This window comes from Papilio machaon, chromosome 1, assembly GCF_912999745.1.
Source record: "Papilio machaon chromosome 1, ilPapMach1.1, whole genome shotgun sequence".
Taxonomy (NCBI): Eukaryota; Metazoa; Arthropoda; class Insecta; order Lepidoptera; family Papilionidae; genus Papilio; species Papilio machaon.
In genome coordinates, this window is record NC_059986.1 from 1894601 (window position 1) to 1966689 (window position 72089).

General features: G+C 33.0%; 2 protein-coding genes across 4 annotated transcripts in view; both read right to left on the reverse strand.

Annotated features, from left to right (window-relative positions):
- Positions 1-2713: 2713 nt before the first annotated feature.
- LOC106714286 lies at positions 2714-56640 on the reverse strand. Of its 2 annotated transcripts, none has more exons than XM_045677832.1 (11): positions 56357-56640; positions 50367-50835; positions 40186-40289; positions 25503-25947; positions 14894-14997; positions 10677-10859; positions 10255-10449; positions 9671-9847; positions 4592-4684; positions 3868-3952; positions 2714-3637 (listed from the first exon to the last, which is right to left on the reverse strand). In XM_045677832.1, exons 1-11 carry the CDS (start codon positions 56436-56438, stop codon positions 3556-3558), a joined length of 2019 nt encoding a protein of 672 aa, XP_045533788.1. In that variant the 5' UTR covers positions 56439-56640; the 3' UTR covers positions 2714-3555. The 2 variants fall into 2 exon arrangements, with proteins under 2 accessions (XP_045533788.1, XP_014362775.2); XM_014507289.2 differs by having other exon boundaries at positions 4592-4687.
- A 10755-nt stretch (positions 56641-67395) lies between these two features.
- The window catches only part of LOC106714216 (transcription initiation factor IIB), a 6886-nt gene continuing 2192 nt past the window's right edge, over positions 67396-72089 (reverse strand). Inside the window, exons 2-6 of one of the 2 annotated variants that reach the window (XM_014507191.2) lie at positions 69526-69598; positions 69215-69325; positions 68632-68932; positions 68123-68479; positions 67396-67812 (exon numbers count right to left, since the gene is read on the reverse strand). In XM_014507191.2, the coding sequence (XP_014362677.2) occupies positions 67651-67812; positions 68123-68479; positions 68632-68932; positions 69215-69325; positions 69526-69542 (948 nt within the window). In that variant the 5' untranslated portion in view covers positions 69543-69598 and the 3' untranslated portion in view covers positions 67396-67650. The remainder of the gene's footprint in view (positions 67813-68122; positions 68480-68631; positions 68933-69214; positions 69326-69525; positions 69599-72089) is intronic. The other variant, XM_014507193.2, reaches the window with a different exon arrangement.

Here is a 72089-nt window from a genome sequence, read left to right on the forward strand (position 1 = left end):
GTTACAACCGTGAACATGCGCTTTTAGGGCAGAACTAAGCAAAAGCTATCATTTCCAAGCAAATAGCCTATCCATTTGTACAGATCGGTGGTGTGATATCACGGTAACACACGTGTTTGGTCGGCCGGAGAGCCGTGGAGAGAGATTCGGCGGGAGAGCCGTGGTGAAAGATTCGGCTAGAGAAGCCGTTGAGTGAAATTCGGTCGAGAGGCCGTGGCGTTAGAGATCTTACTCGGTGGGTTTCTGGGAGATTGGGAGTAACTAATGTTGTAGAGTATTTAAGTTGATTTTAACGGCGGTGTCCCGTTAGATAACAGAAGTTGGGCCAGGAGTGGCCGAGCGTAACAAAATATTTCCTTGAGTTAATGTTCACATGCTAAGAGCACACTGAGACCGGTGTTTGCAATCTAACATCACCCGAGGACGGGTGTTCGCAGGACGGCCGTGTCGCAATCAGAAGAAGAAATCAACTTTAATAAATCGAAATTAGAACACGAGCTGTGTTCGAAGAGACTTCTTGTACGATGCGCGTCTGACATTAGTCATTCTGGAAATATGGATCGTAACTATAGCATTGTTCGTTGTACATGAGCCTGTGAATCAATTATAACGAGTTGAGAAGTGATAAGCAGTGTATTCCTTGAATCCGATATTACCCATAGCCGCCCACAAGTGATCTCAATCAATAATAATTCTGATAGCGAGCCACCCCGGCCGTTATATATATATAAAAGAAAGTCGTGTTAGTTACACTATTTATAACTCAAGAACGGCTGAATCGATTTGACTGAAAATTGGTGGGCAGGTAGCTTAGAACCAGGAAACGGACATAGGATAATTTTTACCCCGTTTTCTATTTTTTTATTCCGCGTGGACGGAGTCACGGGTAAAAGCTAGTTTTGAATATAGAAGCTTTACAATTTGTTTTAACGTCACTATTTTGTTGGTATTACCATTTGCAAGTATTCAAGGTCAAGTACCAAAGTCATGCGGGTAGTTGTCTATGTATAAGTAGCTGTCACCCGCAACTCCGTCCGTGCAGAATTTAAAAAAAACTCTATAATTAGCCTATGGGTTCTTCCCGATTATGTTCTACATGTGTACCACATTTCATCAAGATCCGTTGATCCGTTCCTGAGATACCTTCAAACAAACATCCAATCATCCATTCGTCCATTGTTGTTTATGACATATTTTGATACGTCATTTACATGTACGAGTACATAATATTGATCAGTTCACGACCTTCACGTTCAGTTGACTCGCGCTGTCATCGACCAAGACCAGGCCCACAAATCAGTGTTAATGGATCGACTTCCTGCAATCAACCATTTAAGGAACGCCCCTAGTTTTATCATCACCATTGAATAGCTACTTGTATTTTTTTACCTTAGTACGATACTCGAACAATTATACCTACTAAGAAGTGTACTACTTGCAAAGTACGTGATCTTTTTGAACATTTTTAAATCTTCTTTTATAAGATGTACCATCAGTTACAATAATTGACGTCCATTTGAGATATCAACATGTTTTTTTGTAAATGTTTCGACAGTGCGAATTCACGGTAACATTTTATACATAGGAACTTAAAGTTGTTTATTCTTTCAAATACAAAAACACAAGTTATCTGCGATCGTATTTTAATTAATTTTTAACATCATGTTACGTTTTAGTTATTTATTTTATACATTAATTAAATTGTACAATTCCTTTGTAAATTACACATTATTTTCACGGCATTGTACTTTATTTAAAGAAAAAAAAGGTTTAATTAACGTAACAGTAAAGAAAGGTTACGTAAATAATATAAATAGTACAACTTGTTAGCTTCATCTATTTACGTACAAACGGCTTATAATAATATATTGCTAGGAATTAAAAATGTTCAGAACTGTACTTATGAAAAAAATTAAAACACGTTCGTTAGGCGGCTACAGTCCCTTGCGATTCACGTGCAGTAATTAAAATTAAGGACCCTTTTTAATATTAAAAAATTGCCGCAAATATTATAAAATATGTTGTACTTATTTTTAATTAATACTTTTTATGTAAACATGCGAACGTTGTCGGATTTTAGATTTAATATGAATATTTATTACAGGCTTACGTTTATTTTATCCTATATTTGTATCTACATTGAGAGAGACTTGACTGCAGTTGTGAAGATAAAATCCTGGTATGTATCCAGATTTCACTACCATTGTCTATTTCTTATTTAAATTTTATGGTGGCAAACTAGCAAGCAACAACAAGAATACCGAAATAGCTTAGCGACGGCTGCATATAGACATCTGCAATTGCAGAGTTGTTGCCTACCTTTAATCGATGGACGAAATGCACAGAAAGAGAATATGTTTCTTTCGTCCATTACCCCTTCCCATCCGTTTCTTATTAGAACCTTATGTGAAGGGAAAGAAGACGAGGCAACGCGGAATCACTTCACGTCTGTCTTCTGTTTGGTCTATTCTATGGATATAAGCAAGGAAAATAAAATCAAATCAGGTTAAAGATAGTGCTTTATTCATTACAGAATCTATACAGTATTTACCAAATACAAAATGTCAACAAGAAGCAACGCATTACGACTGACAAATAAAGGTTGTGCCACACCTGCGAACTAATCAGCGACGTTATCGAGTATTTCATATCCATTATCAGTCCATACTTAACGCCTAATAATCGTTTTAAATTATTTAGTCACTGTTGCGGTAACTATTAACAAATAAATAAGGTAACTTAGAACTAAGACTACATTCACAATAAATTCGTGAGCGCGGTGCGTTTATTTAAAGATTGCTCTTCTACTTTGGCATAATTATCTTTGGTATACAGTTAACACTTTATGGATAATATGAGAATTATTGTTATTTGTTAAAAGATCAAATCATCGAAACATAAATGCTCTTAATACTCTGTTAAGATTTCAATTTGCGTTAAAATTCACATACGAACGCAACATCTTACACTTCGTCTGAACTTGCCTAGCAGGAATATTTGCGAAAAGCGCCTACGTATCGTTATCGTCAATTACGTCAAAAGTAGTATGAGATTTTTGTTGTTTGTTGACCGATAGGGGGCGATGATCAAATTTTAATATAAATTTTTTCGATGGCGATACGATGGCGATTATAGTATCGGATGAAAACGCATCACAGAACGCGATTTTAATGTGAATGAGCCTTAACAGTAGACACAGACAATCTAAGAGAGGACGATTTAAGCTTGGTATGTCTATTGGTTATTTGCGGAAGTTGCTTACAAGGTATGAATAAAAAACCACTATAGTCTATTTACATCTTTCAACTACCGTCAAATTTGTCTTAGTGTATCTTTTAAATCTATTTTTACGAAACATATTTTCTTTTAAGATTTGCAAAATAGCGTCATGAAAAAAATCTCAATTTTGTTTTGCTTAATACGGTGTTGTCTAAAGATATAGTATTACATAAATATATCTACGTCCTATTGTATTTGCCTGGGTTATACTACTTCTAAATGTAGGTATGAATTAATGAAATTGTAAACAAAATCCGCAAAATTTAGGTATCCTCGCTACACCGCGTTCCCCGCGCTATGCATTCCGTTCACGTTCAATGGAATAGTGTTGAATTCATCTTCCAAGTCTTCGGTTTTTCTGAATAAAATAAAAACTATATTAATATTAAACGTGATAAAAATCTATGCTTAGTTTAGTTTCATTTGTTTACTCTGTAATAAGACATTATGCTACTTAAAATAGTTTGTCCAAATAATCAAAAGTTTTTTTTAGTTCCACAACAATGTTTACGAAAGGGAGATACCACATGAAGAGTGGAACTTAATCGCCTTCGTGGGAAAATAATATAAAATATATATCAGTCTTACCGTTTTCTGTATTTATATATAATGAGCACGATGAATGCATTGCCAATGAACAACGCCGCTATCAACAGCGACGGGATCACGATGTCTGCACACACAGCACATAAATACATTAATATATACTCACAACAGGCACCTAGATGTAGCCATCAGCTCTGAACCGGTTCACAAGTTCACATAAACACGAACCGTTGAGTTGCGGTTCAACAACTTAATTGGCAGCACACAACTCATCGCGGTATACTATAAAGATGTGTGTCAAACCACGAGCTGCAAATAGTTCGCAGCTTGAAAAGCAAATCATAACTCGTGTAGGTACAAATTGAGCTAAACTGTGAGCCGGTTCACTGATCTGCTTCAGACATGTGAGTCGTGAGTTGATCTGCAGGTCATCAATTTTAGTAGAGTTATATCTGCCTAGATGTGTAAACTAACTCCTTGGTAAGATCTTGACACCCTTAAACATAGGAGTAATCTCGTAGGGGAGGTGACAAGACGAAATTCTTACATCTCCTTCAACTTCTACATTATTACTTCGCCTATATGCCTTTCGCATACGTGTAATCTTTACATTTCAAACGATAGTATTAAAAAATATATTACTAGGATTCTTTGTGGAATTACGCCAACATTTCCAACACGCGAATTACTCATTAATTCATTGATATGCAGAAATATCTTTCTATTTTTAATACTAAGGTTTGCTAAGTATTTAAGTTGAACTCACCGACTATCATGTTTGCCTCGTTGTGCGGCAGTTTTGTATCTTTATCTGGACCTTCCGAAACAGAATCGTTCCCGACGACCTTTATAGTCGTCTCTTCTGAAACAAAATGACATATCTTAAAAAAATATTTATATGAGTTAGATCTCTTCCGATCTCCTATCACTCTTTTCGTCGGCTAGGTCGATTATTTGCTTCAAACGGTTGAATTTTTCTAATACACATTGATTTTTAGGTAATTGAATAGTTACTGAATATAAGTAATAAACGTACATAACATAACGTTTGTTAAGTAACTAAGATATAACTGATAATAATTTATGCCAATGCTTTTCCTCGAGAGTACTCTTATCATACACGTTTGTTATTTGAGGCAATATATTACATAATATATAAACAATATTATTATATAGAAATATTATTTACATATTTATTCTACGTAAGAATTATATAAGCACATTATTTTCCCTCTCACTCCTTTGTTATATACATTACTTATATATATAATCACATATCTTTAGAAGAATTAAAACATTGACATCTTACGACCGTATAACATAAAAATTATTATGTATTCCCATAATTAGACTTATTTTACTAATACAATAATTACACTGATCTATTCCTTATTTAAAAAAATAGCATTTTTAAAAATTTCAGTTGTCTATCTTATGGTTTTTCATATATTGATTGATTATAATTATATTAAAATTTTTATTCATTTGTGTTACAATTATGCAATTATTTACGTAGAAGCCAGAGGAAATATGAATAGAAAGGAGACAGGGGAAAATTCTAAAGGAGCACCTCTCCGTGTTGAAGTAGCGCTTGCTTTACGACATAAAATTAACAGCGTCCTAAGAAGCCTTCAGAGTGTGGAACCAACTAGGTCGTAACACGATGTAGGATTTTATTCTCCAGGGAATAAAATTAATAACATAATTGAGTTACGTATTAATCAATAGAACAACTATTTGTAATTACACGACTAGTGTTGTTCATTATATGATCTATCGATAGTGAAATATATAGACACCGATGTTTACGTGGAGATTCAATATTAAATTGAATTGAAGAAAAAAAAGTATGTGAATCAAAACAAAAGTCTCTATTTATCTTTAATTTGTTTGTTTTACCGTAAAAGACGCCGTGATAAATCCTCAGGTAATCGCGAAAAACTAATCATAAAGTTTTTTTTTTATGTGAAACATCTATAGGCTCACTTGTAAACTGAATTGTTGACGTGGCGACGCTTGCCGTGGCGACGGGTCGCCACGCTGTACTAAGGTATACATATATATATATATTTATTGATGTGATTTATTTTGATAATATTATCTTTTATGCATATTACTTGTACACACACGATGTTTCACATCTGCCAGGCGTCCCATGACGGCTTACATTTTTTTTTAATAAAATAAAGTTAATATTTTTATTTTTCCCTGGGGTTTTTAATTATAATATGAACAGTAATCATTTAACTATCCTGCATTAATTAGTTAAGACGCTTTAATGGGGTTTTACCCCAGTCATAAAATAATAACGACAATGACCGAAGGTTCATTAACAGAACAATTCAGAAAGGCAACAATAAAACATGCGATGGCTTTGTTCCATATTGTATACAAGTGATTAAATAAAATATCACAACTACGTTGTAATTAAAAACGAACCGTGGTATCGCGACTGTAATCAGGGATCTTTTATAAAACGAAGCCAAGCGGGGCGACGCCAACTCCGTGCTGTACCGACACACCTATATATTACTATACTGTCGGCACGATAGAGTACAGGTCAGTAAAGAACGTCGTCAGAAACTGCGAAGTTGTTGCGACCACATTTAACAAGTTTAAGTCTCCCAACATCACAACTAGTGATAGACTCATTTGATTTTTTTTTATCATAATTCTCACAGGTGGCAAGTAATTCCATTTCTCTGGAAACTTTCATTTCTTTCTATCCAGTATCTCATACTTTCGGAATATAAATGTACGCGCACGAGCATAACATAAATCTACGTGTCTTTTAATTCATCTGAGTTCAACATGGTAGCAAACATAATTCCAAAAAACCGGTCAACCAGGAAACAACCCTACATGATTTCACCCTTTAAAAAACCGACAACACAACTAACATCGCCTGTATTTCGAATTGCTAAATATCTTGTATCAATTGACATCAATTGAACTTACCGATGACAAAATTGATATTACAGTTGTCGAATTTTCTTAGTTACAAATATAAAACTACATCACACTAAACTCAGGTATCCAAAAATTCGCAAAGTATCGATAATACAATTTTCTTAAGTGTAGGTACATCACTGGCTTATGTCGGCTTTTATTCGAAGTCTTGAATTATTACTTTCACGTTAAGTTGACGACGCGACGGTGGCGATGTCGGGATCTTTTGTGTAATTGCTTGTAAGCCGGAAATGGGCTTGAATGCGGCAGGGGTTCGAGTACACCCCGCATTAGTGCCCCCTAGATGTAATCAGATTGGCACAACTCTTATAGCCGAAATGCGTGACAGGTCCGACAAGTGAAATCTACTAGTAACATTTACATTACATAATACAATGTATTAAGGTACTAAATAGTTATCACATATAAACGAAAATAAAGTTTGTCTCCCATTTGGCCCTACATACTTTTTCTACGAAAAGCTTCTGGTATTAGAGATAGACAATTTCTAACAATTGACATAACATTTTTTCAGACCTAATAATAAATTTGTTCTAGTTTTATAATTACAATGAGTATAAGAAAGTATGTTTTGCGGCTGAACCGTTTGCCGAATTAAAAATACACACAATATAGTTATTTAAAATGGTGACTTTTTATATGCCGATATAAAAACTAAATATGATACACCTTTTCATAACTTCAAACTACAAATCATTGCCGGACATATTTACAATGAATTTATTGTTTCGTTGAATATAAAGACAATTTAATTTGACAGCGTTATACAAGAACAAAAGGCGTGCGATTTTGTGAGAGGTCTGATAAAGCAACACAATAGGACCTAAATCCTAACTGAGGTAGGCAGTGTGTTGACATTGATTGTGGAAACGTGCTTATCATGTTATAATTACGACTTTGTTACTGTTTACTACGAACATAATTACAATGTTTATAGTTATTTACAAATATAAACAAAATTAGTTGACACATTTGCTATTGTGGTAACCAAAACTTTAGATCTCAGAATTATACAATAAAATATCAGATATAACGACTAAATATTGCCATTCTCTTTGTTGTTGATGTAACAGATTCTAACTGTATTTTTACCAACTACATACATTGTCTAAAAGTGTTTTGTTACGTAGTAATTATGTTTTTACGTATGACTATGTCTTAAAATAACGCCCTCGCTATGTTTTGAAATTCGATTTGATTTTAGCCACAATATTCATACATATTTATGTAGGGTTCCGTTAACCAACATCTCTATACGTATCTATAAGGTAAAGTCGTAAAATTCCTCGGTCACCGGTAATAAAAAGAAACATAAACAAGCCAATACTTAGCTATTTTAAATATTTGCGGAAAAATAAATCTAAAACGACCCGATGTGGAATTATATAAAAGATAGAGAAATTGCGATATGTTTTTATAAAAAAAAAATTAAACAAATACGCTTACTATTTTTGCAATGGCAATAAATAAACTGATCAGTCGATCAGTGACTTTCATAGTCCGTCGGGTCTTTCCTAGAGGTGGACTCCCTCGGTCGCGAAATACTTTTTAGGATAGGATAGGATAACTTCGTGAACACTTCTAAATAGCATAAGTTCCTATTTTAATTATTTTTAATTGGAAATAAATAAAAATGTATCCTATCTGTAGTAGTACCAGTAGTAGAAATAAATTGGCGAAAAGTTAGATATCTTGTAAAGAAAATTTAAGAAAGTAATAAACTTCGTCTGGCGAAAGAACGCTTTTGGTGTAAAGCTAAATTTAAAAATAGAACGCCAACCAACTGACGCCAATTCTGTGTTTTTAATAAGACGTTTTAATGAAATGAGAATGTTACATAAATTTATTTATTTTATTACAATTAAATATTAAAATTATGTGAATAATTAATATTGTACGCTGCATTTAAAAATTATGCTTATAATATTCATTGTATATAACGTTTATGTTCCGATAACAAGCATTGTCGATTCTCATTATCTCCAAAGCGTAACAAGATAAAGAATTTTATTTGCATGTTTAGTGTTCATTATTATGTTATTCAGATTGTAACAACAAATATTAAAAAATAAATAGTTTATTTTCCATGTTACTAAATTATTATAAGGTCACTTCGGAATAAGTGTAACCAACAAAGTTAATAATTATGTTTATTAAAATACAATATTTATTTATTTTATGTGACCTTTTTCCTATTGTTATTATTAACTAAAACTAAAACGCTTACCCAAAACAACACAAATATACAAAAAAAAACACTATTAATCACTATAAAACGACTATGAAACCGAATTAGTAAATGAAATAACACTCAAATAATATATATTTTTGGTATAAACTCACTTCGTGTGTCGACACGTGGTTTCTTCGACCAAAAATGCCAGAGACGTCGTTCTAACGAAGCGAAGCTATGGCGACTGACAGCGCGAGTTATTATGCGACTAAATACAGAATACCCTTGTACTGTATTTACTGAAACGCAGTTGAACCAAAGGCCCTACACGAATTAATTCAAATAACGAATTACAACTCTATTTCAGAGGTATAAGGCTTATTTTTATTGCTTACATAGTTGTTCCCTTATAATTGTACGAAAATCGGGGAATTATGCCATCTCACTCTTTTGCTAGTAGAGATAGGGATTTAAAAAAGGATAGCTACAGTTTTGTAAGAAAGCTTGCATTTATTTAAATTGTGAATATGCTTGAAACACGAGACATTTCTAAAGTTTAAAGTTTTCCGGTATTTAATCTTTACTAAACAACCAAACTTAAAAATGTAAAATTGTGTACCAAAAAAAAGTAAAATGTATAAAATAATTTTCTAAAATTAAGTTAAATTCTAAAATTACTACGTATTATAAAAATACACATACCTATACATAATGGAATTGTCCCATTCCATCTGTTATCTTCAAAGCACCATATCATTCGCGCCCTTTGTCGCGTATCGGCGAAAACAAAGTTCACATTGCACATGTAGTGCGCAACATCTTCGTTACGGTACACGAGGTAACCATCAGATGGCGCTGGTAACGTAACACATCCCAAACCTAAAAGCATTTTTATTTTTTTGTAAAATCATAATGACATAATATCATGACACGTATTAATATAAAAATAAATACACTCCCCTAGCACATTAGGCCCCAAGGTCTTCATCTGTCACATCGCGATCCGCGAACTGACGAGAAGCGATGTTGTTTCAAAATGCCAATGTTATTTGAATGACATCTAGTAGCTAGTAGGAGAACTAGTGAAAGTTGAATACTTTCAATTTAATTCAACAGATGGCGCTGACGAATTCAACAAAAAGCAAACCACAAAAATTCACTACCACAAAATAGATGGCGCTAAAAGTTCATTTCGTAGCTACACATGTAAACACCTCGTAAAATTAAATAAGATTTTGATATTTCATCTGAGAAAGAAAAGTAATCTAAAAATTTTCATATCTTACTCTTATAATGTAATAAAACGCCTCTCTTTGGAAAGGCGCCTTGAGATTTAGCTTCTACTATGACCTCCAAGGCATCCGTCGTGGAGGTCAGCCTCAGAGGTAAATCCACCTGCTCACAAGTGGACAGCAGCGATTCGCCATTCGAGTCCACCACAGACACGAAATCTGTACATTGATCTTCGAATGGACCAATACCTGGAAAGTTGAACAATTTTAGGTGTACATTATTGTAGACGAAATTCTTGCCTTTCATGAAATTAGTGTTGTAAGATTTTTTGGTGATGAAATCTAAATTAAAATACCACTGGAATTATCTTACAAATATAAAATAAGCTTTTTATCTTTTAATGCTTCAGTATAAATAAGTCAAGCTAGCATTTGGTCACATAAATATTTTAGTACACGTAACCTATCGTACTAACTTCTTAAACTGACATCCAGTATAGAGATTTGGATGCGCTGTTCGGGATCTGCTTTGAGCCGCCACCGGCACTCATCTCCCACGTAGAAGTGCGGATACCCGGGTGTCCGGATATAACCCTCGCTGTCTGGACCCGACGCCGCCACAAACACCTCCCGGTTGCAGTAGTGTACTGCTAACGAATCTATCAACAACAGCCAACATCATTCTCAGAAGCGTAAATATACATAACTAGCGTCTACCCGCGACTCCGTCCGCGCGGAATAAAAAATAGAAAACGGGGTAAAATTATCCTATGTCCTTTTCCTGGTTCTAAACTACCTGCCCACCAATTTTCAGTCAAATCGATTCAGCCGTTCTTGAGTTATAAATAGTGTAACTAACACGACTTTCTTTTATTTAAATAGATAAGAAGATATGTAGTATATATATAATTCGAAAGGTTCTCTTCTTTCTGCTACGAGTATACTCAGAAACGCTAAATAGACGCTTAGGGAGTATTTTAGTGTATTAATTATAAGAAATGTAAGAGAACTATTTGGAAAAACACCGAACCTGAATATGGCAATTTATGTACTTTCAGACTTAAACTGTAAAACTAAAAAATCTTTTCGGGTTTTGGAATAAAAATAAGCGCCATCTACATATGTATTTTAGTTTACTTTATTTTACCTTTGCTTTATATTTTCGCATTTCATTAAAAATACCTGGTAAAAACTTTTTTATAACGAATTTAATTAATGACACGTTCTTGAAGGCTGTCAATAAATTATTTTTAAAGCCTTAAGGATTCACAGTGTGAGGTTCGTGATTCGCAGCCTCATTCAAGGATTGAAACTTAATCCGTATTGCGATTCGTAAATCATGTTCCTTCCAAAATAGTACCTATACGACCCGAACCGTACGACTTGAATAAGTAAACTAAAAATTATAAAATGAAACGATCGGAACTTTTTTCATATGTTAATGTATTGTGTAGGACAGTCAACATTAATAGAAACAAAGAATAGATACATTAAATGTGTCTTCAAACTTTAACTACGCTATAAACAAGACAAAAGCGTTTCATCCACTCACCGCATTGACGTGATTACTAAAATGTCCAAATTATTATGCACACAGAGTCAACGCACTCCTAAAACAGTCGTAAAAAAACAAAATAGTAACATAAAGGTATCATTGACATAGACATTATTGTTTCCTACAATAATGTGAAGAGTGATAGATATTTTTTTTAAACGAATGAGTCGGCTTAACCGATGTAACACCACGACCACATAGAAGCCAGGCGTTGAATGGAAGTGATGCCTCGTAGTCTCATGAGTGTACGTACCAGAGGCCTAATTCTAGTCCTATTTGACTGGGGATGTGGATTTGACGGAGGAGGGGACGTATAAGAAGGGGAAATATCTTCTTTCTGTGTCCCTTTGTCAACGCATCTGCAATTGCGGATATATATATGAAGCAACCTCTTCGATATTCCGGAAAATTCAGGTGGCTGCTTGCTCGTTTGCCACCTTATGATATAAACAAAATCCTATTTTACAGTGTCAGGTTATTGTCAGCATTCAGCAATGACGTTCAAATAACGCAGGCTCTGCGTCAAGACAAGGGTCTTCTTCTTTTAGTACTTAGTACGTCTTTAATTTAATCAACGTAACTTTTGACTTCAACTTAAATAGTACTTCAATTAAAGCTTCTAAGAATGTAACAAACATGGCTATATGCGAAAAGTAATCGATGAAGGTCAAATTAACTGTACATGAAGCCGAGCGCACTTTGTCATGGTAGATAAGGCACGGCACGGCTCAACGTGGATTATCCGATAGCGATTAAACATTAACATTTCAGATTTAGTACCAAAAAAATTTATATCGATGTATTACAATACAATCAACTGAGTTACATTTTTTCAGATTTTTCATTCAGACATTGCTATCTGAAAAAAAAAAAACTATAAACTCGATATGTTTTCATAATAATATTACTACAGAGCTAACATTTGTAATCTTTTTGTACAAATTACACATGAATACAATTTGATAGCGTTGGAGTGTGTAATGTGTACAGCGGTCAGTGGTTATGTACACACTTACACCGCAGAAACTGAAGGTAAGGCCGTCGTCTCTTATCTTACTTTTTTGCGTATCCCAATTGTTTTTATTTATTTTATTACATGACAGAGTAATTTTTCACCTATTCATTCAATTTGTTTATTAATCGATAAATATATAGTAATACTAGCTGTGGCCCGCGCGCAGTTAAAAAAAATGAAAAATAGATATTCTCAGACCTACTGAATATGCTCACAAAATTTCATGAGAATCGGTCAAGCCGTTTCGGAGGAGTACGGGAACGAAAACTGTGACACGAGAATTTTATATAGTAATATTACTTAAGTAAATAGATATAGACCCTCTAGTGTGAGCCATCGTTTTTAACTTCAATATCCGATATTAGAGATCTCATTTCAGATATCCCATTATTTCCAGCGATACAATTTGTCAGGGTCGTCCGTGTGAACTGATTGTATCAAGGATAGTAAAAAGCATTTTGTAAAAGTAAATTAAAATATAGTTTTCGAAATATCTAATATTAGACAGTTCTTCCAGTAGTAGAGCGGGACTTAGTGGGACTTAGGGGAGAAAGAAAAAAGAAAAGTGTTGATTACGTTACATCAACCTATCAATATATATATGTATCTTTTTCTTTTGTAATATTGTTGCAATCTTTTTGCACATGGTGTAAAACCAACCAACCCACATTTTTGTAGTAAATACAGTAATTTCGCATGTCAACAAAATCCAACACGTGCTTGCGTGCCTTTCAAAGTATAGTAGCACTCCATTATCAACACCCCAATTCTGAAACATTTTGGGGTAAAGCGTAACAATTTATCGGCAACGATGTAAACTAAGCTAGTTAAAACTATGTACGGCTACTTATTTATATGGTAGTTCTGTTATAAAGAGAGGTCTGGATAATTTGGTTTGACAGAATAATAGAATGCCACGTGGGAATCTGGGGTAGTTTATTTCTATCGACTGTCTTTCGATTTACAAAATTTGAAATTTAATTGAACACAGAATTTGTTTTACATTTGTGTTTGAATTTTTAGTAAAAATTTTGCATCTGTAAAAGTTCATGTTATTAAATGTTATGTATAGAAATAGCAAAAAAGAAGCTACGGCGTTATCTACTACAGTAAAATGGACTAAGTGGTTCGTTACAAAATATTTTGTTCGCTCTACAAATGGTCATTATTTATCGCTAACTACTAACTACTATGTCAAACTAAATTATATGCAAGTCAGCAATGCGCCTGGCGTTAACTAGCTAGCAATAAATCAAATGTTACATGGGTTGCACGTTGCACTGGCGTTTCACACGCGGTCTGATTATCCAAAATGTGGAATCAGCTGGCACGTGCCTTGTAAATTGCGTTTAGGATAATCCTAAAGGGATACAATAACTTTTTGCAAAAAAAAACTTTTTTTTTGATATGTTTATGGTAAAATTCGGAGACAAGTTAGTGTGAAACTATTTTAAATCAGTGTTAATATGTAAAATAATATACAATTACTTTTATTATCTTATTATGCGTACAAATAAGTAGTCGACTAAAATTATTCAATATTGAAAACTTATTCAAAGTAAAAGCACATGGCGAATAATGTAAGAAATTTCACAATTAATTGTTTAAAATTTTGTTGTATACCAGACAGCTGTTTTCCATGTACACGACAACATAAATTCCTCAAAAACACAGATTATTCCTTAACGCAGAAATAAACAGCTGATACGCTGCAAAACTACTTATTTTGCAGTAAACTGTACTGGCCCTTCACGTCATTACTGTTGAGCGTCAGATGTTTCCCCGATCCAATGCCGCTTTGACATACATCTGTCACATTTCAACGCACAAATCAATTTCACGCCCCCGTTAACATCTGCTATATAAAATAATATGGGTCCTGAATACAGCCCTGAATATAGGCCCTAAATAACAAATTTTGTTTCGGTGTACGGAAGTAGATACGCAACTTACTAAAGACGATTAATTTATTATACTATTTGCAAAACAGAAACGAATTGCGTAGTTTCCTAATACTCGTAGATTATAAGATATAGAGTGAATATATTTGTGTCTTAAAAGCTCATTATCCATAAAAAAAATCACAAACTACCTCCGTAAGAAAGGCGATAGACTGTACTTACCATCAAAGCATGCGTATTTAATAGACACCACACCAGGTGGCCATGCCACCGCTGGAGGGTAGTCTTCCTCCAGCAAGAAATTACAGTGGTTGACTCCTGTACATCTGGAACCAAAGGAAATCCATGTTAAAAAAAATTGACTAAACTTCCATGGCCCTGTCAGACAGTCCGCTAGTCCTGAGAAATTACAGACACGGATTAACAAATATAAGATTTAAAATTAAACTTTATTTATCTTTTCTTTAACATTTTATTGGTATCAATAAAACAAGGTTTATTTATTGCATACATTTACTTCGATAATAATTTATAGTTGCTAAATAATCGCTTTTTAATGGCGGAAGATTCGTGAACTTTCTGAAAATAATTCTTTAGAAATTCCGATTAAAAATACGAATTTAAAAAAATCCATGAATGACAAATATCATCAGTTTTCCAAAAGAAAAACTACATATTTTTTTATAATGCAGATAATCTAAATCAGGGATCCCTCCACAGACCCCCCCATGGTCAAATTATCTACTTTTAAGATCAATTATTGTATCTCATTCATTTATTCTCTTATTATTTATATAATACATTTTATAAAAAAAAAATTAACAAAATATATTATATAAAAAATAGTATACCACCGGCTGCGGAATCCCATTACTCAAACAACCAGTGGTGAGGGCTACAGAGACAGGAACCTCCTAACTATGCGTGCGGTTTCTAAAATAACTGCCTTTTGTATCAGGCCCTTAATCCAACTGTTTAGCGAGATCTTCTTAAGATGTTGGTCGAAGCTCTTCGCTATCAGTCCATTCACCGATACGACTATCGGAATAATGGTAGTCGATTTCATACGCCACATGGCGGTAATCTCGTGAGCCAAGTCTAAGTATTTTAGTAATTTTTCTTTTTCAGCTTTCACGAGATTCTCGTCATGTGGAATAGTGACATCGACTAACATTACACAACCCTCAGATCAATTATTGTTATTATTATTATTTTTCATTCTGACTTAAGTCAATAGAAGAAGACAGAGTGAGAATTAGCAATGATTTAAGCGACCCATTTGGGTATCCCTGATCTAAATCAAGCAGATAAATGTTTTATGCTATAAAAATACGACTGTAAAAAAACATATTTAATTCCGTACAGAGATCAAAAGATCGAAATTTATATGTACTTAAGATCAAAGCTTTAAGGCCCAGGTGTTTTACTACTTATAGATATGGGTTTATATTCAATTACATCCTGTATTACGGTGAAATGATAGCCCTTAAAAGCTAAGTATCAATCGACGACAAAGCAAACTAAGAACAGATAAAATTCGTTTAAAAATTCATAACCCATAGAACATTTTATCTATTTTTACAGTCTGATAAGAATTCAGTATAATATTACAAATTATAAATAGGTTTATTTAAAAAATTACCTAATTATTTCAAGTTTCGAAGTGCATGATGACATGAGAAAGCACTTTTGTGCAAAGCGACAAAATGTATCCAGTTGCCAAGACACTTTGGCACTGCTCTTATACAAGTTACTTAAATTTAGAAGTTAGGAATGAAGTATTTATGTTGCAAGTTAATGTTAATTGGGCATTTTTACTTAAACTGAGGTTTTATAAAAAAAATTTAGTCTGAAAGAATAAAAATAGTAATTGACATATTTATATTTACTCTGCTTAACCGCATTCTTGACAATGCAATCATCTCCTTGACCTGGTTTTCGAAGAAGCGTTGCTAAGCAACAAAGTTGGATAGGAAATTAAACTTCCACTTGCACTCTGCACTCTGACTCGAAGTCTTTATGTATATTTTCAGGGACGAAGATATAGAGCAAAGAATGTATTCAACATTTTATAAAATACCGTAATTGCAGAGTAAAACCAACTTCACGGTTTCATAGTTTCCTTGAAAGCTTGCTAATGACTAGCTTGCATGCTTCGATAAGTACAAAGATAAGCTTTAAGCTTACAGCTTTTGATTCTGCAGCTTTAAATAATTTTTTACATTCAAATATAATCCAACCTTTATTGTTAGCGGAGACCACTAGGTAGAATCTAGCTTAGCTTTTTAGTTGATTTTATTTAAGAAGCACTCTGAAAAAAAACTTTACACCACATAAATCTAACCGTATGTTTTATATTTGCAATGTAGTTAGTATCGTATAGTATAGTAACGTTTCTTCTCGCAAGTATTATTATAATTTTGTTTCTTTTTAGCAAATTCGTGCTGATTTCATGTTATTAATAATGTATGAGTTTGTATGTAACATAATGTACAATGTCTAAACAAATTACTTACGATCGGCAGTTCCGTGACCACTCGTGCGTTATTGGCATCTAGTCAATGTAACCTTTTCACTGCTACAAAGACATAAAATGATATATAAAGTTAATATAGTCAAGGTCAGATATGACGATAATTATGACGTCATAACACGTATATATTTATAAATTTCACATTTAATCTGTAGATTTAGGTTTTGAGTTTACAATAATAATGTAAATTTTATTACATTTTAATCTTACGAATCTAAATGATATCGTTTTGATTTAGGGATATAAGCCGAGGGGTTGTTATACCCTTATCCTTTACAGCTGGTTAATTCCTATCACGACTAAACCTTTTTGATACTTTATTATATTTACTATCATAATAGTCGTATCTTAAAAGACTATAAAAATAGGTAACAGCAAAAAAATTGTGTTTAACAGTTTACGAGCAAATTTATAAAGTTTTACATTGGAAATGTACCCAAAGTAATGATAAGATTTTCCTACTAAATTGTGTCTCTTTTCAAGTATCTTAAAGTGGACACTCGTGTTAATTTAAGTGACAAGGTTGAAGCTGAAGATTTCAAATTAATATTAAACCCAATGTACCTCACAATTTGCTATCCATCTAGCCCTTGAATATCCAACAATCTTTCAGCATGTTTAGTTATTTTTGATTTGAAGGAATAAGATTAAAAAGTGATTAATATACATGTATACAGTATCGTCTTCTCAAAGTAATTGAACAAAATCCTAAGCCCTATTAAGATATAGTCTGCTATGAATGCTAAAGTCTGTTGTCAATAAATTATACACTAATAGCCCACTCATGGGAACACTTCGTCAGTCATATGGTTACGTGTTACTGGCAGCGGAGGGGTTGGAAATTACAATATCACTAGATTTCATTTCTCACGCCTCATTATTAGTTCTTTAAGATAATTATCTGCTAATTAGCTTTTTTGTGACAAATTATGAGACAATTTTGCTTAAAATTATTTTTTTACAAAACAAGTGTCAAAAATAATTTATAATTACTTTTAATGGTAATTAAAAATTTGGTAAAGTTATTTAAGAGAAGTGAATAACGCCAGTGATGGAGAAATTGAAAAACAAAAGGTTAGTGATCACATAAATAAGGAAGTAAGAAGATTGTGTGACAGAGGATATACGTAAGAAGGGAGTGAATTCAGATATGACGGCTGATAGAGATGTATGGAAGAGTAGTACATATTGTGCCGACCCCCTGTCAGGCTGATGTAGACCATCTGATAGTGACATTATGGGTTTCTTTCATATATTTTCTTCTTCATACCAGATAATTGAAATATAATAGAGTTAAGAAATAAATAAAAAGTTCAGTCTTCAAAAACCTCTATTTTAATATCTCTCGATTTGACAATCACAACAAACTCTCCCATAGCAACCCACAATGACATTCAAAGACATAATAAAACTATAAACATACTAGCTCTCGCCCGCGACTTCGTCTGCGCGGAATTAAAAAAAAACTTAATATGTAGCCTGTATGTTCTTCCAGACTATGTTTTATATCTATACCAAATTTCATTAAGATCCATTAAGCCTTTCTGGAGATACCTTCAAAGAAACATTATCCATCCATTTATCCATCCATCCATCAAATTTTTTTAATTTTTTTCTGTCATAAGAACCTTCTCCTGACAATACAAAAAAAAACTGAAATCGGTCCAGACGTTCACGCGTGATGGCGTGACCAAGGGATATAGGCATTCATTTTTATATATATAGATATCAGCATATAAAACCTTTTCATAAAAGAACAATACACGTTACAATAGTTACAATGTTTTTTCGGGGAAATTCAGAGAACAAATGATTTATTTCAGTGTTGTCAACCGTCTATGTTAGTCAATTTCTGGAAATCTTCCAAACGCAACATGTCTCGTCTAGCTTCAAATGTTAGACATGTCGCGGATTCTCAAAACAATGTCTGCATAATCTTTTGTAATAGAAAACAATTTCAAAAGAAAAACATTTTTTTTTTTCAAACTAATATATGTAAAGAATCTATTTTTAAGTCCGCATCCTGACTTTAAGAAGTACATGCTAACATATTTTTAATTGCTTTAATTTTTTCAAAACCAATGGGTTGTAAAATGTTGTAAAATTTACATTTAATATGTAAAGTTCAATTTCGACATATCAAGCCTGAGCGCATAATCCCTCTACCTTAATAAATATATTTTACGACTACATAGCCTTAGGACTTTCCATAAAATGCAATATTTCCCTATTACGCCCAGTAGACTCATATTACATGAGAACAGAGGGTTTGTATACTCAAATATGAAGTTAAGTTAAAATATTATGTGTTAATTATATGTTATACTTGAATTTACTTAATTCAAACCGCAGAGACGACAAATAACATCACTTAATTGTTTTTTATTGATTCAGCTTAATTAAAAATCATTCTTTGTTTCTGTAAAACAGTATTTTAAACCTTTTTTAAACAAAGTTTTGCAATATTGTGTTATACGCATTTAAAAAAACTTGTAAATTTTACTTCCTATTTAACCACTAAGAAATCTCTTTTAAAATTTTGACCAATAAATAACATATATTGCGTCGCATTTATCAGCTTGTTGATATAAATTACGCACTGGGGACACGTGGGCTCTTGATTGCACGTGGAGGGTTACACACAAAGTGATCTCGATTCACTTCAAGCTTTAATAATATAAAACGGGTAAGCTCAAACTGAGTGTGACATTGTGCGGCCCAACTATAACGCTCTCTTCATTATGGTTAACTGGCCGTAACCAACAATCAATTCTTAAGACCAAGCCAATGATTAATAATAAGAAAACTAAATTCATGATAGTTGCAATAAATTCGTGCAAAGCAATCCACGAATACCCAGTGATATCTTAAGGGTTCTGTGCTACTGCTCTAAAGGTATGTACGATTAGACTACGACATAAATTGAGAAACTATTGTACAGTCGTTTTCATAAAAAGACACTTCGATATATACAGAGTCTAATTCTACCATAAGAAGCGAAAATTTTATTTCAAAATTTAAGTAAACTTTCTCTCAATAATATCATACAGATAGCATGCAATAAACATCTCACGCTGACTAATTTAAAGAGATGAAAGTTGACTATTTTACGGGTCATAGTAACATAGTTTCTAACACCATTTGCTACCGGAATCCTGGATTTGTTCCAACACAGTGACACCGTTTGACTGCCGTAAAGTGCCTGTCAAATGACAGAATTGAGACTTTACGACACAATGATAGATCACCTCGTCTGTAAGCGTCATGGGTTTCCACTGCCAAAACATTCGCACATAAACATATAGTTATCTCTGTCTTGATAAATAGAATGTAAAGGATGGCAATATGTTATTGCACAGATGTTTTAACAGAGTTAATGTGTGTATAGGTCGTTATAATTGAAGTACTTACTGCTAAATTACTGTTTACTACCTGTCGCCCGCAACTCCGTCCACGCGGAATTAAAAAAAAAACGTAATAAGTAGTCTTTATATTTTTCCAGACTATGTTCTACATCTATGCCAAATTCATCCAGATTCATTGAGCCGTTCCGGAGATACGTTCTAACAAAGATCCATCCATCTAAACTTTCGCATTTATGGTATTAGTAAAATATTGGTGTAAAGAAAAACCTCTCTCATCCGATATTCATTTCGTTTTGTGGTCTTATCGTCTCATCTATTCGCACCTGATTATAATTTTACCAGATACAAGTTCTTTATTAACTCAAGTTTTATCATTTTATCTACGGCAGGGTAGAAATATTCTGTAACTATAAATTCTGTTTATTTCTATACAGATCAGTTTACTAGACTGTAACCGATTCCTTCGACACGTTGACTGAACCATACATCTAGAAGTGAGACAAGGCACCTCATTATAAGTAATTGGATCTCAAGTTCCATTCACTCGTCTTAAAGAAGATAGTGTTTTAAACATAGAGTTATAGTTTAAAATAGCATATCTTTGTTACTAAATCATTTGCAAATTTTCTGTCTAAAGCTAGTTTCATACGAGGACAGAACAGTAGACTATTGAACAGTTGCAGTACTACTATTGAACAAAACAAACTATAGCAGTACTACAATATCATGTTTGCCTCACTGTGAAACTAATATAACGTAAGCATATCTATTATAAAACAATTGTTCTTGAACTTCGCTTTTATTGTTTATTTGTTTTTATAAGTCCCGCGCGTAAATCCGGCGGACTTGTAACTTTTATTTCAGTGGCAGTCTATGTTTACAGATAAAATGAACTTCCTTCTGCGAAGAACAAAGATTGCTAGTTTTAAACATCCACAAACATTTGCGTTGGCATAGCGCCAACTGTTTTTAATGTTGGAACATTTGTATGAATGAATGTAAACGGTTTTTAATATCTTTTTTTTAAATATATGTGTAACTTTTATACGATATTCTATTTATATATAAACTTGAACATCTTCTAATGCAAGTACTAGTAAAATTGCTTTAGACGTTTGACTTATATGCAAGCCTATAGCTCGCCAGTTTATGAGAAAAATTTTTGACTAAAATAATAACATGAAAAAAAAGTAAGCTAATACTTCTAATTTAAACTGTATAATAATATATTTATAGAAAGTTATGGCTTGATGTTTTCTTTAGGAAAAGATTTCAATGAGGTTCTACAGAAATGATCATTCGTTAACCACTTCCTAATTCAGTCAGCACTGCGTGTCATACCATAACAGTTAACGAACCATTGTAGTCAATTCATTGTAGCTTTGAATAATCTTAGAGGAGCTTAAAGAATCGATTTACTTCACGTTCTATTATCGATCGACCGTGGGAGATATTTTTACGCAATGAAGCGAAAAATAACGGTATCCCAGATAATTAAAATTATTCGAAAATGCTTTGAAATGAAGCGTCGTGGCTCAGGGGTTAAGCACTTGACTTGCAATCTGCAGGTCCTGGGTTTGAATCCCGCCATGTACCAATGTGTTTTTCGATTTACATATATAAATTTATCCGACGTTCTTACGTTGAAGGAAAACATCGTCATGCAACCTGCATATATCTAAGACGAAATTCAAAGATATGTTTGAAGTCAACCAACCCGCACTTGGCCAGCGTTGTTGACTGTGGCCTAGTCACCCCTAACTTGGGGAGGCTCCGAGCCCCTCAGTGGGGACGTTAAGTGAGATGATGATGATAAAAATGCTTTGCTTTATAGAGATTCGAAGTACCAAATGCCCAAGATGGGTTTCCTGACTTACCACAGTCTTAAGATTTTTAGAACTTCCGAATCTCTATTGCATAACATTGTGACCTTCAAGTTCGTTCTTTAAAAATGTGTTGCTACCTTCTTAACACAAAGGGCAGATCAATCAAATGATCGGAATAAATTAGTACTGTTTTGACAGTAGGAGTGTTTTCAAACAATACCAAAACTTACTTTCTTACTGCACCGCTTCACTGTACTCGTGTGAAAATAGGATAAGATTGAATGAATCCGTCTTTCATCTCAACTCGCTCACTAACCACGATCGCTATAAATCTTCAACAAATACTTCATTAGCCGACGTCTACTTACAGACCATTATAGGTCAACCGCCACTTGCTATCTTGTTTGATATTCAATGACTCCTTTATATTGAATGCTTCAAATGTTCCTTGAATAACCACGTAATGGATAAGATTGTCAGCCTGTCAATTGTATTGAAGTGGAAATTGTTTACTTTATATTCAGAAATATATAACATTTACATTACTTGTTTATCACAGAATGAAAATATAAAGTTGTGTTCAGGTAGACAGAGGCCAAGGCCCACTTCAGGACGCTGTTTCAATGTAATAATTTCTTTCAAAAAGTATTAGCCAACATTCAAAATTATAAAAGTAACACTCAACTATAATCAACAGTTTAAAAATACCGAAATAGTGACAACATTTCAAAGTCAATCTACCATTCGACATTGGAACTTTCAGACAGAAAGTTACGTCATTGTTGGCGCCAAAAATACACAAGTCAATACGAAGTGGAATTGATGAGAACGATCATAGTAGACGCGGGACGCGGACAAAGAAATGAGGTCTATCAGACCAAATATTAGATTCATCTATACTAATATTAAAAAGAGAAAAGATATGATTGTTTGTTCACATTAAATAAGCTCCAAAACTATAGAACCAATTTGCAAAATTCCATCAATATTGGGAAGCTCCACTGTCCCTGAATGACTTAAGCTATATCACTATATTCGTTACTAGATTTTTTTTAATTCAGCCAGGACGAATTTTCGGCAATATATTTTTATGACTAGGAAACTTACACTTCGGACGTAAAAAAAAGTAAGGATTATGATTTACAATACTCTACAACAGTGCGCAAGAGTAGCAATGCTGAAGACTTTATTGTTTTTTACGACATATAAAGTAATAACTTTTAAATTTTTTGATTCAAAATTAAATTTTTCCTACTTTTAAAATTGCTTTCTCAAAATGTTGATGTTTGGTGAAATCCCAGTGATTTTAAATGACTGTAATATAAGTATATTAACATAAAATACAACATCAATAAAAAATGCATGAATTGAGAGTTTGTTTACATTCTGATCACGTAAACATAAAATATGTATACGTAAATTATTTAAAATCAATGTAATACAAATGAATAAATGGATAGATTATACAAACATAGTACGTAAACCAAGTAAGATTGTATTTTATAATTCCAAGCTTCCGAATTAAGAAAGTTGTGTAAATTCAAGATTTGAAATTTTGCAACCACAAATTTACCGTCAGGTACATTTAATATTACATACTAGTTTTCGCCCGCGACTCCATCTGCGCGGGATTAAAAAAAAACGTAATAAGTAGCCTATGTGTTCTTTCAGACAATGTTCTACATCTGTGAAAAATTTCATCAAGACCCGTTGAGCCGTTCCTGATATTGTGAGCCATTTGTGATATTAATAATAATTGAGACGTAGTCTATCTCGATGATAGGAAGTAAAAAATAATATCAATTAACAATAAATAATGTATCACAATGTACCGCAAGTCAACAATGTTTGTAGACAATGGCACAAAAACAATTGCATCTCTAATCTTAGCGTCCCAAATATGCGATAACCCTAAACATGACGTACAAGTCAATGCATGTGTTTATTAATAAGATTTTAGGGTTGTCACCTCCACGGGACTCGAATTCTTGGAGCATATTTGACTTTAACAACGATGTCTTACTTCAGAGTGGGTAATGTGAAACAAACCACTGTATGATACTTTTTTGAAATCTACCATGTAGCGTAGAGTTGACATGTCCATGCCCATGGCTTTTTTTCCATCGTCATTCTAGTCTACGTGAATTGGAGATTGACAACCCTACAATGCTATGTTATCTCTAGAAAGCTTCGATACACAACCCTGAATGAAAGCGATCTAGTCAACTTGTTAATGATACATTGATGAGATTTCCCTTTTTAATGAACTAATAAACTACCGGTTAGCGAGAAATGAAAGTGTAACGTGTGAAATGCATCGATTGTGGTTATTTGTTTACTTTAGTGAGTCGACATATCAATGTTATAATAATAAAAAATGTAAACAAAGTTTACGTGATGATCATTTATTAATTACGGTATGGAATATAGACCTAACTATTAATTTGGAATAGAAATTCGTTTGGATAGTGAAACACATCAACGAGATAGTGATGATTGTTTGGATACTTATGAAGCGTTGGATACAGCATCCTATACGCTTATCGAAGCGAATTACATCTACAAACAAGATTGGCGCCGTTGGCTACAAAGAGGTCGAATGAACCGTTACAAGACCGGCCCTATAGGCCATAATTGGATAATTTTATGACGAACTTTGTACGCACATCGTATGTAAATTAAGCTGACCCTTTACAATTAAATAATTGGGTAATGATTGTGCATTTGTAAAATGCTAGAACACTTTCTTCATTTAAATATTTAATGATCACTGCAATGCCCAGCAGTGGGCGTTACAAGGCTGAATAGATAGATAGTTCGATATTTTGTCAATGTAAAAAATTTTAAAAATGTCTCATAAGTAACTGGGTGTTCATAAATTACTTTGAATACTCAGTAATTTTCTCGTAGCCTAATTAACAGCAAATGTACCGATAGCAATAGTCTTGCAAGCATTTTTCTCACATTCAAAGTATGTTATGAAACATTAATTGAGTACTTAATATAGATTAGAACCCGGGAAAATATTTCGATAGACCAGAACAGTTACAAACCTTACTAATACAAGCGATTGTACTTAACGTTATCTAAGATCGAAGTTAACTCACCGATAACTGAGCGGTGGACGCAGGTTGATTGACGTGGGCCTCGCTAGGGGCCGCCGTCGTCTGCCACCGTCGTGCCAGCTTGCGTAGCTCCTCGTATACGACAGCAAGTTGCACACATCACTACCGTTCACAAACTCAACCCTCATATCCACTGTATCCATTGTATCGTTCACCTCCGTCACTCTCGTATCGTTCACTTCACTCACATCGATTGAATGATTAGTGAGTTCATACACACCGTTGTGTTTAGGACTAGAGTACACATACACTCGATCTAACTCTAAATCGTTCTCTGTCTTTATAGTATAATTATCTGAAGCATTCAGATCTAGTTTATAGTCTTCTAAGGATGTGTACCAAGCTTCCAAGATCGCTATATGGCTGTCAAGTTCGCGGCAAGTCAGTCGGATCTCGCTGTCATAGCAACGTTGTTCTTCAACGATTTCTGAAAAAAAAAAACAGACAATTAAGGTACGTTAAAAAAAAAATTAAGGGAAAGACGTGTGTCAAAATTGAAAACAACGAGATAAAGATAAAGCGAGACTCCAAGGGACCGTAATATTTTTCTCGCTTTAGGTTTCTCTCTAACCCGGGGTTCTAGCTTATGAAGTTCGTTCGTCGGGATCGGACAATGACTCTCGTTTAAAGAGGTTTCTCACTTATCCAGGTTAATAATAATAATAATAATAATAATACTTTATTTAAACAAAAAAAACACTTATACATATTACATCAGTTGTTGGAGCATCCTTTTAAGTATAGAATACTTGTAGCAGGATGCTCCGTTCTTCCGTAACAATCATTTTTTTTTTTTTTACATTCGATATACCTTACAAATCAACAAAAAAGTTAAAAACAATTTGGGTAGTTAAAAAGAGTGTATACATTCAATGGAGCATTGCGGGTGATTATTATAAATGTTCGAGTATAGGGACCCGTTCACACTGGGTTCAATATGTGTTAATAAAAATAATTTTAAATTATCGTATATTTTTTTATGTGATGTGATTGCGTGTGTATGTCAGTGTGTGTGGTTGTGTAGTGTATTTCTGTAGATGTATGTCTGTGTATATGTATGCGAAGGTACGAAATATGTTTATCTTTATTTTTATTTATTTAGTATTGAAGTTCGGTTAGTAACTCTTCTACTTCTTCATATTCAAGATTGTTAAGCCAATTTGTAACTTTGTTTCTTAATTCATATGTATTTAATTTAACGATATTTAATATTTTATTAATTTTATTATATATACGTTCTGATTGCCTATTATATTGGCGAGAAGCAAAATAAGTTTTTACTGCAATTTCACATATTGCTTTTTGCCTTCGTTTACTTGTTATAATAGAATCATTAGTAACTGTTTTATGCCGTTCGGTTAACAAATAAAGAATGTACAATTTCCGTACACTCAGTAACATACTCTCTGAATAAAGCATTTTTGTGGGATATCTATACGGCTTATTGTACATAACTTTAAGTAGGGACCGTTGACTACGTTCAAGTTCTAGAAATTTAGCTTTATTACTGCCCCCCCAGATAGGGATGCAATATATCAAAACCGATTGAGCTAGAGCAAAGTATATCTGATTTAATAGTTTATATGGAGCTACATTTCTCAGAGTTTTAAAAATCCAAATAAGTTTACGCACTCTGCTAGTAGCCACTTCAATATGACTATGCCAAGATAATTTTTGATCTATCATAACCCCAAGATATTTGGTGCAACAAACTTTTTCTATAACCGGGCAACAACAATCATCTTGTTGGTTATTACAATTATGGATTTTTATATTTGAGTTTGAAGGTTGTGTACGATTGTTAATAGAGAAGCACATGTAATTTGTTTTTAACGTATTTAGTGTTAATAGATTTGTTTTTAGCCACGCTGAGACATCCCTCATACCAGCTTCTGCAGTTTTGTGTGTCTCCTCCCAAGTTTTTCCCTCAAATACTACAGCAGTGTCATCGGCATACGAAATTACATGTCCATTTTCTAATTTTAGATTGCATAAGTCGTTAATGTAAATTAAAAATAACGTCGGACCCAAGATACTTCCTTGTGGGACACCAAAGCTAATTTTATGGTCATCGCTGGTATATTTATCTACTTTTACCCTTTGCGTGCGGGCAGTTAGGTAATCTTCTAAAAGTTTTAATTGATTGCCCCTAACTCCAATTATTTCTAGCTTTCGTACTAGAGTGGAAACAGAGACGGTATCAAAAGCCTTTTTTTAAATCTAGAAAAACAGTTATACATTTTTTCTTACAATCCAGTAGATGAGTTATCCTTTTTGTTAGTTCTAAAATTGCATCCTGCGTACATTTTCCTCGCTGAAATCCATACTGGGAATTGGATAAAATTTTATATTTGTTAAGATAGTTTATAAGCCGTATATTTATTAATTTTTCTAAAATTTTGGAAACTGCAGGCAGGACAGAGATTGGTCTATAGTTACTTATTTCGTCTCTATTTCCACCCTTGTATACTGGTGTTATGATAGATATTTTAAGTAATTTGGGAAAAATTCCTTTAGCGAAGCAAAGATTCGCCAAATGGGAGATAATAGGGGAAACTACTTCTTTTGCCATCTTTAAGAATTTTGTTGGTATACTATCCCATCCCGGGGCACTGTCCGATTTTAAGGACATCAATATACTGCTGACTTCTTCAGGATCGGTATCCGTCATTACTAAAGAAGTAGGATGTCTCGAGACCGCGTTGGGCGCATTAATGTCAATAGATGATGCTCGATTACTGTTTAGAATATTATTGGCTAACTCCTGACCGATGCTAGCATAGTAATTATTGAAACGATTGACAGAAACAATAGGGTTTTGGTTCGGTTGAAGTAAGTCAGTATTTGAAGTCCTTTCGGATTTTATGTTGGCAATGTTTTTTATATTAGTCCACAACTTTTTGGGATCTTTAACCAACAAAAGTTTTCTTTGGTATTCTCGTTTTAGCTTTTTAATTAAATTATTGCAATAGTTACGGTATCTTTTATACGTTATTTTTAAAATTTCATCGTAAGGATTTGACTTTAATTTCTTTTGCATTTTGTTCCTATTTCTGATACATCGTAATATGCCAGGCGTTATCCAGGGCTGAATATTTCGTATGCTTTTAGGTTTTCGTATTGTCTTAGTGTTTTCCTGTAATGCTTCCGTCATTTTTTTCAAAAGGATTTCTGTTAATTTATTTGGGTCGTTGTAAAACATCAATTCTGACAATTTTTTCTTCGCAAGAGAGATTACAGCTTCATCTATATCAGTTAAAGTTTTTGTCGAAGAACAAGACCTTGTGTTTTTAAATTTAGATATACATAATAAAATCATTCGATGATCGGTTATAGTGGTATTTAATATAGCTATTGTAGCTGAAATCATCTTTTTATTTAGTTTTAGCATAAAGTGGTCTAAACAGCTGTTTTCTCTAGTTGCGGTAGTATGTCCCGGTAATATTCCGAGTTCGGATAGCATGTTAAGATAAATTTGTCTATTGTTGTATTCTGAATAGGATTCATTAATTTTGCTAATAAGATTTATATTTATGTCACCCGTTATAATAATGTTATGATGTTTATTTATTGTATTGAGGTGCAAGTGAAGCGATTCAATGAACCTGTCAGCATTTGATGTAGAAGGTGATCTATAAATACCTAATATGCTAAAATTATGTATATCTACTTGTAAACAGGACGCATGAGTCAATTTAATTTCTTTTATTTTAGGTCTTAGATTAGTTCTAACATACACAGTAACCCCGTCATTTTTATTTAAATGTTGTGACGTAGTAAACGAAATGTAATTCTCCAAGAGTGGAATATTTCTATTATTGCCTAATTGACATTCTGTCAAAATTAATACATCTACATCCCTTTCTATAGTCTTCAGTGTAATTTGAAGATCATCAAAATTTTTATAAATGCTCCTTATATTTTGAGTAATAACCGTAAGATCACCTTCGCGGATGTTTATCATTTTACTTAAGTCTTCTACATCGCAGTGTATTGTTGTTGTATGATTAGATTCGTCTATTTCTTGTATAGTAGTTAGTGAATTATTCATGCTCAGAAGTAAAGATCATAGCTTCGGTCTTAACTGTGCGTGAACAATACTTTGGATTTATATTGAGTTGTCTATTTGAATGCGTGTTATATATCCATTTAGCTATTATTTTGTAATTTATTTTTAGGTTTATTGTGTATAGACAGATATTTTCAGGCAAAAAACAATTTAAGATATGTGTGGTAAGTCTGTTATGAGTGAATGATGTTTCTGAACATATCACTAATAAATACTCCTTATTATTTAATATGATAAACAAATTGCAGATAGATATACTAAAAGCACTAAACAGAACCCGAATACGGCACAGTCAGTCTTTGTTAATTAAATGTTGAATTTGCGATTCACTTGTAATTAGGAAAATTGGGGAGTTTTCGTCCTTTCTAACGTAAACTTTGCCGTACGCCGTCCAGCAAAATTTGTAGGACTTGGACTTCACTAAGTCTCTTCCTAGAAAGTATAATCTGGCTGATTTAGGTGTTAAATTTTCTGTTATGTATACAGGCACATCTTCTCCATTACGTAGACCCAAATGCCGAGCGCAGATCTTAGTCTTGTGTCTTATGTTAAAGCTTTTAGACATTTTGAGTATTTCATTCTTTAGTATTGTTGAGGTAGTTTCAACTACAATTGGTGTATTTCGAACTCCATCCTTTTTACCTCGCACTCTGTAAATGTCTTTAATATGGTTTTTATTTACGTCGCATCCAATGGTTTTTGTAAGATTAGTTACCATTTCAATCAGATCCTCTTTCGATTCTGTGTCTTTCTTTGGCACATTCTTTATTTCGAAACAAGATTTCCTCATGCCCTTTTGGATGTCCTCGATCTTATCTTCTAAAAGTGTGATATATTTTTTATCTTCTTGTGCTTGACGTTCCAACTTCTCAATTTTTTTCCTATATTCTTCATTTTGAGCAGTGAGAAAAGCTATAGAGTTGTCGATATTGCGATTAGACTGTTTTATTTCTAGTAAGGTTGGAGTAATCTTTTTGAGTTCTTCTTCATGAAATGACGTTCTTGAGATAATAAGTTCCCTCATCTCCTCTTTAAAACAGTTTAATTCGACACTGAAGTCTTCATTAGCTCTTTTGCGTTTACCACGCGCTGTGACTAATGACGTCTGCGGAACGGATTCTATCATATTAATTGTGTTTATATCTGACTCTGATTGCGATTTATTGATAGTGTTTACGTCCATATTTTTTTATTTTTTTTATTTTTTTTTTTATTATCAAAGAATTGTTATATTTTCTCGATCGTGTGAAAGGGTCTTAAATTCAAGGGCATATGCGTATGCGCTAACTACTCGTATTTCGTGAACAAAAGCGCCGTAGTTGACACCTAATAGGATCGACCAATAACAGCGATGTGGGCGGGTCTTCTTAATGAATAGGTCCAGTTTAAAATGCAATTTGAATGCAAAAACAAATTGTTTGACTCACAGTACCAGGGTCGCAGAAGTCCGAGTACATAGCTGGTTGTGTCTCTGTATAGGGTAAGCTCCGCACTTTTATGCACTCCTATTATTTAAACAGCAAATTTACTGATTTGTATTTAATATAATTTTCGATAAAAAGCGACACACACTAACGAGACGTTAACACCTGACGGCGATCCGAGGGGAAGAGGAGAGGTTAAATTGCATACCAATATTCAAAAATTTTATTGGATTTACTAAAACAATATGCATAACCTGTTCAATCAAACTTATTAAATGTTTTTATTTTTTTTTATTACACATTAATAATATAAAAATCTAATTTATGTAGGAATAAATAACATGATTTAAATTAAAATTCAATAAACACCTAATTCTAATTCAAACCAACCTCACAACAACTAAATTAACCAAATACACTAATCTTACTATTCATCTTTATCCGAAGACATACGAGTATTATTAGAGTAAATCTCTAAAGTGAAACTAATTATGTTTGAACCATTAACATTAATCTAATTGTAACTTAGAATTTACAACGTGTTGCATTTAGATTTACATGCGAACAGAAAGCAATGAGTTAATCCCAATGGGGATCGATAAATTACGATATCTTAGGGCTAGAACATAAATCGTTTAGGTGCGCCCCACTTAATTTAGTTGAGAGCAAACAAAAAATAGCTAGCTATATTTGTTATGTCCGTTTGGGTAATTTCTTTTCTTTTATTGAAATTACTTTTTGATTGTACTTTCCTAGAACTTTGTAGTGCAAGTGTATTTACAAATAATAAGCTATTGATTTTATCGTATTGTAAGATTTAAAGTTTATGGCAACATTAAATATTTAAATGCAAATTAACATAAACTTAAAGAATATTAATGAAAATACTACGAACCATGTGCAACAATGTACTTTTATTGTTGGGATTAAGCTCGTAAATATTTTGTGACAACAAAAGAAAGCAACTTTACCGACACGTATTTAATTCAAGATGCTCACACTCACATGCCCGCACGGACTCTATTGTTCATGCATGGAATTTTGTCGCATGTTTTGTGTTACATTTAGCTCGTAAGAGTGGATATTAACCAAGATGTTTAATAAATAAACATACATTTTTAAATGTAATGTAATAAAAAGAATTACAATCATCAGTTCAAAAATAAGTTTCACTAAAATGAAAAAGGATATACCTTGTTTGTGGTTTTTTCTACTAGACTATAGTACAACATTGATACTTCAAACTTGTTGAGAGTTTTAAAAAAAAAGTAATCGTTCTTTTACGAGAACTACGTAATGCATCGTTCACTCGCAAATATCTCTATCCTTTTCTCGCACGGTATGCCTTCAAATACCTTCCGTCTGTATCCAGACCCGTTGTATTTGCAATCTATCCCAAATATTACCATGGCAACCGGACAAAACAAAATTCCTTTTGTCAACAATCACCAGCCGAAACTGACCTACCCTGTCAAAGTTCTACATTCAGAACATTGGGAAAATCATAGTTCCGATTAAATTGGTCTTCCTCGGCTAATCCTTGGTATTAGCAAAACTTCGAGAATAAACAATTTTAAGCCCTAACGTAATGGAATAGTGTGCGTTTTGCATAAATCATGTGTGGCCTCTGGGACTGTTTATATGGTGATGGAAGAGAGCTTTTAAAGCAGCCTAGGAGCCAGCGTTTATTGACAGCAATGCAAATAAAACAGGGACAAATAGTTGCACAAGTTTTGACGTGTGTCAACGTCAGATATCACGCGGAGGCACGGGCCATACTTTTCTTTTTATCCAAAAAAATTTTAAGCATAATTTTTCAAAGACAATCTCGTTTAAAATTTTATGTAGGTATATTTTTAATTTAATGTTAATATATTAGGTCCTTACATATGAAATTGGCGTTTTGTATGGGAGGAACAAAAAGTCGAATATTTTTTAATATAATATATTTAATTAATCAAAGTATGAACCATTATTTTCTATGCACTTTTGCCATGTCATAGGTAGTTCATTGATTCCTTTACTAAAAAAACCAGTCGGACGGGAATCAATAAAATCTTTGAAGGCGATTTGGACTGCCCCATCGGAGTTGAATTTTTTCCCTTGCAAGAAGTTATCCAAATTTCGAAAAAAAATGGTAATCTGTTGGAGCAAGGTCCGGGGAGTACGGAGGATGTCTTAGACTTTCCAATTGAAGCTCTTCTAATTTAGTAGCCGTCTGTTGCGCAGTGTGTGGTCTAGCGTTGTCGTGAAGCAGCAGTGGCGTGGAGCGATTGACCAGCCTAGGTTGTTTAGCCGCTAGCTTTTCCATCATGGTTTGCAATTGCTGACAATAGACATCAGCCGTAATAGTCTGGCCAGATTTGAGAAAACTGTAATGAACAATACCGGCACTAGTCCACCAAACGCTTACAAGTAACTTTTTTGGGGTTAATTTTCGCTTGGGGCAGGATTTGGCTGGCTGGCCAGGATCCAACCATTGCGCTGAGCGCTTCCGATTATCGTAAAGAACCCATTTTTCATCACAGGTAATGATTCGGTTTAAAATACCTTCATTATTGTGCCGGTTTAGTAATGTAACGCAACAGTCGACGCGCGTTTGCCGGTTTGCTTCAGTCAATTCGTGAGGTACCCACCTTTCAAGCTTTTTAATCTTCCCAATTTGCTTCAAGTGAATTAAAACAGTTTTATCACTAACATCGCAGCCTGCAGCTAGCTCGGACGTGGTTTGCGATGGATCCGCTTCCACAATAGCCTTCAACTCTTCATTATCAACTTGAGTCTCAGGCCGTCCACGGGGCTTGTTCTGCAGATCGAAATTTCCAGAACGAAAACGTTTGAACCAAAAACGAACTGTGTTTTCTTTTGCAACACGACCGCCATACACATCATTCACCCTTCGAGTCGTTTCCGCAGCACTAGTGCCACGGCGGAACTCGTACTCGTAAATAATGCGATATTTTAAGTTTTCCATTTTGTAAAATGAGTGACGCAAACAGAAAAAAACAGAAGAAAAAAAACAAATGAATGACGGTCATCGAACCACAAATACATGAGTCTATAGCTGTACAAATTTGAATTTGGAATTCCTTACCAAAGAGGAGAAATTCGTGATTAAAGTGGCCAGTACGAAAAACGCCAATTTCATATGTAAGGACCTAATATATGACTATATTTATAGCTATAAGTTTAATTAAATAAAAAGTACTCGCAGTAATTTCAATTTCAAAAATCAACATTTAGATGTAACCGCGAACTAAAGACAGCGTAATTTCTACCTATAGACTTACTCTACCTTTCATGAAATTTTGCAAATGTACTTTTTAAACTATGCAATCGTGAAACAATATTGTCATCAGAAGATAGCTTCAGCTTCCCTTTATGAGCGGGAATACGAGAAAATCAATTCGCCTTACAAATACATAAGTGTTCTTAGAGGGGTCCAGCCCTACCTAAATCAAGGGTGTACTCGAGTCGTGTTAGATAGCACGTATCCATTGTCTTACTACAAAACTTAGAGTTATTTAGTAGATATAGATTTTTACTACTTAACTGCTGTTTTCTGTTCCGCATTGAGTCTATGGATGCGATCAGCTCAATGGGAAAAAAATTCATACTTATCTACGCTACGCTGAGTGCAGCTGTTAGTCTTAATTTTTTTAATAAAATCAATTCTTTTATAATTTTTCTTTTCTGAAATATTTACTTAAATGTATTTTTTTTATTTACAGTTAGTTTTAATGTTTTATAACATTTTATATTACGAAAAATAATACTCTCTGTTTTTTTCTTAAAAGCTAAAGTTCTCGTGTCGTGTGCTCATGTGAATGGAAACGTCTATCTAAATACGACCCACTTTTTTAACATTTCAATAAATAAAACGATTTCACGGCATGAAAACAAACAAAATGTTACATAGGGAAGTATAGATTTCCTTCCGTATAAAATAAAAAAATAAAATAAACGAATTTAAAAACTTACAAACCGTTTAAAAAAATCACCAAAAAGCTCTACTATATGTACATAAGATTCTTAATCGTCAATTTTTAACACATTACATACCATTGGCGTTGAACGTGTTAAGGGTTTCTTCTATATGTGATTTCAAAGATATATATTTACTGTTACCTTTTTTGTAAAGTGCAGACAAGGGCAAGTCACAAATGACGCAGTAGACATCGTGTCGTCGTCGAGAGTCGGAACGCGCTCAAGTGAGACCAATACTAACCGAAGATCGCTGGGTGTGAGATCTTACTTTATAATTGCTAGCAACACTATGCTTTTGTTTTTAGAACAGAATATTCTTACGATTTGTATTTTATTTTATGCGTGATACATTCTGTCAACATCAACAGTGGTAGATCCCGCAACAACAATATTTGTTGGGTGCACGAATTGGCCGGGTCGACCGGTGCAATACCACGAGCACACAGAAGACAGGCGTGAAGTAGAAGCTATTCCTCGTTTCGTCTGATGAGTGTGGTACCGGAGGCCTAATTCTTGGAAGTGGATTTGGCGGAAGAGGGGACGCATAGGAAGGAGAAATATCGTCTTTTTGTTCGTCCCCTTCTCCGTTGATTAAAGGTAGGCAACGCATCTGCATTTGCGGATGTCTATGGGCGACGGTCGCCTCGCTAATGCGGCGAATCCAGGTGGCCGTTTGCTCGTTTGCCACCTTATAATATAAAAAAAAATCAACGATCAAATGATTATATAACTTCAAACTTAAAAAATGATTTATACAGCCGACTCTTGATAAGCGAAAAGTCTCTGTAAAAGAGAGCCATTTTCTGGATTCGACAGAAATTAGGCAAGAAATTCGGATTTGAGAAAAACCTCTATAAGAAAGAAAAATGCCACAGTCCCTTGGACTCTTGCTAATCCAAAGTCGGCTGCAGTTGATTTTTGTACAAAGTTTGAAGTCTTTTTCATCGTAATTTCAAGGAACTACCTACCTTGATTATTATTTAGTGAAAGTCACAAAAATAAGATCATGTCAATAAAGATGTTGATATCCAACAAAGATAACCTCAAATAAAAAATTATAATAAAAATAAATTAACCATTAACAGCAGATAAAATGTTAAGATACGTAAACACTAAACACGTGTTTATTCGAAAGCTCTAATGATAATTAATCAAAAACTGTGAGTGACCCTCACTGGGCGGTAACTCTAACATTCTGCAGCTATTATGATTAACGATGTGTGCTTTTTATGGGCAATTTAGTATAGGTGACGGTGGGCAATGGTTTAAAATCGTGTTAACATAATTTTTGAATGGCAGCTAACAAATTGGTAGGCGTAAACACTTTCGTAATAACCTTTTCGTAAGTCATTGAACTTTACTTAAGAAGGTTTTCTTAGGTTTTCTTTTGTTTTTATAAGTACAAGAATTTCGTAATTAATGAGATCTCGATCTTGAAATTACGAAACACAAATGATAGTTCCTTTAAACAGACATAGTAAAAAAAGCTTTACAAGTCTAGTCAAGATAAAACTATTTAGGTATGCTTTAACAAGATGGTCTACATATATAGTAAAGGTTGTAAGGAACGATAGACCGTCGGTTTCTGAGACCGTTTAAAACATATTGTTATCACTTTTGTCAAAGATATTGACAGGGATGAAGCTAGGTTATACATAGATATTTGGTCTCAGAAACCAACACTAAGTGAGATAGTGTAAGGATCAATCAAATAGATTTTTTATAATTCTCAGTTGCATATGTAATTAAACAAATGAAAGCTGGTTCGATAAATCTAAGATCTTGCTCTACATATAAAACAAAACGAAGTAAATCATGCGTACGAGTAAGCAGTATCAAATTCAACTAAAACCGCACATCTGTGTTGAGAAACTATTCAATACACACAATAGGAAACCTTCAATAACGCAACTATTCTAATAATGTATTATTTCTCCCTACTATCGCGTTTATAGAAAAAAATGGCCCTTTTATTGACGACGCTATAGTAAACCTATTCGAAATAATCATCTACGGAATTTTATTACAACTTATGACAGTACAAAGGGAGATTATTTGTTCGTTAATTGAGTTATTAAAATTGTTATTTAGTAGCGACATCTACTGGTAACTATTGTTTATTTAATCAAGTCACGATATACGAAAATTTGTTGGAAAATTATCAACATCAGTGATCCAATTTCGGTCTAATTAATGTTTGTGTTATATTACATATACAGTATCCAAATATTGGAGTTCAAAAAAAGTACCTTTAGACATGCATCTCAGTAGAAGTATGTTTAGATAGATAATTCGCAGAACGAGCTTACGTTCTCTGAATAATTACCTCTTTAAATTTTCTTAAAAAGCTATTGCTATTATTTTGTTTTCTATTAAAATTCTCTTTATACTTTAAATATTTAATTTCAACTAGATACAGTATAATAATTTAATTGAGAATTTAATAAGACTTTTATTTGATAGAAGATCTCCTTCTTTCTTCTTAAATAAATAAATAAATAGAGATTTTAAGTTCACCCGTACGTAATGTCCTTGATGGTGAAAAACTGGAGTGTTCCTGGATCGTGCCATATTGAGATCTCAAATCTGTATACAGCCCTCCGGGACACAACCGTGCGTGACTTAACTCTCACTTTTGTTTACTTCACAAGTTTGATTCTAATTACAATGTTATTATTATTTATTTATATTTCAACTACCTTTTACTGTGTTCAGTGTGTTTAGGATAGAGCACGAACGTAATATTTATTTTCTTTGTACAATTGCTTCGGTAGAGGAAATCCAAGGATAAGAGATATTTATGACATAAATTATTCATAATGTTGTTAATAATAATTACTAAACAATTGAAAATATTACAATTATCACAATTATAGTGCAATTTATTCGTTCGTTTCGTGTAAAGGTCCCTGTAATGTTGACAAGTATTTACTCGTATAATGCGGTAAACCAACGCTCTACATATCAAATGAAGTCTTTGTCAACATAATATATTGCAATATTAAAAAAATGACTTACCTTACCTATTTATCTAATAAGAAAATATTTAATTTTTATTAATGTGTGATTTCAAAGAGATTATTATTTTAATATGTTTTTGTAAAATATATTTTAGTAGCGGAAACCTACGGTAATATATGTTAGACCAAACGAGCAAAATGGAAGTTAATAAATTAAATCTTAAACCATTAGAACAGTATTACTATTACATTATTTAATTATTTTCTGATCCTAATTACCTATTAATCCACTGGCACCAAAAAAATGCAAGATAAAAAACTGCAATACAAAGCACGTCCACCTCGCACGGGAAGCTTTCAACATTTTTTCCAATTCACATCCTTTGCCAACATTTTACAACATAAATTCAACATATAAATAAATAAAATGTACACAATATAAAACTAAACATTGTTAAAACACACAATTAAATAGTTACAATAAATTCGCAGCATTATTTTTAAATTTTATTAATATTCTCGTAAGTAAACACGCGCGTTTAGAGAGAAATAAACGACACATCTCTCCCCTACCAAAGCTAACGCGATACTAAATGGTACTAAATAAAGTTTACTAGAAAAGCTGATTCGTAGTTAGTTGAAGCGCGTAGCTTTCGGAAAGTCCAAGTAGAATTGATCCAATTTCCAATGAAATAGTTCTAAGAATGTGTTTTAATTAATCTTAAATAAGACAAATGTTTGTATTGATTGTTTATAATAGACTAATAGAATAGTTGTGTTCTTTTGATTAAGCAATTGGACTCGACATGCTTGATTTGTTCGTACATCTAAACATTTTATTCTTTTTAGCCCACTTAAAAAAGAAAGAGGTTATCAATTCAACTGTTTTTTTTTATGTCTGTTACCGCTAAACTCCGCCCCTGGTGGTCCGATTTTGATAAAAATTATTTTAATCGAAAGGAAGTGCTTGCAGATGGGTACCATTTTTTTGATTTTTTTAAATAACTAGAAGACTAGTAGATTTTGAATTTAGCTTCAAAATTTGTTGCGAAAATAAGGGACATTTTCGCTTTCAGTGCTTACGTAGGCTAAACTATAGGACCTACATAAAAATGATTTATTGAAGAATTGTAGCTCTTTAAATGTGCTAAATAAAAATTCGCGATAGCATATCTTTTATAGCTTTCTCAGAATAACCATTTTTACCAGCCAGCGATTACTCTTAGTAATCTCATTTAAAAATATTCTTTGAATATAATTATTAAGAATCAAATTTTGTGCAGACACTTCAAGTAGTTAAAATTAAGTATTTTAATGTTTAATTTGTAAATGTAACGACTTAGGACTTTCGTACACAAGGTAACGTAAATCGTCGAAACCCGGCCATTTCAGTCGCCAAGCGACTTATGCAATACGATAACAAAAAGATTCGTACACAGCCGCGAGTGGTCGTCTTTTGTATCTGTTATCGCCAAAAACAGTCGCTCGCGACCTGTTTGTCAAGATCGTAAGAAAAGTTGCTGCAATCTTAAAGAAAGCGGAGCGGGTCTATGTCATACAATATTAGTTTCGACGAGTTACGTCGCCTTGTGTACGAAGGGCCTTATTGTAGAAATTACGAGTACTAACATGATGTGTTCCTATCTTTACGTCCTCTCAGAACTAGTAAAAATGTTTGGCCATCGTGCGAGGTTTCTATGGGAGTTGGCACTCTCGATACTTATCAAGAAATATCGTATCTAAGGATCTATGCCACGAACTACATTAGTATGTGCGAAGGGCCACGTTTGGTAGTGTGCTGGGGCCTGACTCGACGGGACATTGTTTGTCAGTGCCCGCACGTGCGCTGGCCGCCGCAATGTTATGCCGACTTCGATTGATTATACCGACTAGCGGCGCTTGTTTTGTGTCTGATAACGGCATTTTATCATAATTTATTATTTAATTATTTTAGTTAATGGGACTTAAATCACTGCTCTGGTAGAGTTACATCTATGGTGTAGGATTGGCTCAGTAAGTTATAGACTACTGTTCCAAGTCATTATTCGACATCAAACGATTTTTGCTCACCCGAGGTATTTTCGAGTCGAACATAATTAATTTATTTGGTTAAAATTTAACCTTTAAGGGTTGCACATATTGTACATTATAGCTTTACAAATATATAAAAGTTTTATATATCAACTTGTTTCTTGAGTTAAAAATATTTTAATAGTTGTACTTACCATCGAGGCAAGAATATTTGACATGCACGATGCCGTGGGACCAATCCGCCGCTGGGGGATGTGTTTTCTTCAGAATAAAGCTACAGTGACTGGCCCCGTTGCAGCTGAAAACATTATTTATAGATTAAAAAAAATTAAAACATGTTACTTTTTGCTTTATGCATATAAATCCAAACCAGGATAGAGAGAAACCTCTATAAGCGAATGTCAGAACTTGCTCCTTTTAATATTCACAATTATCTTATTAATTCTAAGGTTGCCTTAATATATTGATAATAATTACTCATAATTTAACTATTACTTTAATAGAAAAGATATTTTTTGGTGGACTCCTTTAGTAACATATAAAACCACTTAGTGAAACAGCATGACTCCAAAACTTTAATTTCATATTCCATTACTTCAAAACAATCAAGCACCTGGTAAATAATAACAATGTCATGGTTCATTGAGTTAAATGATACGGTTAATTATATTGACCAAACGGCTCTGCGGTGTTCCATTCAATTTATTACAATAAAATGGGGCCAACTCTTTAAAACAATAGTTTGGATCTCTCTACTGTCAACGGTTTTACAAAACTCACTGAAATAACATTGTATAATTCAGATAAATGTTTAGTGGTTTCGCAAAATTGACATTACCAAAGGAACAGTTACTTTGGTAGTGGTCCGACATCTTTAAGGCGGGCAACACATCTGCTGGTTTCTCTGGTATTGCGAATGTCTATCAACGTCGGATCAATTAATTTTAGGATCGTTTGCCCTTTCAATTATAAAAAAAACTTTGTTTCAGTAGTGCGGTCTAGGTGTTACCAGTTCCATCTAATATCTATATCTACGGAAAGTAGATACGACATTTCATCATCACCAGCTCACTATAGGTCCTCACTGAGAGGCTTGGAGCCTCCCCAAGTTAGTGGTGACTAGGCCATAGTCAACCACGCTGGCCAAGTGCGGGTTGGTTGACTTCACACATATCTTTGAATTTCTTCTCAGATATGTGTAGGTTGCATCACGATGTTTTGCTTCACCGTAAGAACGTCTCGAATCGAAAACCGAAAAACACACTGCTACATGCGGGATTCGAACCCAGGACCAGCAAGTCAAGTGCTTAACCCCTGAGTTATCGACGCTACGACATTTGCCAACGCAAAAATAAGCTATCGATGGCTTAGAAAAGTAACCAGTGAGTCATGCGTGAATCGATAATTAAGTATACACACAGTGGACGCACTTCACCAACAAAACGGAACGAACAGTTTAACAAATGGCGCCGCTTCCGCTACGCAAGTGTGTCACGTGGCGTCGTAACACTTCCGATACCACTTTGGCTAAAGGCCGATTCATATCGCCTTAATTCATGACACGGAACATATACCAATTTTGAATAAAATAAATGAATAAAAGCACTTATTATGATTACTTTTGTAAAAGATTATGGACTACAAGTTGAACTTCTTCGTTATTCCTGAAGATGACAAATAGAAATCCGATTAAACAACGAGAATCTTTTGAAAAGGCAAGAAGATGATGACATCTGATAAATGAATACTAAATTCTTTAAGAAAGGTCTCATTAAAGATGGATTGTTATCAATGTAATAGTTACGAAAATTATGCAAAAACTACATACACAACAAACCGTGACGCCCTCTCGCTAAATTCACTGGATATGGATCGCAAACTAAATAATTGGTGGTATTTAGTCGCATTTATTTGAACGCGTGTGCCCTTGGCCCGCTTAGCTACCGGCCGAATTGATCTTTTGTTGAACTTTAGTAAAGAATCGATGAAATAAAAAATACAACATGTTTTATATCAAATCAACATAGATATACATAGCAAAACTTATAATTTACAAATTTATAATTTACCATTGGTTAAACTAACGCAGTAAGTATACAACCTACACTCAAACGGTAACACAGAGAAGTAAGCAGACTAAGAATTAAAAACTTAGTATAAAAATAATGTAGAATAGCAAAGTTTTATCTTGAAATTTCATATTCATAGCACGAAAGAACGCGAGCTTTGTGACAATAATCGCAGTAATGGAGTGCTAAGAGAATTCAAATGCAGATTGTCTGCGGAATTCGTTAGCATACAGCGAACGCACTAGGCCGTGGTTGTTGTGCAACTGTGTCGAGTATCATTGTTGATACGAATGCATGTCTAATTCAAATAGAATCTAGATATCATTTTTAATTGTAATAGACAAGGTAATTTGAATGTTTGAATGAAGAAAAGGTGAAAGAAGTATGTCAACTAAGAAGTCCGTAGTCTTTCAAGCCAATTTTTTTTCATCCGTTTAATAGTTACTGAGGGTTGATATATTTTCAACATACATAAGTAAATATATGTTACTGAATATATTATGCGTAGACAGTTAAAGCCTTTACATTATGTAAGGCTTCAGGATATTGTGGGTAGAAACTTAATATGCCCTGTGTTCTCTATTGCTAACGTATTTTATGTAAATATATATTTTTACTTAATTAAAATTTTAATGCATTTTTATAAGTTTACAAGCTCTTTGTACAGATAGTTGAAGTAATTAAAAACTTTAAAAATTTTGCTAAAGGCATAACCATATTTTATGTTTTTAAATTAAAGGAGAGCGAAGTTGTCTTTATACCAAAGCCTTTATCATCATGAACTTACAAAGTAATCAGTAAATAATTACAAAGGCTTTGTTTTAAGTACAATTATCTGGCTGAGACCTGTTAGAAGTTGGAAATGTCTTGTTAGTATTACTCGTAATATATCGGCTTTGTGAGCGAAGTTTCAATTTATATTCGCTTATGTCTCACACTTTTGTTAAAAATTACGACATAAAAACTTAACATATGCATTTATTTATTTTTTCAGATAATGTGTCGCTATTCTTTGTATTGATTTTTTTTAATGAATTCCCAAAATACTAGAAAAATTACTCTAAACATATATCTATTGAAAGGATGACAACGTTTATTATTGCATGTGTTTCGCCGGTGGAAATTGGCAATAAACTTGCAGATAAACTTTGTCCGATTTTAAATTATTCAAAGCATTTGGAGTAAATACTTGGAATAATTTAAAATAGGACATAATCCTTTGTTATGACCAAAGTTTTTGCGTCTGAATCTTAAGTTATTCATACAGATAGCGTTTCGTTTCTACAACTTAAAGATTTATGTTAGACATTAAGATCTTATGTCACACAACAAAGTCGATTTTTTGTGTTAAAAAACTTATAACTCGTATGAGATAACATTCATAAAATATTTTTTTGAAATAGGAGAAAAATCATGGTCAAAATGTGATTTGAACAACGTTACCTTTACGATTCTATTTGTAATATTGTGTAAATTCGAATAGATTCGTATAAAATAAAATAAAACCAAGTGATAGCCGCCAAGATAAACTATTTCAATACACGTCATAAACCTTATATCACAAAAAGTATTCTTACGTTAACAGTGTGTATAAATCTATCCAGCTCTTCATGCTTCGCGAACAGGGAAAAAAGTCGTATTCAATCATAGAATTCTTGACTTATCACCATTTTTCCGTTCCTTGATGCTGGGATTTTGTCACCCCCTGACGGTTGGCGGCCAATGCAGACAGCCACCACAACGCCCAACCCCCTTAAGTCCCAACTGAAGTAGAATTGCGTAATTAACTTCAGTAACTAATTGCAGTTCTCAGAAAAGCTTACTCGTAACTTGCAGCATCTTGTACAAAGTTAATATTTTTTCACAAGTTTTCTTAGAATTAATTACATATTTTATCATTAATTATTTCCCACTTATTTATACCCAACCCAAAATATTGTAAATGAAAAAATAAATAGGAAGATGTCTACAAAGTATTGTTTTAGGAAATTCAAAGAAGGAACTCTAGAACATTCTTTTAAAGCACAGTTTGACTTTTTCTCATTAAACCAAAACAAATATAGTCTACAATATTTATTTTTACATTTTAACAAGAAAAACTATTCAAAAACCGTTAAAACACGTTTTTTAACTACTCTCAAAACAGAAGTTCAATTTTGTTATTCTAACCTTGAACGATTGAGAGAAAAAACATTTGGCATGCCGCCAAACTGTTCGCCCATTGTTCTCGGAAGCAATATAATGTTGCTACCTTTATGTTTTTCCATGGGAAAATATGTTCACTATAAGTAAAAAATAAACATTTTCAGATAGAGAAAATAATCATTGAATATTGGAATTTTTACTAACCCTAACTTATTTCAATAGTCCACCTGATGAAAATGGGAGTGGATCGTGGAGACGGGGCACGACAAGTGGCGTTGGCTATCTCGTGTCAAAAGCCAAAAGTGGTTTTGGGTCGTTGCGCCAGCGCAGTTAGTACAATTTCTTGTTGACAGTTGACATTTAACTTTATGTCTAAAGTCACTATTGTTAGAGACAAAAATCAACACTGTGCCGGTGTATCGGCGCAGCACTAGGCATGTCAAATATCAACGCTTACGTCGCCTCATTACAGCTATCTGACACTTGGTTTTTGGTAACTTTAGCGCGCAATTCGCTCGAGATGATCTTGACTAATAATTCTCTAAAACTATGAATCTTATAAAATAAATACCATGTTACCATCGTCCCATACAAAATGTGATCTGTGAAACTACACAGCTTGCGATATCAAATATTTTGCAACAACAACATAAAAGATAACCGACAGAATTCCCACTCTATGATATAAAAATATATTTATATCCAACATGCTGACTAACACGGTTCAAAATAAAACATACGCAATATTACATTGTTACTCAATATGTATACAATAAATGCTTACAGGATAAATATACGAAAACTAAATTGATTTTGTTGTGAAAACCATCTCGTTTGCGCAATAAATAATGGAAGCAGATAATATTGACTAAAATGTAAGGGAAGGAAAAAGATACACTAATATTTTATAGGAGTACATTACAACACTATAGTTAAAGCGCATCTCCAGGGCCGGCGTTAGGGTAGGGCGCGGTTGGGCAATCGCCCAGGGCGCTAAAGGTCTGCAAATTACAGTCTCACATGACCTTGTTAACTCCCCCCCCCCCCCCAGCGTTATGGTAAAAAAGAGGGCGACGTATCCGTAATCCGACCGAACGCTATTGGAATTAAAACCGTTACTGGGCGTCGAGATATGAAATAAGTGTAATAATAATGAAAATGTCTAAAAAAGTACAAATTCTGACAATTGTAAATTTTTGTTTTTCTGCAGTAAGGGAGTTGAATTTGATAATGTTAAAAGTGTGCTTAAATTTTTTGAAGCCAAATGAGACCAACATTAGTTTTATTATGGTTTATGTTTATGAGGCCAAGGTCGGTCAAGCTGTTGCCATTCAATCCAACTTTCCTTAATTAAAATGAATCGTAGTTTTTATGAGAGTTCCATTAGTTGGATTTTACCTTGATTGCTCTAATTATTTCGAGCATTCGAGCCAGTTAGGTTTTCCTGTCGAGTGGAAAGGAAAAAGATTTTTTTATTAAATATATCTGTATTTTCATAACTACATAATTGCGTTATTTTTTCACAAATTATGTAACGTAACGCAAAATTTTTCCGGAACAAATAATTTATTAGTATGGTACTGTCGAAGGTAAAATATTTTTTTCATTTCACTAGCGCCTTTTTAGTGCAAACCCAGGGTTCGTTCACCAGATTTTTTTTTTAAATCAAGTTTCTAACGTTCATTTAAGTCAATTACGAATTTACGAAAGATGATTAATGAAGAAGACGAAAGTTTATTTTCCCAACAATTAAAAACTATCCTACTTTCTTTCTTTTTACTTCATTTTATCATCGTTGTTTATCCTTTCTACCTTTTTGTCGTAATGCCGTTGCGTTCGGACAAAAACTATACGTACGAAGTTTGCTTTGTTGCGTTTAAAACGAATGATATAACGATTTTAAACATTGCATCATGTTTCAGAACGTGCGTAAAAGAGATTTAGATACAAAAAGATATTCAACAACACAAAACATTAAAAGCAACCGGATACGATATACCAAAAAAAAAACTAAAATACAAATGAAATCAACACGCTCAAGAATGCAGTAAACGCAAAATGTTTTGGTAAAAGCTCGCAGTTTTTGCTTTGTTATTACACGGTATTGATTCCAATCATCTTTAAGTGAAAATGAACAAGAATAGAAATCGATACGTCAATAAAAAACGAACTTGTTTGCTTTCACTATTGAATGTGTTCAGCTAGAAATAACTCTAAATCATACCTTTTACTTCGCTTCAAAATAAGATTCGTTTTATTATCTATCTCTACATTTCGATAAGGTAGTCATGATATGATTTTAATATTAAAGTTTTCGAATACAGCGTTAACTATTTATGAATTACAGTCGAACCTGGGATGTGCAAGAGTCCAAATGAATTCATATTTCTCGCTTGTAAAGGATTCTCTCTTACTCTAGTTTCTCGCTTGGAGGTTGTCCGTTAAGACAGGTTTCTCGCTATCCAGTTCTCGCTTGTTCAGGTATAAGATTAAAAAAAAAATCTTTAACAATTCTAAGTTATAAGTACAGATTAACTTACTTAAGGCTTAGTACTTTGTGATAAGTATATTAGTATTTGCTTGGTACTTAAGGCCTAACTTAACTTGCATTTTAAGCTATTAAAAGTAATAAAATCAATATAATTAATTTCAATTGATAGCAAAGTGAGCATTCAGTTCCAAACTTAGAACGCTATCGATCGGCTTCCCGTTCATGCCGGCGCTCATATTGGACCAATTAAATAACAGACTGCGGCGGAGTTCAAAGAGCGCAACTAATTTACCATCAATGCTTTTCAAAACACATACGAACTCTCACTAATATTAAAATAGAAAGTTTTCATCATACCTTAATCTTGAGTTAATAAATAAATTAACCTATTTCTTAATTCGCTCCTATCATGTTGTCTAAGGTCTGAAGGTGAACACATTATATACTGTTTTTCTATATATCAATAAACCATCATATCTAAACACACGCACTTCTTACTTTGTTATGTATTTATGATATACATATACGTATGTATCTAGCGCTTCATTTTCAACGTCTTGTACCACCTATAAAATATCTGGTAAATTTGGTAATATACATAGTTACCAGTCCCCCAATAACTATGATAGATATGCAATAAATATTTAATTTACGAAATAATAACATACTAGTATTTCGCAAACTTCAACGCAATATAGACTCGATGACAAAACACAGTGACGGTCAACAAAGACTCCAATCGACCACAAGTTTGTGGTCGGGCGGGACAATACGACTTGACTGGACGTCTCTGTAAATACCAATTTGTATTAAATTAATTTCAAAATTTTTTTAATGTAAACGAGATTGTTAGAAAGAAATCCTTTAAATGTAGAGACTTCAAATTAATTGAAATATTATTTTACGGAAACCATGACAAAGGTAAAGTCAATTTTAAAAAAAGATAAGTAGACAATATCTTTAGATGATGTGAGTAAAAGTTGACTTCGGGATACATTTTGAAAAATAAAAAGCCTAACACAAAAGCTTTTATATCCTTGGAATAGAGTATGGTAAATGTGACTCAATTGTTCAAATAGACCAAAGCTATTCAAATTCCGATTAGAATGCAAATTAAGCTAACAATGAATAATTAATTCCAAGCTAGTGTATCGGGCGAAGTAAACAAATATGTTGCAGATAGGGCTACCAATATCAATAATACTGGCTACAAACGACAACCCTGGACGCTTTAGCAGACGAAGAAAAAGAAAGCGGCTCTTATTTATCCCCGCTATCTTAATTTAGAACCTTAAGTAAGAGGTGACTCTTAGACAACACGCTGGCACTTGTATGGATCTTTGAATTTTTTCGCAGATATGTATAGTATCACAATGTTTTCCTGCACATGTAACGTCGGATATGCTCGAAGGGTGGCAGCCCTACTTCGGTACGGCAATTAAACATTGATTAGAAGACGTGTCGTCGCTACAATGAACCTCTTTAAACTAATTGAATTGTACTGTACCAGTTGTATTCAATTTGTTAAAGGCAATTATAAAATGCCGTCAAGTTTTGAACCGGTATATTATTGCTGTCTGCGTTTCCACTGATAAAACATGCGTAAAAAACAATATTCTCTCTTATTCTCTTAATAAAGTCAATGAGCAATATGTTTAAATAAGTGATTTGATTGATGTGTAGCTTTCAATTATTTGTTGTAGAACATAGTCTGGAAGAACACATAGGTTAATAATTTTTTTAATCCCGCACGCGGAGTTACTAACGAATGCTAGTAGAAAATAAATCTTAGCCAACTAATCCTTTATTACGCGTTAACACAACCTCGTAATAGGCAGCATTCATCTATATCATGTTACAGCTATTGTTACGAAAGATAAATGTTTTGTATCATATTATTAATGACTAGCTATCAGCATCTTTACAACCTTCTTTATAACTTGTATGGATGTAAAAGAAGCGAGAGAGGTGTTTCAGGACCGAGCCAAACGAAGATCTGTAATCTTTGTGTACCCTCTGAGTTACGGGCGTAAGTTATGTTGTTTTTGACAAATTCAATTAGTGGTTCGTGATATTAGCACATGTTAGCACTTCCGTTTTATAGTCTTTTTTTTATTATAACATAAGGTGGCAAACGAGCAAACGGCCATCTGGATTCGCCGTAGCGAGTCAACCGTTGCCCATAGACATCCGCAAATGCAGATGCGTTGCCTACCTTTAATCAACGGAGGAGGGGACGCACATAAAGAAGATATTTCTCCTTCCTATGAGTCCCCTTTTCCGCCAAATCCACTTCCCCTTCCCATCGTTTCCTAATAAGAAAAGGATGGGAAGGGACAGAGGACTAAAATTAGGCCTTCCGGTACCACACTCATCAGACGAAACGCGGAATTGCTTTCACTTCACGCCTGTCTTCTGTCTTATTGTGCTTGTAATATTTAGTCTATTAGATAAATCACTTCAAGCTAAAATTTATATATATATTTTTCGACACGGGTTTATTGTAAATATTTCGCTTTAATTAAGTGTACTTATAGGAAATACCGAAGTGTTGATTGAGTTGGAACATACGATGCCCTACTTTCAGCTTAACGTTACCTGTGGAATCTCAAATACACGCGTTCGTAAAACATTTTTCAACTAAACAATTGTGTAACATTGGTGCTTGATATGGTGCTGTTAGAGTAATTGTGAAGATATTTTAGTAAGCTTCGAAATAACTTTTGTTTGCTAAAAAATATATACTAGTTTTGTTAGATTCTGTGGCAGTTACTTGGTCAATATGTATTAAGAAATTTGTACCAAATTGAACTTTATTACCTTAAACTTAGAGCATATTATGTTATTAATCCTGAGGTATTTGTTACCATCAACATTTAATATTACAAATATGATTCGTCTGTCATCGTCAAAAACATGTTAAATTTCAATCCCACTAATAGGTATCAACACAAGAACACGATACTCGTAAGTTTACCACTGTAACTATTTTCATTCAAATAGACAAGTGTAACAATAACTTTGTTCAGAAAGTTGGGGTGTTAAGTGACACCATAGTCATAATAGACTAACGAGCAATAAAAAATTAGAGGTTTGTTTGTCACAAATAAATTGAATTGTATAAAGGGAGCGAGTAATAACTTTTTATAGCTTTTTCCAAATCTATAGCATAAATATTTCTGACTGCTACACTTTAGTTAGTTTAATGCTTACTTAAACTATTCCTGAACGAAGATTTTTCATTAATTTAATCTAGAAATAATCTTACTAATATTATAAATGCGAATGTTTAGATGAATGGATGGAAGTATGAATGAATGGATAGATGGATGGATGTTTGTTTGTAGGTATCTCCGTAGCGGCTCAACGGATTTTTATAAAATTTGGCACAGATGTAGAACATAGTCTGAAAAGACACACAGGCTACTAATTAAGTTTTATGTTTTAACCAGTCTGAGAGAGTCGCGGGCGACAGCTAATTTTTTCATATAGTTAACCGCGTTGACTTATGAGGAAAAAGGTGACTTAATGATTGTAAAGGATTTTTTTCATGCAGATCATCATCTCCCTGGTCTAATCCCACTAACGTGGGGTCTGCATTTCGCATTTATGATATTATACTAAGACATGCTTTAACTTTCTATTTGTATTATTTATTTTACCAACTTACCGATTTCCTAACGGTGCTTGTAAATTCACAGCGGATCCTTTAACGATAGGATCTCGTCTCTTCTCATTGACATTCAAAATCGAATATCTCCTTGAATAAGTAAGTACACTACACATTTCACTCGCATTAAAAAACTCCATTAAAACTTCCACAGTGTCATTTAAACCATAAACTTCGTTTGTCACATCACTTACACTAGTGTTATCAAAATCCGTTATATTATCAGAACCAGTATTGTTCACTAATTCGTACACACCATTATGCATTGGGCTTGCGTACACATAGACTTTATCTAGTTCTGTATCGTTCTCCGTTTTTATATTTACTTCTTCCGTTCGTGTTACGTTCGAATTGACTTGGTAATCTTGTATAGATGTATACCAAGCTTCTAATACTGCGATGTGAGCGTCCAAATCCCGACATGTTAGCCGGATCTTAGTATTGTGACATCTCTGTTCCTCGACTATTTCTGAAACAAGAATTAAAAAATTACCAAATTGTCTATGCTCTACTATAGCTTTACTAAAGTTTACTGAAGAAGACATTGTTATACTTTAGGAAAATCTTATATATAAAATTCTCGTGACACAATATTCGTTCCCGTACTCCTCCGAAACGGCTTGACCGATTATCACGAAATTTTGTGAGCATATTGAGTAGGTCCGAGAATCGGTCAACATCTATTTTTCATACCCCTATTGAGTTTTATTAACTGTGCGCGGACGGAGTCGCGGGCGACAGCTAGTAGTATACAGGAATATTTTTTATCGTTATGATTTTAAGCTAAATTTAACTATTCGATTTGAAATCATAACGAAAGATTACGTAAGATAAAAATAGTGTTCAAATTTCCCCTTAACCTTACCTTTACAGAAATAAATATACACAGAACATTACAAATAGCCTAGTGTAGTAGTAATCATTTTTATTTCATAATTCTGTTAATGGCAATAAAAGTAACGATACAAATTCGTGCTTTATGATTATTGAGACGATTTTAATGAACGAGAGCTTTTTTATAGCCAATAAAAATAAAAGCAAAACTAAAGTGCTTTTTTAATTCGACTAATTTTAAATTCAACTATAAAAATATGTAAAACATTTAGTAACTATTATAATGTAACTAGCGTAATGAAGTTATTAGTTTTTTGTTTAAGTTTATCGATTTTTTCGGAACATCAAAATAAGTATATTTTCACCCACGAAGAATCGTTGGTCGTATAAAAATTGCAAGCTAATATAATTTTGACCGAATGAATGGTGCATTTTCACCCCTTCATCATTACATCCCTTTCATTTCTATAAAATTTTAAATAAGCCTTACTCGCTCATTCTGACCCCGTTGCATTCCAAATCCAAATCAACGTTACCATGGCAACCATCCAAAAAAGCATTTATTCGTAGGTGTACGCCAACGATTATTGATCTTTGCTCTTGTACAAATACTAAACTATTCCTAACAAAAAAGTGAAAGAAGCATAGAAACTTAGAGCTCAAATTACACTGGCTGTTGCTAATCCAGAATATTAGCGAAGTTAATTTATTTAAGGAATTTAAACTTTGTACTAACGGATTAAAGTACAATTTAGATTAAGTAAGTATATCAGAAGGGACGAAATAGATTTGCTGGATGTTTTAGGGGCTTTGTGCACATCCCGAGGCACTCGACTTCATTACAATATGAAATAGGATAGCGACAAATCGCTTCTTTTGTTAAGCTAAAAGTTTGCATGACTGCAAAAATGAAAGGAAAGGCATCATCCATTGAAATGTTTATAAAAAGATGTTTCAAAAACGGATAAGTTATCAATCATTTTTATCGTTAGTAGATTCAAAGTCGTAAATGTAATATATACTTATACAATGCTAAATTTATTAAACTATGTGTGAGAGAGTAACTATTGATTTCTGAGACAAAAATCTAAATATAAAACAGTGATAACAATATGTTTTATACGGAAATTTCGGTCTCAGAAACCCACGGTAAGTCAAAGATATAAATCACAGATACATTAGTAGGAAACAATAATATATTTTTACATGTGTTATAATCGATATCATAAATTTCCATTTGGCACGTTACCTGGAACACTTAACATAGATACTCTCGACCCACACAATATATGAACGTCATCATGGAAAATCACGAAATAAACAATGTATTACTTTTTTACATTATCCTAGCAATACTAGCTTTTACCCGCGACTCCGCCCGCGCGGAATAAAAAATAGAAAACGGTGTAAAAATTATCCTATGTCCGTTTCCTGGTTCTAAGTTACCTGCCCACCAATTTTCAGTCAAATCGATTCAGCCGTTCTTTAGTTATAAATAGTGTAACTAACACGACTTTCTTTTATATATATAGATTATTAGATGTCGCCCGCGACTCCGTCCGCGCGGATTTATATAAAAACTTACTAAGTAGCCCATGTGTTCTTCCAGACTATGTTCTACATCTGTGCCAAATTTCATCAAGATCCGTTGAGCCTTTTCGGAGATACCTTCTAACAAAATCCATTTAAACTTTCGCCTTTCTTATACAAGTATTAGTAAGATCTTATTGCAAAATTCTAAAACGTGCTCGAAACAAAAGAATAAATGATAATAACACTCTTTCGCTTTCTCTTTTTCATTACCTTGAAAATATTGAGACAACAACAATATCTGTACACATGTTTCTGCAGTGGAAACTCACAATAAAATATAAAACATGTACAATTACCGGAATTAACTAGAGACTTATTAGGTACCCAAACGTGACGGGATTGAGAATAACTCAGTGGAAACCGTTTGAAGCTGATTAATAAAACTAAGGCTTTTGGGGGAGTTAATTAGACGAAATGTGCTCGCAAGTCCCTTATTCCTTTGTACATATTTAATTGCCTTTGATTTTTTACTTTCGTCCTATAAAATGTCCGATTTTAAAATATGCATCGAATAAAAAAATACCATTATTCACTTATTTTAAAACAAAATCGGGATTAATACTTTAGAAAACTACCAGTAAGCTTTCTTTTAAAAGTATTTCTGCCGTCATCCACTGATTTATTTAACGTTTAGAAATTCCCTACTTTAAATTATTCTTTTAAAATTATTAATATAGTAAAAACTTATTACTTTAAAACCACTAGCCAGTCGGTTTACATAGAATTAAAAAAAAAGAAAACCTCAATGGAAATTTTCGAAGCAATATTCATCCATTATACTTAGTACTCTGTGGTATAGCTAGAGGCGATCGCTCATCGCACCGCAGTCTGCTATGGAACGACTGGAATACAAACACTTTATAGGTATATGTATATGTCTCGTTTCTGTTGTCGCAGCGCACGGAAACTGCAGGCTAGATAGTGGTAACACGACACGCTTGCAAAAATGTCCTGCGAAATCTTTTATCATGGTCGTATTTTAAGTTGAAAGTTTTAAAAAATGTCGGAATATTTTGTAGAATTGTTATATACTTGATATCGTATCAAGCGTTACCTCAATAACGAAATTTCATAATATAAATGTAGATGACGACATGACTTGGCCTTATCCCACGAGGTTTTATAAACCTTATAGTTTTTGCTTGGTTTGTTACGTTTTATTTTTTGGTTCCTTAAGTTTTTTTTATTTACATATAAGAGAAGGGGGCAAACGAGCGGCGCGAACACCGAAGTGATCATCGACGCCCATGGACATCCGCAACACTAGGAGAATTGCAGATGCGTTGCCGGCCTTTAAGAAATATATACGCTCGCTTCTTGAAGGACCCCAAGTCGTACTGGTTTCACAACAAATACAGTATCTAGAATCTCAAATCAAACTTTAAAAAAAAACATTTACAAATCTACACATATACTCAGTAGCTTGATTGTCTTAGGAGTGCGTCATAAATCTGATAATGAGATGGTGGATGATTTGAATATGTTCACTTAATTATTAACACTTAACTTATTGAAACATATAAACCACGTATAAAATAACTTATATATTATTTTAAAACCTCGCAAATAGCTTTCCAATTTAACGTTAGAACACGCGCAATATACTCGGAACGGGATACAATTTGAATATTTTATAGGCAGATGTGAGGAGCACAGCATCAGTGTAAAATAACGCTGTACAATGAAGTTAACTATTTGTACATTAAAAAACTAGAATTCGCAAAACAGTGATTTTTAGGTTTTCGTTATCGAAACACATGTTTGAAAACATACAATGCTTCTCACTATCTATGTAAAAATATAAATTATTATTTATATAAATTATTATATAAGGTCACAGTTACAACAAATACACACTAACAAAATTAGTTTCATTCGAACTCGACATAAGACTATGATTATATATTAAAATAGTTTCAATAGAGTAACGAGTAATCATGTGGGGATCAAAACAACGCATCTGTTGCTAAACTATTCAAACTTCGTAACAATGTAGAGCGTTCCCCAACTTGTACTAGAATCTAATAGCAAAATGTCACTCCGTCTGTTAGTTGGAACGCCATTATAAAAATGCAACCCTCAAAAATAGCAAAGCAAAATTATCTGCATTTTTTACACTAAAATTGATAGTACATACAGTATTACGTTGAAGGGGATTAAGATAACCATACATAAAAAATGGTATGTATGATTGTTTGTATGAATTATTAATCATGTAAAATTTCAATACTCTTATTAAACTTTGCTAAAACTTAATCACGATAAAAACATATTCTAAATTCAAAACAAATATATATCAACCGCCAATTTCAGAGTCGTCAATTATAGTTAAGGGCTTCCTTTAGCGTAGATTTATTACTTATTAATTTAAGAATTGATTTTTTACCTTTAATTTAGAAACATCTACACTAAACTGCTTACATAATTATTATCCTTAAAATTTGACGACTAAATTACAATATTTTTTTCAATAAAACTTAAATACGTCTGTTATACATCATACTTATATTATAAATGCGAATGTTTAGATGGATGGATGGATGATTGTTTGAAGGTATCTCCAGAACAGCTCAACGGTTGTTGATGAAATATACCATAAATGTAGAACATAGTCTGTAAGAACACATAGACTACTTATTAAGTTAATTCGGCACGGACAGAGTCGTAACCGACAGCTAGTCTTTCAAAATACAAATATCAGAACATATGGCCAGTAACTTACGAATCGAATGCAATAAAGAGGTCAAAGGGTATAAAATTACTACCAATTATTTATGGAGATACAATTACATCTCCATAGCGCCGTACAATTGATGTCTAATATATTAAAACTGATTAATCCATTCGATGGTAATGCATTCAACTAAATTAAACTGACAATCGATTAATTCTTATTGAATCTCCATTTGACATAATGTTAGTAGGAATTCACCTGTTTTGAATTGTTATGTAAATTAACCGACAATTTTCATTGTAGAAATAGCTTCACTGTTAAAGATATTTATTTCCTACCCATTTCGACAAAATTTTAGATGTCACTCAATGTGCAATAAGGTCGAATATTTGTCATCCATAATATCAAACTATTATGGTGACAGTTATCTTTGTAGTCGAGAAATAAGATAAGACGTTAGTCTTTATTCACAGACTCAATTAAAACATGCATGTTTATATGATAAATTTAAAGGTTATAAATTTCCAAAATAAATATTAGACAATAAATGACATTGTCTGTCAGTGAAATGTTAATATTAATTTCAGCATTGACATTCAATCCTAATGTTATTCTTTGCATGTAGAAAGCAAATTAAATTCTTTGACTGTACATGAATAGCTAAATTTCCCCTACAAAAAAATATAAAATAGATAAATAAACTACTTTGAAATACCTCAAAAATTACTCATTATTTTTTTACATTCCCTAGGTAATAAGCACCTTTAGTATAAAAAAAAATACTATTTATCCCTCCCCCCATATATTTAGCTTAGGTCGTAGGGCTGGCGACACTTTTGACGCCAAGGCGTTGACACTGACACAACTTAAAATATTATACTCAATTTACCTATATATCCATTAACAGCAATAACATAAAAAGTCATAAAAAGAAATCCAACATGAGCGCATACGCGAGATTCCTTCACCATTTTTCCGAATTCACCTCCTCCTTCAACATTTTCCACCAAGACATTACACAGGAAAAACAATCGACCACATAGTTAGTAAAACACGTCCCATTTAAATTAATCAGGTCATCGACTTGTCATTGTTAATGTAAATTGGATTAAAGGTAGAGCGTCTACGAGTGTGATTACGTGCGTTTGCGAATAACGCACAATACGACCGCTTTCCACGAAAGCTCGCGTGATACTGAATTTCCAATAGGTAGTGATGCATTTCGTAGCATTTCGTAGAGCCTAGATTTGGAAAAACCGAAGTACATCGATCGAAATTATATGTAACATATAATTTTTATAAATTCAAGTTACGTAATTTGTCTACATCGTAAGAATAGCTACGAAGTGTGTGACCGTATTAAGTCTTTGAAATTCAATGTTAGTTAATTAGTTTGATTCAAGACTATCAATACAGTTCTCAAGAATGCATCGGCCATTGAAGTTAATACCAATGGGAATCAATTCATTAGGCGTCAGTTACGTGCGTAATGCTCGTGAGACTCATATTGTAATTAAGCTACGAATTTTGTTATTTAAAACACGTTCACTTAAGTATGCAATTAAACAGATCAGTAGTTTAAAAGACTAGACGAAGATGCTTTGCTTTCCAATTAGAACGTCCAAACTGTGACGTATGCACGGTGTATAGTGTTAGAACTACTAATGAATCTAACATACTCGTCGATTTTGATAACCTATGCTAAGATTAAGAAGTGTTTTATAATTTTCACTGCCGAAACACAAAGTAAAAATACTACTACATAATGTTATTACGAGTGCATTTATTATAATAACTGCAACCTTTTTCAGTTTCAATTTTTTATCCGGGCATAATCGAAGTTATTCTGGCGTACGATAAGCCGCTGCACATCACGCTGTAATCCCTTTACGACACATAATTAATGGTATTTCAATATTACGTACTGTCTTATCTCTTCAATGTTTAAAAACTAGAAAAAAAAACTTTTTTTAATTATATAATTATGTAAGATTTGTTTAAATGGTTACTGTTAAATACAAAGCTACAAATGCGAAAGTAGTTTATTTGTAAGAAAGCGACAAAAAAATAATTAAAAACAAAGTTTTCTGTCTAAACTGCTAATTGAGTCTGTAAAAGCTATTTTTTTCTACATGAACTGTATTGAGGTCGTAAGAATGAATTCAATGATATACGTTCGGTATTTGATAGATGTTCACACGAATTGTGTTTATGAAACAAAGCGATGTTTTGCATATTTGATATTGTTTATAAAAACACTCATCTCAAAGGAAGCAACAAAATACAGTAGAGGCATATTTACTAAAGATGTTTGTCTTATTTTCATCGCTGAAGTCTATACTTTTCATGTTTATTTTAATGAAATGAGATTTTAAGTGACATAAAAGAAACAGAAGAAAACGGCGTATTGGAACTGAACAAAGATCTTTGCAAAACGAAATCTAAAAAAAAAATTATCTTCACATCTGCTTTATCTTAGTTCTACGAACTAATTGTTGTATAATTTTCATATACAAAATGTAACTATCTAACTGTATTTACTCTAACATTTTATATATTAATAGCTTGCTCCGTCCGCGCAGTTTAAAAAACTTAATAGGGGTATGAACAATAAATAGTAGCCGATTCTCAGACATACTGAATATGGATATAAAATATTATAAAAATCGGTTAAACCGTTTCGAAGTAATGTGGTAACTAACATTGTGATACGAAAATGTTGTATTTAAGATTGCTCTATTCTAGTCTGACATTGATTCTAAGACAGAAAATGTTTTATAGTTTCGTTTATTTCAACAATTTAAATAAAACACTGAATGTTTTGTTGTAAATTAAGCAAGACTTTATGACCCAAAGGAAAGAAAGTATTATTTATCTAACTGATGTTGTCATGTCACGTGGTTCAAAATAATATCATCCTGCCCTAGAGAAGTTCAACAGCGACACTACACGGTTTTTTTATTGCATTCTAAACATTTGGCACTGCTTATTTTTATACATATAAGTATAAGTACATATGTACATTTGGATCTTTTTACACAGATATTTTAGACATTTTGTATTTTTCTCTGATAATATTTGTTATTTGCTACTCGCATTTTAATGTAAATAATTAAGATGCTAACGTATTAAAGTTGTTTTCCAAAAAAAACCTATTAACTAACCTATATTTCAAATTTTATACATTTTTTATTAATACAGACAAAGGCAAAAGTTAATGTAATATTTTAAAGAATAAATAATTATTAAATCAATCAATGCCACTAAAATACATTGAACCCGCCTTTTAACTTGAAAACGTCACGAATAATAAAGCTCCCACTTAGTACATGTCGAGTCCTTGTCCGCAGCACCGCAAGGGATCGTGAAAAATTATTTCCATCGTCTTTGACAGAAAAGCTACAACTTTCAAAATTAGTTGGTACTTTTTAACCTAAAATAACCTTTAAGATTAAAAACTACTTCACCGTAGGTTACTGAGACCGAAATCTAGGTTTAAAAATATAGTCACCCATGCTTTGTCAAATGCAATGGGATGACGCTATGTTTTATATGGAGGTTTTGATCTCAGAAACCGACAATTAGTCACTTCTTAATTAAGTAATTCACTTAGGACATAACAAGAAAAGAGCGGACGACCCTCTTAAAGATCAGCAACGCACATACGGTTCCTCTGGTGTTGCGAATGTCCATAGAGTCGGGTCAATATTAGGCAATCCGATGCTCGTTTGCTCCCTTCTCCTATCAAAAAAACTGCAAACATAAATACGCAAAACATATAACTCCCCTGTCAGTTTAACAAAAAATAAGCTTTAATTAAAATTCTCCCTTTATACAATGTTAAAATTTTGTTCATTTCGCAGCCTCGTTGTTTAGATGAGGATCCGTGTGGCGCTAGCGTCGCGTGGATGTGTTAATTAAAATCCTGCCACGTATTCCCCTCGGTTGAAAAGAACGTGGGAAAGAAAAATGAGCCGAACTTATGCATAATCTGTGAGAGTTTCATCGGTGGATATTTTCAGGTTATCTTTATTTAAAACTTCATGCTTTCAGTATATGACGAAATATTTTTTTACAAATTGGCAATATAGCTTTCACATACACGTAAGTTTTCTACTGTTGTTATCTGCGGACTGAACGGTTTTACGGATTTTTAAGATTAGAATTTCGATTTGATATTGACCGAAGTATCATTTCCACTTCCTTTTGTCCTACATTACATTAAGGAATAGCATGAGCACCACATGTGTAACTACATCCTGTTGACCTGCTAAAATATTCTCATCGTTATGACTTACTGTGTTGTTATTTAAAAAATAACTGTTAATTGTTTGTAATATTAAATTATAATAAGAAAATAAAAGATGAGAAATACATAGTAGTACATAGTACAGTTTTAAATGCGTAAAACCTAATCTTTGTAAAGTCAAAAGATACAGTTTAAGGCTTTTAAAAATGTACTGTTTTATCCACTAATTTATTTTCCTCCTTAATAATAATTGAACACAAATATTACTTAAATTATTATTAACTTTAACGATTAATACAACGTTATCATCACAAACTTAACCCTTTCTTCAATTAGCACATATAACAATAACGTTCAAATGACGACATATACACTGTAAAAAGAAAAAAACAAACATAAAAGTAAATCATTTTAACGAACGTCATCAACAGTTATTACTGTAAACGCAGCGTAACGACATAAAATGTTAGCGACGCATAACTATTTCGACTATGTCCAGTCAAATAATTAGGCTCTTCGTACACGAGACAATGTAAATCTTCAAAACCCGACGATTTTAGTCGCTAAAGGACTTACACGATGCAATATCATAGGTGTTCGTACACAGCGGGCGTCGCCGACATTTCTATCTATCAAGATCGTGAGATAAGTTGCTGCAATTTTCAAGATGACGGAAAAAATCTAAACATTCGCCATGCCTGTACTGACCGAATAGACAAATCGCGTCAACGATTCAACGTCTTGTGTACAGAGCGCGCGCATCGCGATGCTCGAGACGCAACTATATAATATTAGTTTCAACGATTTACATTGTCCTGTGTACGAAGGCCCTTAAAGTCACTACTTACGATCGAGTATCGTACAGCAAACTGTCACATTAAGAGCTATAATTTAGCATTTTTGTAGGTTTGCAAGACAATTTTCAACCTAATTGCATTGTGTTCGTCAATTAACATTCAACTAAATGGATAAGAAATAATCCTCGACTATTCACGGTCTTTAGTTTCTTAAAATTATCAAAGCGTCTAAATTAGATACATCAAGCCGTGAAGAATGTACTTTAAAGAATTCGTAACACGCTATACTATTTTCTTGTCGGCCGATTAACAACAAAAACAATGTATTTCTTCCACGGATATAGATATAAACAATGCCCTGATAAATCGTTACGTAGAAGCTTCGGAAGCCATTAAAGAGATTTAACTACTTTTGTGTCAAATTTGAACGGAATATAAAAACCGAAATAATTCGCCCGTTTTGTTTTCACCTTGAACGCGAAATTCGTGGACGTATCATTAAGTTGAAACAAAACTTTAGTCATTATTTAAACTAAATGGGAAAGATATAACTAACTATCGGTACTTATTCTGAATAAGTGCTCATAAATTAATATACATTTATTATATTTATATAAATATAGCAAAATCTTTCTATTGTAATCTTACTTCTTATTAATATTATAAATGCGAAAGTTTAGATGGATGGATGTTTGTATGAAGGTATCTCCGGAACGGCTCAACGGATCTTGATGAAATTTGCCATTGATGTAGAACATAGTCTGGAAGAACACATAGGCTACTTATTAAGTTTTTTTTACTCCGCACGGAAAGAGTCACGGTTCGACAGCTAGTATTCAAAAAATAATTGAGTACAGAATTATTATTTCGTCGCAGATATATCATCATAAATTTTAAACATGCTTTATATTTATTAACGACAAATATATTTTATTCAAAACTAGCTTTTAACCGCGACTCCGTCCGCGCGGAATAAAAGAAATGCACGCAAGATAAAAAAGTTCCTATGTCCGTCTCCTAGTTCTAAACTACCTCCCCATCAATTTTCAGCTAAATCAATTCGACCGTTCTTGAGTTATAAATAGTGTAACTAACACGACTTTCTTTTATAGATATAGATAAACCATAGTATGATTGTGATGAAAGGTATTTTACAACCGAAGATCACACACATTTATCTTTTTAAATGGTAACGTGGAATTGATTTATATTCACGTATAGTCGTTTGCGTATGTATGATCATATGTAAATGTACCTTATTTACTTTTACTGCTAATGCAATGTTTGTATTTCGTATAATCTGGCTCAAAACGTTATCTAACGGTTACTGTAATCCTTGAAAAGCTATTGCCAGGATTTTAGAACCCCTCAGGACTTATCTACAATTTTCTTTAATTTTTACGTTACTAGTCTGCTAGTGAATTTATTTTGCTAAATATATAGTGTCCAAGTAAATGTAACATTAACTAATTTATTACAAGTTCTTGATAAAAGCTTAAATATAAGCTTAAAGGAAATTATTTCTTACAACATTCTAGATAATTCAGATAGCGCGGGAATTCAAAGAAAATTTCTCGCTTACAAATATATATTGGGTAAATTTTGTATTATTAGTTGAATAAATTGCTTTTATCGGAGGTAACCAAATATCAAGAACTATTTGAACATATTAAGTAACCACAGAGTAGATTAATAGTATCCGAAATTAGTATTTTCCCGAGTCTCATACATTTAATAACTTTTATTTTACTACAGATAATGTTCCCGGAAAAAGTAAACAAAAACATCGAAAATATTACTACACACTTCATTGTGAAAGTTGGAAACAAATTCAATAGAATGAAATCGATTCTAACAGAATCCGCAAACTGGTATCACGATTCCAAAGTTATGGCACAAGTTATATAAAATTTCCAAACTGCACACATGTCTTACTTAACTTTGTCGTTGCTATACTTTATATCTTTAGATAACTTTCAAAAGGAAATTTTGACAATATTGCAAGCACTACATATTTAAAACGTAAGCTCTTAGAGTTTTTAACATTAAAATGTTATTACGAAGAAAATTAAAACAAGTAGAACAACGTGACACATTGTTGCCTATTTATAGTGATATATTTTGCCATAGCAACAAAAATTTCAATTACTAGTACATTTAGGTACCTTAATCTAGTCGAAACAACAATTTATGTGTTTCTTAAGAAAAAAAAGTAAGTAGTAAAAATATAAAATACTTGTGAACATAAAACCAGGGTCATATCGTTGTTTACGACTACGTCCTCCGAGGGGACAGTATACCACGCAATTAAATTGAAACAAATCCCCCGGGTGCGGAAACCTACACGTTTTTTTCTGCGCCATGCCCGGCTGACATAAGGCTCGAATTAAACATGGCCGCCGTTACCTTTGTAAAGTTAAATGATTTAAAAAAATCTTGTTTGTAATCGTGTACTAGGTTAACAATTCAGATGAAATTACAAATGAAATCAAAAACAATGATGGTTATGAAATAAATTAAGATTAATAACATTTTCAGAATTTCAAATCATTCAAAATTGAAATTCAGTAACGTGACACGAAAGTCGAAAATCAGAAAGCGAGACGTCACACCGTGGAATGCACCATTGTCATTGTTGATATTTTCATAATTGAGAATTCAGTATCACAATAACATACAGAGAAACGATTTTACTCTATAAAATAGCGTGACGTCACTGAAGACACTTCACAGGTAATCGTGTGTTCACGGGACTTTGAAATTGATTTTTAAAAACACAAAATAAATATTTAATTTATTGTATTTTTTTTTTCTTAAAAATATTATGATTTTAAATAAGTCATATTTGTTTAAAATTAAAACGTTCTTCAAAATTTGGTACACTCGCCTATTCGAAATATAGTTTTTTATATTAAGTATATGGTGATAAATGACCAGTAATATTCTAACATGTAAACTATTCGTACTTAATTGTATTAGTAATATTATATTGCTTTAATTATTAAAATCATAGCGAGACCTCGATTGAACTAACTATTGATACGAATCAACTTCTAGCAGAACGTACAGAGAGAAAGAACAACTCTACATCTTTATTTCTCAATTCTACACATCTTTAGCGTATTACAAATACCGATATAGTCGTGTATACACTTATACAATGTACTTGTATATCTACTTACATCTGCTTCATTGAATATTTACGATCAACTTCGCGAAAAGCCAGAGGACCGCTATAAAAGGGTACATTACCGTGACGTAATCCATCTGAACTTATACAACTTGTAACTTGAGTTACGACATTCACAGGAGCCGGGTCACTATGACCTCACGTACGGAGAAGTATCACGAAACATAACATCAACTGAGAACTTAGGAGCTTACTTTCATAACGTTATCAACCAACAGTAGAATGCTTCACTTAAAAGGTCAAAATCTTATGAATGGTCTGATAATTTAAATTTGTGAGATTTCATTAATTTCAATTTCCAACAAAAACAATACACAGATAATAAATATTTGTAAAAAAAAACATAAATTTCAGTGGCATGTTCAAGAAAACCAATCTTTTCTATTATTTTGTGATTAAAGTGATTCACGTCCTCACAATCCTAAAATCTAGGTATAATTTATTGGGTTAATTTTGCAACAATTGCAAATTGAATAGTAGATAAGTAAGATGTTTCGAGATCGAGCTTTCTCGTACGCTTTCGTTACGGACCCCATGATTTTCATATAAATTCCTTGCTCTTTAAATCATTTTAGAACTTTTTTATTAAAAAAAAATAATATTAGAATATTCATATAATATTTTATCGTCAGAATACTTAAACTATTAAAAATAGATTAGAGAATTACGACTTACGACGCTTCTGTCTGCTACAGATAAACTTAATAAAAAGAGATCTTTGACGTCGTTCGTAACTTAATGTTCTGTTTCCAGACTTTGAAGAGAATAAATCTCAAACGAAGCTGCGACCTTTCGGAGCTTTTCCGAGAGCGACAATTTGTCTGAAACGGATTTATCAAAAAAGACTTTAATAATGTGATTGAATTCTCTTTAATGTGAATGTTCGGCTTAAAATGTAGAAATGATTACATAGTAATTGTTCTCACACCAGCGGCTATATGTAAAAAGATAAGCCGAAAAATAATTCAACCCAAACAACTATTACGTTATTTATGCTTCAATAGTTCGGTCATCTAATTGAAAAAAAATTAAAAAAAATTTAAATCTGAAGGCATATTATTGTTCTAACAATGTCTTAACCCTATTTATAACACGTTACTTAAATTGGCTACATAAGCCACATGCGAGCACATCAACGTCAAAACCGGAGTTGAAGACAGTCGCCGTGGCCGATATCGGCCGGGATTACATCATCATCATCAATTCGTTACTTAGAGCTCTGAATAATGCAACGTATTAGTGTAAGATTTTCATTACCTCCAATCAAAACACTGGAGTGCCTGCAATATGTAAAAAAATTTCGCGAACATATTTGCTTATAACGAACTTATGATTTTTACTTAGAAATTCATAGCATTTTAAATCGCAATGGAAGGATCTATAAAGACGTACTCAATTTATATTTTTAATTTCACTTTAAAATCCACAGCTAAACATAAAACTGTGGGATAAGAATATAAGAACAATCAATTTAATGTATCTGGTAAAAGTAAGTATACGTCAATACATTTCTGGTAAAATATCCACTTGGAATATTCTCTTACAAGTGTTTCTTGTAAGACGTCTTAAAATGTCGGCCGTGTTTAATGCTGTTAGGTATATTGCCTGCAGTTCTTATAATCTTGGCTTACTTCATGTTTAACCACAGCTGCTGTCACTAGGAAAATAATAAAAATCAAGTTTTACATAGCCGTGTTACGCATAACTTTAGTACTAACGTAGCGTTTCATAGCGTAGTACCAAAGTGACTGGACAAACCCACGATGGGTTTATAGACACTTTTAATATAACCTTGTATTTTGTACCCTGTTTAATATAAATAAATAAATAAAAAAAAAAAAATAGGTGCTCCTTAATTTCAGTGGGGGTTAGGGAGGGTTGTTGGGAAGATGGGGTTAGAGGGGCACCTAGAAATCAGCATCCAGCACCAAAAAAGGGATATAATTACTAACTTTTATTGCTCAAAAACAAAATTTCAGAACAAATTTAAAGTGGACGTTATTGAGAAAAAAATGAAGGGCAAAATTATAAAGTTAAAGGTTTAGTGAAAAGAAATGTAAAGAAAACAGTTTTAAAATTTTATTTTATTAGAAATAAAAGTCAAAGCAGAACATGGACCTTTATCATCACAGTAAATTAACAATTTCGAGTTAAGATTGGTCGTTTTGATCCTTATTAATTTCTTTTCAAACACTCATTATTAACAATACTTACTTTGTTATTCACAATTATTTTGTAATTACCAGATGAGTAATTGTTGTTGCTAATACTGATCATATTTAAGAAAAAAAAAGTAAATCATTTTGATTTATCATTATCCTACAAAATACCTTATTATTGGCCAATAAATATATTAGTGTGCACACAATAACGCTTGTAATAATAGTTCCCGCGCATTTTATTCATAAAAAAGTCGCAATGACATTTACCTACTCCCTTCTCACTTACTTCATCCCACTACTGCCAAGCCATTTTCATTAATAAAATGACTCATAGTATTTTGTTCGTAAAAAATACTGGCAGTTTTTACAGGATTTTTTTTTTAATTTTCAAATTGTTATACATATTTTGTTTGAGTAAAAAAAATAATAATTTTTAAGATCTTAAAAGTATTCTGCATTACTTGATCTTTTTTTTTTTGGTAATTACAAAATAACACAATACAATACAATAATAAATGTATATTTCAATGGTTTTGTAATTTTTTTTTCTTAATATCAAAATCAAGAGATCTGTAAAATTTAGTAACCATATGAGTAATAATTAAAACGAAATGCAAAGAAATTGGTAACAAATTTACATCTAATTGGTAAATTTTTTATATTATATCAACATCAAATGATTTTTTGTTCAACATATATTAATATACATTCACTTTTTTTTTTACATTTTATTGGAATAATACAATATTTTTAGACACATATAAGGATATTAACGTTATTTGAGTTTTTTAATTTTACTAGTTTTCGTAATATAACTAGTAATTTTATAGTCATACATTTTAATACAATCAAGCCATGTAAATGTTACTAAAATAATAAGATATGTAAATTGTATATTACCCATAGCCATTGTCTATGAACATAATATTGTGACCAGTGTTACCCAATCAAAAGTGAAAAACACAAGTAAAAAAATAAATATAGACAAAAAAAATACACCTCAGTCTTCAAAATCGTTCAAGCTTTTTAAGGTAAACAACATAGTAATGGGACGGACATTTAATATTTATAAAACAGCAAATTTTACTCAAAAACTCATAAATTTCCATAATTTTTTTCCCCAAATTTTTTTTTTATGACATAACAGAAAAACATTAGCTACTATTATTTCACAACATCATTTCACTTTATGTAAAGATTTTTACAAGATAATCCAAAAAATGAAATACTGAAAGACCTGTCTTGTAGTACGAATCTGAATGTTGGGCCGCCAAGGATTCAGATAAAAGAATATTGCATGTAGCTAAGATGCGTATGCTAAGATGGAAGTGTGGTGTGACAAGTAAAGTTTGAAAGAAGCGCTAGTTATCGAGAAATTGAGGAGCAAAAGGTTAGAGTGGTTTGGACAAGTTATGCGGAGGAATGATGATCGTATAAACAAAAAAGTAATGAGATTGAATGTGAATGGCTATAAAGGTAGAAGACCAAAGAAAGTATGGATGGATTGTGTGAAAGACGATATGAGTAAGAAGGGGGTAAATTCAGATATGACGGCTGATAGAGATATATGGAGTAGTACATACTGTGCCGACCCCCCGTAACCTAACCATGGAGTTTGACATTACATAATTTAAGTATATTATGGGAATGAAATATACAACCATGAAAAACAATAATTTACTAAGACTGGGAACAACTGGCACAATAAATTTACACAGAAATTACAAATATGATTATAATAGTTAACTTACATCTTAAACTTATCTCAAAGTAAGTGGATACATTTCACATTTGTGGCAGGAACTCAATAGGTGTGGCAAACTTGAAGTCTTCGGGGAACAGTTTGGCAGCAAACGGATACATGAGCTTGTAAGACTGCCGGATGGTAACATCAGCCACACCCGCAATGTCTCCGATTTCTTTTTGACTGCGCTTGTCATCTGACGCCTGGAAATAAACCAAAACAGGTTCCTAAATAAATTATGACCTTTTAAAAATAAACTAAACATGATTAATTAACTTGTACAAAGTAAATTTACTACAGTTTATAGATTTTAAATGTTAAAACAGCTAAGTTCATCAAAATTGTTTTATAGTTACAAAGAATTGTGTGACGAAATTATTTTTATAAGTAGGTCACATAATATTGAAAATTTTATTGAATTTGTAATTCGTACAAAACAAGTAAAATATTAAAAGTAAGTATGAATAACTGACTTGGCAATTTATTCCAAAGTAGAACTATTTCGTAACTGACCTGAGACGCCATATAAATAGCTGCAGCAGCAACGGAGATTGGACTACGACCAGACACGATATCCAATTCTCCAGCTTTGCGAGCAATATGTGTAGCAGCTCGTTGCACAGAATTCGGCAGACCAAGATTCGAACAGAACCGTGACATGAAGTCTGCGGTAGTGATAAGCTCCACTGAAGTTTCAAGTGCTTTGAGAATAAGCTTAAAACACCTTCCAATTTCTCTTTTACTTATTTTGCTGACTGCACAAATTTCTTTGAATGTACGTGGAACACCTTCCTGTCTACAAGCAATGTATAGACAAGCAGAGGCGATAGCGTCATTAGCTCTGCCTTTTAAGTTTTTGCCATCATGAACCTGTAAAGCAAGAATGTTAAATGTAAAAATTTACACATTGAAAGAGTTTAAAAAAAAAACTTATTGAAAAGTGCATTGAAATAAGTAACTCAATACAAATGTGGGCATGAAATTTTTTACAACTCATTACAATTTAAATATATTTTTATCACCTGTTTAAATAAATTATTAGCTCTGTCCACAATTGTTTTGGGCAGGTTTATTCGGTCAGCCATTGTGTTTATTTCTCGGAATGCATTGATAAGTGCTCTGTCATTACTACTGATATTTCGTCTGTTTTGGTATTTAGATACTCCAAAGCTATCAAATGAAGCATCTCCACGTCCAGGTCCTATGATAGTGGAGAGATCACCACCGGAAAGCAAGGGATTCTCTGGTCCACCAACACGGGATGGATCCACACCTGACTTCTCATTGCTAAAGGTTCGCCATTCTGATCCCACATCTATAACCCTGGAAACATGTATCAAATCTTTTATTTTTAAATTTCACTTTCTGAAAATATCCGACAAAGATAAGAGTTAAAGTTTTGAATTCAAGGAAATACTTGAGAAAAGATCCTTTTAGTTCCTTCTAACAGTAACACATCTACAATGTTGTCTGTCAAAACAGAAAAGTTATATCAACAGCAAATTTATATTCTTGCCCGAATTCTACGCCGTTTTTTATAGATTTAATAAAAAAGCAATCAACAGCAGAACTAGTTGTTATGAAATATGACTACAAAATAATTACCTGTCTCCCACTACAAGACCACATTCTGAACATATCATGTCACCAGCCCTGTAATCCTCAATGAGGGGTGCATCTGGGTGAGCATAGCACACCACTTTGTTAGCCTCCATTCTAAACATACAAAAGAAAGTAATACATCAGACATGCAAGAGTCAATTATGAACCATATTTTTAGGAGTTTTTAGCCAACATTGTAGTCACAAGCTAATTATTCAGAGTTTCACTATATTAAGAAATTGTTTTTTTTAGTTATAAGGACATTTACTTAATCGCGAAATATATAAGAATAAAAATAAATATTAAAAACAAACCTCGACGTGCTCGCCATGATTGATTGTCAATTCAGAATGTCATAGACAATAGAGTCAAACGTTGAGTCGCGCACTATGGAAAAACCACAGAGTAAAACAAAACCACAAGCCACAAACAAGGTTTTTTACCTAATATTATATAGGTTTTCGCAGGTTTTACCTTTACCGATTTCGCATGATTCCGACGATATTAAATAAAGTGCCTTTTTCCGTCATGCGTAAATTTGTCTCATTTACGTTACTTTTTAGTTTAAGTTCTCGTCAAACTTTGCAACTGAGCTAAGCTATAATTTGAATGTGCTTTTAAAGAAGCCTCTCGTCTCGAAAACATAATGAAAAATATACACAATTACAAACTGTAATAAAAAACTTTAGTAACTTATTACTTTTATTTTTTTAGAAACAAAAATTAATTTTATACATTTAACCATGAATCATGACCTCTAAAAACTGTAGGGTTTTAATGTAATCGAGCGTACCTAACCTCGTATTGTGTAAAGTGTGAAGGCTCGACTTGTCACCTTGGTAGCTTCGAATGCTGTAATTAATGAAACAGATGGTGTAATTAGGAGCGTGTATCGCAACAAACATTCACCAATGAGCCAACAATCGAACAATTATGGCTCAACTTGAACGCGCGGCAGAGACATTGACAGGCTCGTGCGCTCAGCATCTCGCATCTCGGCCAATGGGTCAATGCTTGGTATTGCTGCGCCTGCGCAGGCGCTCAGATTACCTTACCGCAACCGTGTATTAGATTACTCACTTCTTTTTTTTAAACTTTAAACCAAATTATTAAGATTTTAGTATGTCTATGTTACAATACGGTAAATTATATTCTACGATATAATTCTGCGGTTGTTTATTAGATTTTGCATTCAAAACTCAGTCCATCAGACAATTATAAGCGTCTGATTAGATTTTACATTACGTGAATAAGATAATAATAAAAATTGATATGAGTTGCAAATTACAGATTAAACTTTTTGCAAGTGGCGCTTAAAGTAAGCAGTCAATGGCCGGAAATTTTGAAGAAAGATCGACTACAAGTAGGTACAAAGTATTTATTTTCGTAACAGCGAAGTAAATAGTTTGTTATCGGCGGCACGGATGTTTGTAGGTAATTAATATTCATATCACTTATCAGTTGAGTAAAAATACATTACGTTAACAGTATGTTTGGTGGTAGAGAACCGAGGACATTTAAATAAGTTATTTTATACGTTATGCAGGTACTATATAGTTGTTAATAAATTTTGTTTTGTATCATTGTAACGAAATGACGTCATAGAAGAGAATCTTGCAATAAACTGAAAAAAATAAGTGTAACTTAAAATGGCTAAATACACAAGGGAGAGATGCAACCTTTAGGTCCTACGTCTTACTACGTCTTAGTACAATATGAGAAGCGAAGCCTTTTTTTTCTTGCACTTCGAAACCATCAGATAGTTTTTGTTGATTTCAGGTGGATCAGTTATATTCTTCGTCTCCTTCTAAAAATCGTATACTAATGTATACGAAGGCGTGACATTATGTAACAAAGATTGGTATATTGAAATGTAACGAAATGACGTCATTTCATAAGAAACCCGTCAAGGAAACCTTGCTACGAAAGGCATACTGTAAGAACAGCAATACATCCAAGACGTGTTGAAACCACTCTTGCTGCGCTGCGCCTGCGCCTGCAATAGGTTATTTTATTGCAATGCAACTGTTATTACTTTGTTTGATACAGTACTTAGAAATGAAATTTGATCAGATTCATAAAAATTATAATATCTTTGTGAAATATGACAAACAATTATTTAATTATATTATCAAAAACTAGCTTTTACCCGCGACTCCGTCCGCGCGGAATAAAAAATAGAAAACGGGGTAAAAATTATCCTATGTCCGTTTCCTGGTTCTAAGCTACCTGCCCACCAATTTTCAGTCAAATCGATTCAGCCGTTCTTGAGTTATAAAAAGTGTAACTAACACGAATTTCTTTTATATATATAGATAAGATAAGATATGTTAAAAAATTATAGATATTTTGAATTCATTTCTATAAAGGCAGTTTTCTTGCAAATGACATTCAGACATGAAACATTGAATAGACTAGGAATAAATCTCGGTCCATTGCTACAATTTAATAATTCAGAAGACATAATTTAAAACTTAACGTTACTTACTGTGTACTTATTTACTTATATTTTTTTCAAGTCCTTACTAAAAAAAACCTTCCGATAGAAACCTTCCGTTCCTAACACTAAAAACTGTACCAATCTCCAAATAATTATCCTTTAAAAAGAAACTTGATATAGAGGTCTCAAAATGTCCCTTCTATATGGGCATGCAATGTTTGTACATTTTACGCCAGGTCTATGTGCAGTGTAGTGGTTGCCCTTGGAGTAAACAGGTCAGCTTTTAACGTAGTCAGGTTAAGACAAATCAAACTACAGCCGTTGCGCTGGTCAGTTATATTAAAGGTTCTATAAAAATTGACACAGTTGGATATTTAAAAAATAAACATCATGCAGTAATATCGACAGCGTAGTATACATTACTAGTTTTATATTTTA

Coding starts and splice junctions, on each gene's coding strand:
- LOC106714286 (XM_014507289.2), bottom strand. CDS start 56,438: ATGGTGAAGGAATCTCGCGTATGCGCTCATGTTGGATTTCTTTTTATG. Junction 10,860..14,893: donor TAAATACGCATGCTTTGATG/GTAAGTACAGTC, acceptor TGTTGTTGATAG/ATTCGTTAGCAGTACACTAC. Junction 10,450..10,676: donor ACTGGATGTCAGTTTAAGAA/GTTAGTACGATA, acceptor TCAACTTTCCAG/GTATTGGTCCATTCGAAGAT.